Raw genomic sequence first — 60948 nt, 5'->3', positions numbered from 1 at the left:
GACAGAAGTGCATTTCAAATCTCTCATGATTAGGAAATGGGAGTATTTTTCAGTAGTGTGGTATAAAAAGAGGTCTTATGCACATTTGCTGGAGATAAGCAGAGGACTGGGCATGCCATACAGAGGCCGGAGTGATCATTATGGCTTGGTGCATCCATGAGAGGAAAGGATAGCAGTTAGCCACTTCATTTTATATTGCTTGCTTTTTATAGGCATTTCTCCATGTGGTAATTCAGAAAACTGTGGCTGTCATTGCTGACATGCTGTCATTTATTCCATATCTTAGCCTTTCCTCTTACATACCTGCAGCAGTTCTGAATATGAACCCACATTAACGGTACCTAAACTCAGTACCTTTAAACTGCACTTTCTGTCGTCAATTGCCTAAATTCAGTAACTCCTACAGAGCTCATTTGCATTTTGCTTCCAAAAGGCCTTTCAAAGCATAAACTGAGTGCTCAGAAATGCTCCAGTGACTGTGAAACAACGGGTGACCTGAGTTGTGCATCAAGCTGAGGAAACACTGACAGTGAATTCAGTTTATATCAATGTTAGTTCTAATCACTGGCTTTAAAGCCTTGTCTGGGTCACGTTCGTTTGGGCAGCTCAACCTGTGCCCCTCAAAGCCTCTCACATTCTCTTCCTTATTATTACCATTATATTTATATAGCTATTTTGAATAATGAAACATCCCTGAGTGGCATACAGTGCAACATCTGCATCAAGCAGTGATTGTCATTTACAAAGCGTGAAACTTAAAGGAAAGAGGACCGGGTCTCCAAAACACTGTTCCTAAAGGATGTCAGTGACAGTAGTTAGTCTTCAGAGTGGAGACAGAAAGTGTTGGGATATGTTGGTAAGTATAAATACACTATTCTGTTAGTGTCAGGGAAAAGAAAGCTGTTCTGTGTCAGGTTTCCATTTCAACACATATATCTAGACACAATGCATTTGGACCAAAAAGACTGTTTAGTGTTTCATTTTGATCTTATTACCTGGTGCTATGTTCCTGGGATGTCTAATAGACAACTCTAAAAACAGGAACCAATCTTCCAGGTCAGAACTTGCCTATACTGGAAACAGCATCATCAATGCAAAAAGAGTCACGAGGAAGGAAGATGGGAGCCTGAACACCTTTCTGCTGTGCTTTGTAGCACAGCTTTACAGGAGGGGAAAAAGATACGGGGGGACAGATGCCATCAGCTGCATGGCTCTGGGCTGCTCAGCCCATCTCTTGGAGATGCCTCCCAAGCAGCTCCCACAGCCTGGCGGTGGGAGGGTGAGAGGACAGTGCAAGAGAAAAGCTTTGCATCCTCTTTGTGTAAAAGTTGTTAGGGCAGAAATCCCTGCAAAACTAACCTAGAGGGAAACATACATCTGCGCAAGCTACTCCCATAGGAGCAAAGACAACCACGTAAAAAGCTTGCATTCATGGACAAGTCCTGTAGCTGCCCCACCTGCGACACCCTACCCTCAGATACGCGCACTGAGCCACCGCTGCTGCTCAAGATGCAACACGGAAAATAATGTGAAATGAACCTGAAACGAACAACACAAAGTGCATAGTAAAAGCATTAAAAAGCAAGTATGAGGACAACATCTGACTTGTGCTCCACAAAGCTCAAAAGAGACCTCCTAACATTGAGGGCCTCTGACTTTATGAGGGGTTGAGCACCTTCTGTGTGGTGCTGAGATGCCTCCAATTTTAACAGGTCTAGTTAGAGCTCAGGGAGCCTGACAACTTGCAGAATCAGATCCTAAATGTTGCCTATCACAAACCAATCATAAAATATATATTGCTTTTGGAAACAAGTTGGTTCAACTGAGTGCCTTCTATTACCCTGTTTTTCTAGCAAACACTAAAGCAATCTTTCCATTAAAAGAAAATATGACTCTTGGAATTAATTCTTTATACAAAGAGCTGGCAAGAGTGACATTTACATCAAAATTAAGTCCCTGTGGTAGTGTAATGAACAGTCTACATCTGCCTGCTTGACACCAAGGATAATTTAGATCAACGTGGTTGAACTATCTGGGAACAATGCTAGAAGCAGAAGATTCAATATATATTTAAAATCCCCTTTTGTTAAAAATCTGAGGTTAATTATTGAAAAATAAGTCCCATTTGAAGAGTTTATTGCTAAAAAGTCAACAAACACTAGCAATTACTGCAGAACAGATGTGGCAAATGTTAGTTCTAGAGATTTAATTGAAGGGTTTCAGATAGTAGTGCGGACTAATGAAAGTCAGTAAGAAATAAAGTGCAGAACTAATATCTTCTGAAATGAATTTTGGGAGTGGAACTAATTATTGGAACTCGTGCTGTTTTTCTGTTTAAAGCCTAATGGATAACTTCAACATTGGGAAACAAACATCAGGAACCCAACCTCAGGAATTTGAAAATTTGAGTATAAATGGCCTTGTATCAACAACAACATAATTCCAGCCCATAGTATATGACAGTTATTTGTTGTTCTGTAGTCAGTCAATGAAGTGGCAGAAAAAAGTTATACTCTACTTATGTAGCCAGTCCCAAATCACAGAAAATTAAACAAAATTTATCAACCTTAGTTACCACAAACAAATAAAGTATGAGAATGAATTTTCATTCCCCAAATAAACAACAGGATTAATTGCTCAAATTCTTTAAAGTTGTAACAAAAGCAGAAAAAGTTGTTCATAATTAATATTATTTGAAGCTAATAATTTTTTTTATTGTCAATATTCATAATTGTTTGTACAAACTATTGCCTGTTAATTGCAATGAAGATTTTGCAGCTTAAAGATTTTAGGATCAGGAGGCAAGAATCTACTTTCAATCCAAGATGGGACACTGCTTTCTCTGTGGTCCTTAGCAAGCAATTTAACTTCTTTGCCTTCATATGCTTATCTTTAAAAAAGGACAATAATCCTTATTTATGGAATAGGCTGTGAGGTTGCAGTGATTAGTAAGTGCTTTAAGGATGAAAGTACTATGGATAGAAGTAAATAATGTCTTTTTTACCAGTCATCTTCATTCAGTCATCTTGCCTAAGACGTAAGTCAAAAATCCTAAGGACTGATATCTGATTTGAAAAGAATAAAATATTTTAAAGAAGCAGCATATAACAGTGAGGGACATATATGAACACAACAAAACTCCTTTATTTACTAACACTAAGGACAGAAATATGTATCATCTATTTTATATTTCTGTAGACTGGCTAAATATGCCACTTCTAATATACTGAAACAATTTAAAAAGGATTTCAAATAAACATATATATATGTGTGTTCCTGTGTTTGGAAATTACAAGCTGGTATTAAGCCCTAGCAATCAAAAATAAGGTCTTCTAATGTTCAGTTTGACTTGACTTTTTTCCCAAATGCCTGCATATAGGCCATGAATAAATACCGCTAATTAACTTTTCTGAAATTAGAAAATGGGGGAGTTTGTGGTCCTGCTCATGGATTTGCATGTAAAAGATGTAAAAAGACAAATCACCGTATAAAGTGTTGCCATTTTTAGAGTTTAGGTGGTATAAAGAAGTGTCAACAGTAATGCATTCTTATCTATGTTAACGTAAGACATTTTAATGTAATTAGCAGTGATCAGAAAACGTGCCCCAAATTTGGAGCAAAACAAGTATTTTAGAAATTGCTATTGTACAGCACTCTGTAATTTTGCAGATGTTGTCATGTTTACAATAAAATTATTCTCAGCACAACTGACTTTGCTGTGCTTTTCTTTTCCTAAGGCTGAAATGGACTTTCAGAGAAACATCTGTAAGTTGAGAGTTTTATGACTGCTGTTGTATCTAAGGGATTGATAAGAAGAAAGAACAGAACAAACAACTGTTGATGCTGACTAGAGTGGATGCTGTCATGAAATGTGTCATGTGAACATATAAACTAGTTAATTGAGGACAAAGGAAAACTTTATAAAATACCCTTGGAAGAGTCTGTGAATTACTTGGTCCTTCAGAAAGAGAAATGGAAGATGGACACAAGAGCTGTGTGGGTCTCCTGGAAAAGCTGGAGGCATTAAGCTATCATTGCAATGACCCTGTGTTTCTGTATGTGCCCTGGGCCAGCTATGCCCCTGTGCGTTCCCATGGCACTGCTGTGCCACACAACCCTGCACACAGCAGGTCCTTCGGCCTCCCTGAGTGTCCTTCTCCTTGCTGTACCTCAAACTGCATTGACTTCTATGAGATTTGAAATAAAAAAAAAAATCTGCTTGTAAGTCCTGCCTTCAGATCATCTCTTCTCTACTTCCTGCTTCCAATGATTTCTGCTCTACAGCCTCCGATGGAGTCCCTGAAGGAGACTTCTCTGGAAAAGCTTCCTCAGGATAAAAGGGTGTTAAGGACAGAGCTGTGGGGGAAGCTGAAACCCTGCTCCTCCATAGGTAGAAAGTCTGTGGTTTGTGGCTCTGGCAGCATCCATTAGTCATGACTGCTAACTAAATTTAATTAATCCACAAGATTAAGTCTGTGGCAGTCTTCCACTCCCCTTTGCTCAGTATGTGCTCTGTAGTCTCTAAAGGTATAAATTAAAACCATGGATCAGAATGTGCCAGGGTTGAAGCAATGATGGCAATTGCAATCCAGTTTCCACCTGCATGTTTCCAGATCAGACCTAGCTCTGTGCTGGACTTTGGTTTTGCAAGAAAATGCACGAAGTCAATTCAGAGACAGACAAAAAGAAATCCCTGATCTTTTGCTGCCCTCCTGAAGTGCATATAAAATCAACCATATGTGTCTATATACATACACACACACACACACACACACACACACGTATATATATCTATATATATGTAGAATGGAAACCATTGACCCATCTAGATGATGGCTATGTCATATCTAGTGAGAGTTGTGGTTGCCTTTGTAACCATGGTCTTTGTTCACTTTGTCTTTCCTCTTCCCGTCCTTTCTCCCCTGCAGCTGCTACTCTTCAGAGCTACATTTTAGGCTTCCTATGGTTTTCACTGAGATTGCTATATGCCTTTCCATTGACTTCAGTAAAAACCAAACAAGCCTTAAAACTTCTTTTCAAAGAAATATATATAAAATAAAACCTTTTGTCGAACTAGAAAAATGTAAGGGTGGGATAGTCTACATTTTACTCTGTGTTTTAGGTACCTTACTGACATCATCAGGTCCTACCATGTTCACTTTTGTATATGCTCTATCCCTGTAACAGGGATAAAATTCCCCCAAAAACTTTTCCTCTCTCCACTTGAATCATCCAGACAAGGCTTTTGCACCATTGATACATTCCTGACGTTTCATTTACAGACTGCACACATGCACTACATTAAACATCTCAGAAGTGATCCTGTCATTATACATCGGCAGTTGATGATTTAACTCTGGCTGGCAAAGTAAGTCTTGATTGCACAAATTAAATCTAATATATTACTTGGAGAGTAAGAAATGCATGAGAGCCTGGCTGAGCATCCTTCGAAAGTAGGCATGGGATTTTTAAGCTACAGCATGTATGCATATAATACACACACACACACACACACACACACACACACACACATATATATGTATATAGCACATATACATATTTATATGTGTATTCCATACATGCACAATAATTTCCAAGACAGCTACAAATTTCCACATGCATTAAACTATCTAAAAACAAGAAATAGGCAAGTCTAATAAGTGGAATTTTCTTAAATTATATTTGAACAATAAACAGCAAGAGTAATACTGCAAAGTACTGCTCTATTCTCATTTATATCTACAATAAAATTCTATGAACAGTTGTATCCCCAAACATACTGCAATAAAATAAAATTAAAAAAAAGGTAACACCCAGTGTCCTATATTTGTATATTCATGGTCAGTTCAAAAAAAAAGTAAACAAAGAAAAGGAAAAAAAAAGAACCCCACTCAGAGGTGCATATTTACATTCTTCAAACTGTAGCGGTGAAAAATAATTCTATTAAGTGCAGGACATTCCTAGTGTTGCAGTAGTGACATTTTTAAAAAGTTCTTCATGAAAACATTTCTTTTGTCTTAACAGTGATGCATTCCATGACTATGTGACAATTCTATCTTCCCCTTCACTTGCAGCCAGTGGTAGAGTCTGGATTAAAAAGCTCCTTATATAATGGAGGAAACAGCGTGTTCACTATATCTGGATGAGATTGTTTAAATACCTGTAGTTTCTCTCCGTGCAAGTTGCAAAGTGCAGTAATGGTTGGTATCTTGGCTATTAACTGTGAGACGTTAAAAGAAAAAGAAAAGGAAGAAGGTGGAAGTAAATTTAGTATAAATTACAGTTTCTGAAATGAATTAAGGTAGCATCTTGTTGGCTGATTGAATGCAATACTCTAAACTCCATTAAAACTACCCATCCAACAGACCAGAAATTATTCTTACTATTAGAAGTTAAACAAAAATATCCTGAAAATTTTAGTTAAATGCCTAAGAATGTGTCTAAGAAGAAGGAACTGCCTTTGGGGGTGTTTTTTTTAAAGCAGTCTCATTCTTGCAAAGGTACCAAATAAAGTCATTAGTGTTTTGAACAAGAAAAAGAAAAAGGAAAGATATCCAGGGACAGCAGTACAGGAACAAACCTTCCTTCTTCTCCTATGCAGTGCATATACCTAGTTTGCTCCTTTTAACTTAATTATTTAATTGCTAGTTAATTAATGCATTTTAATAATGCTATTAATAGTTAATTAATGCACCTATGCACCGAGAAGTTGCTACTAAAAGAGACACGTGACCTTGGAGTACTCGGCCCCCCCTTTTTTTTTAAAACAATTTACCTTCGTCAAAGTCTCATCATCAAGGTGGTTCTTCTGGATCACGTGTTGAAGTGCAAAGTAAATTTTTTCCTGAAGCTTTTGGACCTTCCTTGGCTCTATTAACCAGGCTCGATCTGAGAAAAAGAAAGGCAGGGGCTAAAGCCAAGAAAAGTACGGAAGCGGGGCATGCTCATGGATGGACACAGTGTCCCACAGGCATTCATAGCATTCATAGGTCTCATGAGGACTGCAGGATAATTAACACATGGTTTTGGAGGCAGAACATCTCAGTCCATTAAAGGGTCACCTGAGAGTTTAATTAACACATACAAAGTGTAGAGCAACACGATGTTGACTCTACATTTGTTTGTTTGAACCAGGATGTTAGAGAGAAAGCTAGGAGTAGAAATGAAACAAGGTCCAAGCATTTTATTATTCTCTGTTGGTATAGACAGTGTTTTTCTAGCTTCTTACTGCTTAGGTGAAAAACATGTCATGACATCTCAGTGACTTTTTAATCCATAAATAATAAATTTATTGATCAAAACAGTCAGTCCTTTGAAAATAATAGAATATAATTATTTAAAAATTAAAACAAAACATATCTCATTATTTACTAGGCTAACATTTTGAGACCAAATATTATATTCTGAATAAAAAGAAATGGCTTCCTTCAAAAGAATTTCTTTAAAAATTCAACAGAATTATGAGTTGTTGCAACATCTTGAAGTGCAAATTTCTCATTATTGAGACATGCTCTCTTTTTAAACAACACAAAATAAAAGATTATCTGGGAGAATAACAATTACAGATACAGCTGTTTGGAACCCTATATGGCTTCCGCCAAAGTCAAATACCCATAGATTTCAATGTGTGTAGGAGGTCTTTCTTAAGACCTATGTTCTCACAAGCCATAGCTTCTGGAAACAACCACACACAAAGTGAAGCAGCAGACCTCAAGATAGTTCTGAAAATATTAATACAGTGTGTTTACTGCACCAGCAAATCTTTTGTGTTTCTATGCTGCAAACTTCTTTCCCTCTCCAGCTCTCACAGTCCAAACTGATGCTTGATATAGATTTTAGCTTCCAAACAGGAAATGAAAAAATCCATTTTGTCATAGGGCATGAACTGGAAGGTGCAGAAAAATCCCTTTCTCTTTCAGAGCTCTTTTTTTTCACCCTTTCAGTCACTAAAATACTCCATAGAAATAATGTAAGTTGACCATTTCAGTGAGCATGCTTGTCATACAGACCAGACCACTATGGTATTTCAGTACAGAAGGTGTTTTCTGACACACTGCGGAGAAGACTGCATGAAAAGTGTACATCACTAAATATTGCAAAAAGAGATAAATCACCAGATCTCCAGATATTTATCAGGTGCTCAGGGAAAATCACCCTGCTTTTCTGTTACACCAGTGGGCATAGAAACAGAATTAGCTAAGTGTGTACGCAGCACTCACAGAAATGAGCACATAGTAGCATTTAGACTTCCTAGGTTAGATGCCAAATTTTATGCTGTTGCAAAAACATGCATTTCAATAGTGTTAAATCAAGGCTTGTTGTGGCAGACCGAAGCTAAAAAGATTTATCATAGAGAGCAATCTTTAAAGATTTATCTTTCTGTCACTGGAACAAGTTTAAAAATAGACTGAGGCTGTTGGTGAACAGGTTTCATAAATTATCTCTCACAGAGTTTGCTGTATATAATGCAAGACTGGTTAAACTCATGACAAGAGCTAGGTGAAACTCTTACAATGGATATTAAGTTTGCCTCCCAAAATGTAATTTCTAACACCTGAAAACCATCTGTAAATTTGGCTGGAACTCCCCAGATACCTCTAGTTATATTCACAAAAGTGTAGGAAAAAGAAGTCAATAGACAAGTGGCTACCAATAAGGGTATGAGAAATACTGGTTCAGTTCCGTGCTTTTCCTTTAGGAATTTGGACTTATCTGTCTTTGAAGAGTGTACAGACTACTAGGCTAAAGTATAGTGTGGGACAGAAGATGAGGGACAACTCAGAAGCTCTCCTTTTGCAAAAAGGAAGATGGGAAAAAAGGCACGTGGTCACTCAAAAATTCAGAAGAGGGACTAGAACGTAGGGGGCCAGCCGGGCTCCAATGCGTTTGCAGATGGAGATGCCTCAGCATCTGTTGTTGGGGTCACTCTACAATGTGTTAAGCTTGGAAATAAGAAATCAAGCCAAATAATTACCCACCAGCATGGTGGTTAAGACACTCATGTGAAAGGTGCAACATCTGGATCTATGCTCTGAATTAAGCAGAAAATGGGTCTGAAATTGGGCTTTGCCATGCTGGACCCCAGCAACTACATTAACAGATGACCTTAGGTCCCCTCATTCCCTGTGGGTCTCTTGTTTCATGCAAGCTCCCTAAACAATCATTGAGATTGAGAGCACAAGAGTCACTACTCAGCTTGGTAGCTTCTGCAGAAGAAAGAAACTGAATCTATCTCACTTAAGGAGTGTCTGTGTCCCTACACTGGTGGGTGGAAGGAATGGGGCTGGGCTGTACTTAAATGAACCAAGTGCTCCATTTTTTTACTTCTACGTTCATTTTCTCAAAATGAAACACAGGCATTTGAACTATCTGGAACATCTAGTGTGGAGTGAAATGATTTCCTTTTCTATTATTTATTGTTATTATTTTGGTAAGAGAATAAATGGCAAATTTCAATGTCAGTTCAATCTCTGTTGATTTTCCCTGCCTCCCTGTTCCCAAATTCAAGCAGTCCAGCTGAACTGGGAGTTACTCACACAATCAAAATTTGCAATTTTTTCATGAGAGTTTGTTTCACACATGTACATGCTGCTTCAGCCCATCACTTTTTTCTTATTGCTTCTTTCACGGCTAAAGATGCACATGCTTGCAGACTATACAGCTTACAGACAACTATAGGAAGGAGCAGTCAGCAGGCATCAAGTGCTTTCACATTTGTGTCTTGGTTAAAGGAACAGGAGAGAAATAGACTGTATGTTTCCTCTTGCCTGTGTGTAGAAAAAAGCCAACTTGGATATGAAAGGTGGAACTGTGGATTATTGTAGTATTTCATCTTGTCCCACCAGCTTCAACCCTCAAGCTTGATCGTGGTGAAAAGAACTTGGAATTGCTTCTGCTTATCTGTGCTGCTTGGCAGAAACAGAAGCTGCTATTCAAGAAACACCCAGCTCTGGAGTGCTGTATTAGGACTGCTGTATATTAGGACTGAAATTCATTAGTAGAGTTAATGGGGAGGCTTTCACAGCACATGCCTGCCATACAGTTGGCCCAAAGCCAGCGCTGATTTGCTAGCTTATTCAAGCACTTAATACAGCCACAGATGTTTTACAAGAAGCAGAAACAAGCGTGGATCTCAGGCAACATGAAGTGCTGGCAGAATACAAGAGATTTTGGTGCCTTACGAGCAAAAAGGGTATATGAAAAACTACAAAGTCTGAATTAGAATTTTGATATCCATTTAGTGCCTACTTGCAGCTATGCACATTTCATAAATGACTTGATCCAAAATTCATTAAAGTCCATGGGAAACATTGCATTACTTGAATAGGCTTTACCCAGGAATAAGGCACAGGAGCCTCAGAGCTGCTGGAAGGGTTCTGTGACCAGATTTTGCTGGCTAGCACTATAATTTGTTCTCCCTTTGAAAATTACCTGGGAAATGATTCTGGACAGAAATCTGACTTCTTTTAAATTTGCCTAGAAATCACATCAGTGAGTCTTTTCCCTCAGATGAGATGTCCCTGCCTTATCCAAAGTGTTCTGAAGTCAGCAGCAATAATCTTATTGCCTGTGTCCATCCAGCTAGTTCCTACTTTTCCAACTTCTAACAGTTTAAGAAAATAAAAAGTAAAGTAAAACACAGCCTGGATTCAAAAAAAGGCAAATACAGATCCTGCTTACAAGGATTCTAGCACCTTCTTACTTATGTGGTTTCATAATACGAAGTGAGCTGGAAACATCTAAACCACCTTCTGCTACCTCTGTTGTTAACGTGTTCCTGAAGAACTTCACAGTCCAGACCCAAACAAATTTCCAGATTGCCTTCAGCAATTGCCTTCAGCAATCTGGAAATTTGTCTGGTCTAACAGGCTACTAAGTCTACCCAGAAGCAAGCCCCGGCTGCACGTAACTGTACAGGGTAGCATTCAGTGCTACTTGTCACAGTGCTGGTCTCTTGTCGTGGTCACAGGCTTGGTCTTCTCAGACTGGGGGAGGGATGGTGGAGAGCGACCCATCAGGACGCCATGTGCCCAGTTTCCCAGAGGGAGCCAGGACACCCAGGGGGACAGTGTGCAGCCAGCCTTCACTCCCGTGTACGGTGGGATGCAGCCAAGGTACACATGTGGTGGGGGGAGCTGCCAGGCTGCTCGAGCCCCCTGGTCTCATGGTGTAAGCAGCCACTGGTTCATCCCTCTCACCTTGGAGCAGACAGTGCACCACTGCAAGGACTGCTCAAAGGGAAAATAAAAGGAGCAGAGTCCTTTCAGGAGGTGTTATTAATGATGAGAACAAACATGTCGACACCATCTGTGCTAGTCTAACTCTGTCTAATGTAATCTCCACCACAGATGTGCAAAAGGGCAAAGTGACCTAGAGGAAACCTTTAGCAGAACAGGCTGGAAAAATAATTTGCAGTGGGAATTTTTGCAAAGAACTTTTAAGAGGTTATTCTTAATGTGAGTTGGGGTGTCTACCTCCCCTGAGACATTTAAAAACTCCACACTAAACTGTGAGCCTGTCTACTAGATCAAGCTTCTGAGTCAATTCAGTCACCAAAGCTCCTTTTCTGTGGTCAGACAGCCTGAGCTGATTCAGAGTACAGTTGCCTGGGAGGAGTTGTGATGTGTGAACACACGAAAAAGAGCACATTGCCCCAAGAAGCACCGTGTCTCACCTGGGGCTAAATTCAGACAGGACCTTGTGCAGTATTTTACAGCTCTTGTTCTCATCCTCACATGAAAAATCCCACCAGAGTTGTGGATTTCCCTCTCCATGTGCCACCAGGAGGAGTCAGCCTCAGAGTGATGGGCAGAGTTGAAACCTGGAGCTCCCTGGAAATTTGAGGAGGAACATGCCTCGAGGAGGAACATGCCTTGGGCGCTGTGCTTCTCTGAGCAGCGGGCAGAGGGATGCCAGCTGACACCCTGGCCTGCACAGCCCATCTCCAGGTCTGTCACCACCATTCCCAACTGTTATAGCTCCTTTTATCTCATGATACTTGACGTAGCCAATCTTTTCCTATGGTGTAAGTTCAGGTAGCAAACAACTGATTTTTTTTCTCTTTGTATATAAAGAGGCATTCTTTGTGGTATCTGGAATGAATAATTACCTGGTGATATCAGAACAGCAGATGAAAACAAGGCAATCTCCTCTTCAGTCAGCTGTAAGGAACATAAATTCTTTGCAAAGTCAAACGCTTCATTCACCAGATCATCAGAACCTACAGACCACAGAGGACAAAGTCAATGTTAGAAATTTATCAGCTTTTTAACTTGACTTGAAAATTGGCTTGTTTAGCTGTCAGATAAAATTTGGAGTCAACGTCTGTACTTCTAAAACAGATGCCTTCCATCAGCTATTAAAATTCTACCTACTCTGAAAACTGGCTATTTCATGTATCACTAAAACATCCAAGGAAGCACAAAAGTTATTAAGAATTAGGGGCATGACTTTTACCAAAAGCACACAGACATCTCAGAATTTTTTTTCCCTATGTGGAAAGAAATGTTACTATTAAACAGATATTAACCCATGGACATAGATGACCAATAAATAACTTTAAATAGCTAAATAAAATAAATAACTTTGAATAACTTTCATGTATAACATTTTATTAATTAACAGTACAAATATTTTTGAAGATTTGTGAAAGTATAACAAGGATCAAAATAAATCAACTAATGCATATTAACACATGTAAATGTTCTATTTATGACATGTAATGCTATGTTTATCCATATGCTAATAATAAAAATAATACCTCTACTGTAATATATGCATGTAAAGTAAGTAACTCTCTCTGAGTTTGGTCCTGATTGTCTCATGATTAAATTTGCTATTAATATATTCATTGCATGGATGGACAAAAGAAACCATTTAGCTATTAACATTTTGTGTAGCATTCAATATCATGTTAGAAATGAAGCAACTGTTCTAATATATGGATCTAAATGAGCTTAAAAATTTCTGTAGATTCAGAGGATTTTAGGTAAGTCCCTTGACCCTTTTGCTGTGCTCCATTCTTTTAGTTTCCTCATTGATGAAGGTGAAACCAATTCTTCCCTTTACTTCCTTTGCATGACACAATCAGTGGGAGTGATTTTATACATCAAACATAACTGAGCTGTGAAGACAAATCACTTTGGTCCTACCACAATTTCTTTTTTCAAGTATTTTGCAAATTTTAGAGGACGTAGTGGGAAATATATCTCATAAAACTCTCTCAGTGCTTTTTTCACTAGCGAAAATCACTTCTTTACCATTAGCAGCTAATGGAGTCACTTTTTCAGTTCAAGCATGGAGATTTGGAGGTTTCAGGATTCAAAATTTACTGAAGACTTTCACTGCATTCACTATTCCCAGAAAGACAAATCTGCCACCATTTGGCTCAGTGTAAGGGTTGAAAAGAAAGAAATGAACATACCCAAGGCTTTAAACATCTGCATCCCTCCATACTTTCCTTCAAACAGAACAGTATTGTTGAGTGGGTTGAAGGCACGGCACATTCTCACCAAAACCACTTCCAAGCAGCCTATTGGTCACAAAAAAGAGCAAAACTGCCACACATTACTGCAAAAGTCAGAATATAGGAAGTTTCAAGAAAATATTTAGGAAAACATCAGTCACTAGAAACATCAGCAGGGACAGACACTCTTTGGAGCCACATAAATGAGCTTTCTCTCAATGACGGAAGCAATATTCCTGTCTGGTTTTACTAGAGAAAAGAGAAATTTCCAGTCCAACCCCAATTCCCTTTTTTAAAGCTGACTTTCTTCATTGCAGCAAATTGGTAGCCTGGACTTATTTTGAATTTAGAGCTGGGTGAATATTTTCCATTAGAAGTATTTTCCCCTGAAAATTAGGCATTTGTTGGGACTCTTTTCTAATAAACATTTTTTATATAAAAAAGGAACTTCATTCTATATGGATATGAATCCCATCTTCACTTGGCTGGAGGGGGGGAATATCACAAAGTGTTTTTAGAGAGAAAATAGAAATTAAAGAACTATCAAAAACACCCCTAAATCATGTTTTCCTTTTGTTTCTCTTATTTTTCTTTCGGGTTGGGAAACAGCCATAGAGACTTCTTTTTTCTCTTCATCCTTTCTTATTACTCCCTATGTGCAAAAACATAGTTTGGAAAAAATGAAGGGAAAAACAATTTTAAATTTAACTAAATTTAAATTTCTTTATCTAAATCCAAATTTCCTGTAAGAGAAACTGTGAATCTGGGGATTCTTTTGCACACATATTTTTGAGTGAAAAGTTCTGATTTTCCAACTTCTGCTTAGCATTAACAGCAAAACAGAAAATAAAACCTGACATGTTTAGACAGGCTGAAGCTAACCACAGTTGTCCAACCGTATGGTCAAATATATCTTTTTGCTTAAGGTGCAATTGTTTTGTTAGTTTTGCCAGTCAAATGAATGAAGTTACTTTGGGTGCACAGGCATCTGCAGAAGTTTTGGAATTAGTATGAGCTTTAGAAATCAATCTCATATGAAGACCCTCTTTCTTTGCAGCAGATTGAACATGTGCTCCCTGGATGTCTGTGTATCTCTGACTTTTTGCACCTGCACCCACTGCCTTGGGTCAGCCCTGTGCTGACCCATGGCCCCTGGGCATGGCGTGCTGAGTGGCACCGACTCGCAGATTTAGTGAAGAGCTCTCCCTGTTAACAGGCAGCACTTCTTATGCTCTGATGAGCTGCCTTGCCCAGCACCCCATCTTTTGCATGAGAAGGGAGCAAGAAACTGGTATGACAGGGTAAATGCAGCTAATTATCAGTAGCAGCTGGCTTGGTAATATCATTTTGTCCTTCCCAGCTAAATGGTGCTATCACATAGTCATGATATGTCTTGTCACAGAAGATGGAAATTCCTGAGCCCCACGATGGGGCAGAAATCCCTGTTCCCTGTGTCCTTTCGACCATGCGCACACTCCCATGCATGCCTGGAGCACCACCGGAGCGCCGGTGCTGCCGTAATCCACTCTCATCTCTCCCGATAGCAACTGGCGCCAGCAGGGATTTTTCCTCCTGCACGCTGGCTGGAGGGTATTGCTGCAGCCTCATTAAAAAGATTAGAGATGACCACAGAGGCAGGCCCTGGCAAGCTGGTATTCGCTCCAGTAAAGCCAAGTGGGGATTTTAAGGAGTAGCAGATGAGTGATTCAACCAGCTGAATTCACAAGGTCCTTCCACTACATGTCAGGTTGGAGACTGCAGTTTCCACAGTGATTTTGTGTGTGGGGGGTATCAAATAACCACAACTGACTACAGAGGGAGAGGACCAGAATAAAGTAACATTATTGACATATTAATGCAGCTAGTGAAATTGACTGAAGAGGTACCCTTCTTTAAAATTAAAATGACCTGCCAAACAAGATGACTGAGAATATTTCTAATGCACTGCATGCTAAGCAGGTCTCTGGTCCTTGGCGTTTACCCACCTGACTTAAGGAGTAGGATTTGGTCATTCTGACAGAGCTCCATGAAGCCGGTTATCCGCTTCGCAAACTCCACCACGTACTGGATGGCATGAGTGATCTGGATGGCACACTGCTGCCACAGAGCTTCCCTCGTCTTCCCGGAAATGCACATGAAGAAGCAAAGCAGTAAGCAAATACGTTCATTAGAGCATTAAGGACTTCAGGTGGCCAGGCAGAAAAACACAATCCATAGATTTTACCTAAGGCAGAGCTATGGCATCTATATTTATTAAATTGCCTGACACTATTCATTAGAAGGCTGTTTTCACAAGTCATTTGTCTCAAGGATCTGAACTCTGGTTTGCCTCTTCAAAAGGGGGACTATATTGGCCAATATTACAGTGTGATTTTAATGCTGGCTTTTGTGTAGGATATACAAACAATGTAAACATCCTGGAGTATTGCTAGAGAGAAAGTGGAGCAATGCTACTAAGTCATCTAGCAGAATATTTCTGCTAGCTTAAAACTTAAAAAAAAAAGTCATTATAGTGTCATTGCAGTCTGAACAGTGATTACACCAGATTTGTATCTCCTCGATAACTAGTTTCCTTGTCCACACTTGTGTGTACATGCACATTGATGCTGTTGGGTTGTGTGCCAAAGCTCTGAAAGCTGTAGTGTGTTTTTATTCCTGCCAGCCCTGCAAAGCCACAAAGCTTTCAAGGAACAAGATGGACTCTCTTCTGTCTTTTGCCTGATCAGCTAATATGTCAACTAAATTCTGGTTGTAGAACCATTGCTAGTGATACAAGCGAGGAGGCACGAAGGACACAGCCGGGTTTCTGTGGGCTGGACCACATCTGAAGAGTTACTAGTGAGCAATATCCTGAACCAGCTTGACCTGCAAATCATACAGGTAGACTGAAAACATAGATCAGTTTTCCAGTCACTTTTGAACAACTGCCCTTTAAGTTGCTTTGCTTTCATCTTTATCTAATGTCTAGAAGTGATGGATATTTACTTTACTTGCAGCGAAAATATTTATTACTCACATGAATAGGGGACACATGTCTAACAGTTTTCAAAATGAAATGAAACAAAATTATGTAGTCCTATTTTCTGAAAACTCTTTCAACAGAGGGGCCAATCCTCATGACATTAAAGTCAACTGAAATTCTGCAAAAAGTTTAGGCCTATGGTAACCATGAGTGGAAAGCTAGATTCTATAACCACTCCTGAGCCTTGACATTAGCAAACATTTCAACATGCTGGAAAGCTGTTGCTTCTTTTTATGAACTGTCACTCCTCTGCTTTCAGTAACTGGGCTCCTTAAAGGCATTTAAAAGCTTATTTTTAACCTCTTGGAAAAGAAACTCATCAGCGTGTCCTTGCCCAATATGCTACACTGGTAATGATTTCAAACAATGGGGAGAAGAAGTAAAAACATATTACAGGGTTGTACCTTGCTCTGGTAAACCTTAATTTCTTCATATGTGTGAGTCTGCCATGCTAGCTGGTGTAGTTCCTCCATTGTATATTGACATGTCTCCAAATGAGATTTAATGATATTCTGTGCAATTCGATCTGAGAAGAGGAGAAGAAAAAACAGCTTGCACGAAACATCCCAGTGAACAGTAATTTGCAATAGCAAAATGCTGAAAGCATTAAAGTTGTTGGAAAAAGCAGATTTTCAGAGAAACATCTTTTCTTTCCAATGGTACCTTTCTAACTCACTCTCTCTCTCTTTTTTTAATTTCTGAAAATGTCTGTTGCAAAATGTTTTGGTATTTTACCCAAAGCCAAAGGATGCTCAACTTTTTGTGGATTCGCACATGAAAATAACAACGGGTCTTGTGAAACTGTTCGGATGCTTTCATTCTGGAAGTGAATTTTTGTCGCTGTGTTTAAATAAACATGATTTTGAAATCCCGATCACTTCTGTCTGCCATGAGTCTGTGCAGCTGCCCAGCCCTGGCAGCTCAGTCCTGACTTGGGCATTTGCATTACCTTGAGGCGAACCAAATCAGAGAAGCAGGAAAAGATTCTTTTCTTTTTTTCTCAAGTTTATTTTTTAGCTGGATTAATTTCTGATTTAGCTTGCTGGGCATGAACATGGAGACTAGTGCTAGCAGTCCGGGTTTTAGAAGGAAGACAGGGAGGAATAGCTTCCACTTTTCTGTGACAGCACAGGATTAAGTTACCCTAAAGTTGTTGTGAAACCACAATCTTATAAACTACCGTGTAACATGGAATACAGGACATATGGGAAAAATGAAGTGTTCAACACTGGCCTGAGATCCCACTGAAATTAATAGCAGACTTCTCAGAGAAGTTTTTGAAGGTAGGTCTTTGCCTTTCAAACCACATGAGTGGATAAAAAAGATTTTCACAGAAAGTTTCCAACATGAATTCATTAACAGTAAAAGTTGAAATCTCTGGATAAAGCATGCTGTAAGAAGTGCAATGATTCCTTAATTTTGCAACTCTATATATCTAATGAAGCTTCGGGTTTCAGCCTGAAGAAATAGCTTAAATGAAATACCTTTTAACGAGGAAACAAATGGAAGTCATAGGACTGAACTGAAACACTTGCCGCAAAACCTCACATAGCAGAGATCACATTCAAATAGAAGACATTCAAAAAGACATTGGTAATGCATTAGCCAGACCTGAACATGGGAAATAAAAAGGACCAGGAATGTCATCATTTATTCATCCATATCTTCAGCAGTCTGAGCCCAATGGGTGGACCTCGTGGTTTGGAGCCCAAAATATGACTGTTTCTTAGGTCATATTAGAATTGAATTTAAAAACACCATTTAAAAATGAATGTACACATGTGTATGCTCACTGAGATCACTGCTATAGGAGTGTCCTTTAAATGAGAGACGTCTATTTTACTGGCATAGCTAATAAACTGAAAGTCAGTGTGTAGGTGCTGAAAAAAACCCACAAAAGAGCTCCAGGTTTTTGTAGTGACAATGAAACCTTCCCAGTGCAATCTTTACAGGGATCACTTAACAGGTCAGTGCTATCTTTAGGCTTCCTGATGGAAGAACTGACTCAAGGGTAAAGAAAACTAAAAGCGTATGTTAGTGAGTGCAAGGATCCATCCACCATTCTTTCACAGAAGGATAGATGGAAGTCTCCTCCCATGATGGCAAGTTGCCTTATTTTGTATTAAAAAAACCCTTACAGATAATTGGGCATGTTAGAATAAACAGATGATGAAGTTTAAACAGCTTTTTTTTTTAAGACAAATTAGCAAAGGTTGATTAAAGAAATGCAATTCAAGAAAAACTGCTTTAGAAACACCGAATTTCAGATTTTAACCCCCAATATGTTTTATTTAAGTGCAATTTTAACAGAATCAGCTTTCTGGAAATATCCTGAACCACAGCAAACCCAACTGCAGAAATTAAGCTCAAATTGTAGATTTTGCCATTTATTTGTGTTACTGGAAGGACTTAATCAGATGAAACTGAAGTATGGACAGAGGAACAGGTTTGTATCTAAAACAACCATAAAAGTAGTATAATTTTAACTTGTGTTACACTTCCCCATTTTGAATAGCAAAGGATTTTGCTCTCTCCCTCCATGGGCTATTCTTTCTATTTCTTGTGCTTCCTAATCCAGTTCCCTTAGCCTCACCATTCATTGCATAAAGCACCAATTATCCACATTCTTGACACAAAGAAAATAAACCCTGGCATTACTGCCATAGACAGATTTTTGAATCAGATAAGGTGGCCTGAAGGCTAACAATCTGAAAATAATACCCTTTTGCTTCACTGACTTAAAAATATATTTGATTAGCAGTGCTACTTTACTGCGAAGATTCCCACCCCTACTCTTTTATTCTTTTCCTACCACTTAAGTATTTAACTCAGGACTCAGCAGTTGAGTGGCACTTCAAAAACTCTTCAGTGTTTTGTGGGGCGGCATCTTGTTTTACCCCTATCCAGCTGTAAGCATAGTTATTTCTTTACATACTTATGCTTATGTTAAGCTGACATTAAAACCCTTTTAGATGTTCACAGACCTTAAGGCAATAGCAGCAAGCAGCAGCAGTGAATGCGGCTGTCCAAAGAGGAACCAGGTGCAGGACAGACTTTAAATTTTTGTGCCATGGGCGAGGCAAGGCGGAGCATGTCGTGGAAATGCTGCACTTACTCTCAGGGACGAGGGCCTGGCTGCTCGCTTGGCTGGCTGATTAGAAGGCAATGTATGCTGCAGAAGGAACTCCAGCTTTACACAAATATGGCATTTCGCATGGTGCAAGAAGTAAAAGAAGTAAAAACTTGTCTTGGCTTCTCTGAGGGGCCAACAACAAAAGATATGCAAAGAACGTAGCTCTGAAGGGCTGCAAAGTGCACAGCCTTTTTTTCCTGAAGTTTTCAAATAGATTTTAGCTTTTTTTTTTTTGCTAATGAAGTTGGAATCAGTTTGCACCTCTGCAGTTACACATAGAAAGAACTTAAAGACAGTCTCACTAGGAATAAGGTACAGACATCTAATATCGACCTGTCCTGACATGCAGCACAGGTGCTGTGGTGTACCAAAATACAGTGAATTTCTGGGAGACTGGGATGACCTGACTGCTCTGAAGTGTTGCTGGCAACTGAGTTCAATAGACAAACTCTTTTAATAGAACTACAAAGAATAAGGAGAGAAGGCAAATGGCTTCATACAGCAGGAGGAGAGCTATTTTCTTGATGCAGAGGCTGTGGCCTTGACCCTGCGGAGGTCCCCTGCTGGGGTGATGCTCAGCAGCCCTGTCCCTCCTGTCCTCCTGGCCAAGAGTCTGCCACAGTTACTCCATGTATTGGGTCTTGACTTTGGTTCATTTAGCTGTCTGCCACCATGAGCCAACAACTATAACCAGGAATCACACTGGGAAGGGCTGCAAGCACCATGAGAGACAACACCGTTCTTGTGACCTCAGTGTGGGCTGTGTTTCCAGTTGAAATGTTGTCAGCCTCCATTTTGCATAAGCTACAGCAAATTTGCAAGTTTGCTGAATGAGAAGGCAACTAAAAGTGATGATGCTGACCACTCAGATATGAGAATCAAAGTTTGCAAAGAGTATTTTACAAAGAGTATCTGCTGTAAGTGTTGAGTGAAAAATAATAATTCCAACTCAAACAAAATACTGAGCCTGCATAATAGTATACTATCAGCATTATAACTACAGCTGTAACGTGTAAGGCTTTTAAAGCAAGTCTGCCATAGTATGTAAACAGAGATTTTGTGTAGGTGCTTCATTTGTCCTCTTTTGTCTGTCTGTTGGGTTTCTTATATTAGGCTGTATCTCCTACCATGCATCATGGTCACTTGATACTACATAATGCCATGCGAAGTTGATGGCCATAGTATATCCTAGGAGATTAATTCTGTCTGGGAAACATGTCCTACAGAAAATAACAAGTTTCAAGCGACTAAATTCCAGCACACGTTGCAACATGCTAGCACTTCCATTAGATAGTTTGATTCTAAATTTGAAGTGTTCTTGAAAACTCTGAAATTGTTCATGCAAAGCAGACACATTTTATACAAATGTTATGTATCACTAAAAAAAAAAACCTATAAAGAAGTATTTGCTTCCAGAGAAGTAAACTGGAAACAACATAATCAAACAAGCAAACAATACTTGTAACCAGTGTGAGGTCTTGAAACATCAGAAATACTCAGACAATATACACCATGGAATGATTAATTATACTGCATATCTGTCCTGCATATGTCTGACTAGTTTTCTGTTATGGCCCATTATTTGGCTGTAAAGTCTCACCTATTCTTAGGGATGACAAAGACAGTTAGATACTATTGTCTCATAGTGACTCTGAATTTCCAAAGATTTAAAATGAAAACACACCAAAGCAGTCAGTGTGGTAAGTATCTGCACCAAATCACAATGCAAAGATTACTAAATATTAGGAGTGAGAGGTTACAACACCTATGATTTATGGAATGTCACATTTTCTTACTCTGAGTACATCAGCTACTTGACAAAATACACTCTAAGAAACCATATATACTATCTGAAGTATTCTCCTAGAGAAATATAACTTTAAAGAAAGCTGATTTGATAACTTCATCCTTTGAATTACAGAACTGTCTACCAGCAGGACTGGTTTCTCTGCACGGAAAAGAATGGGAGGTTTGACAAGTTCAGCTTTTCACAGAAATCTCCAATGCAATGGAAGAAACAAGAATTTAGTTATAGCATATAGTTCAAACTCCCAGACAGAAAGAGAGTTCACCTAAAAACTGACAATGGCATCGAACTGGAGCAAAAATTATCATCCCCCCTCCAAGTCCCCATGTGAACTTGACCTATCTTGATGAAAGTGATTCACAAGAGAGAACATGTATTTGAAATGTTTTAGATACTTTCAGATAATTGCTGATTAATGAGAAAGATATGAAAACTCAGTTCTTCACCAGACAGCTAAATGGGAAAGCAGAGGATTTGGAACAGCTCCAGAAAAGTAGCTAAAGAGGCAGGGAATGAGGCGAGCCGCGAGGGAGAGAGCTTGCTGGTAGCTGCATCAGTGCTCGGAGCATGTCCAGAGCAAAAATGCCGTTTGCAGAAACCTGATTGACCAAACTGACCTCAGAGCTCTGTGGTGGATGGAAATGTTCCCCTTCCTGTAACAAAAGCTCAGATGCTGGTGATGGGGCCCTAAAAGAAGCCAAATGGATGGACAGACAACAGCACTTACTGAATAACAAAGCCCTACTGTCCAAGAGGCATTAAACCTTTTGATACTCTGATTCCTGTCATGTGACGAGATCTTGAAAACAACAGCCTGTATTTTAACAGCCCCGTAGCTTGTCATTTCCCTATTACACTTCTCTCCTGACAAACCTTACTCCTGAATGCCTTGCCAAAAATTACGGCAAGAGAGATTAGAAGGAAATAACAGAAAATGAAACTTAAATCAGAAAAAAAGGCAATTTAAAATTGAAAAAGAAAAACTGGGAAGCAATAACTTGAACAATAATGATATCTAGCATGTAGGAGAAATTAATGGCACTCAGACAGATACAGAAATGATAGTGGACAATAAATTAATCAGGATTTTACAATGCAGCAGTGTAATAAAAGGTCAAATACATAGGGGGATATGTCCAGAAGAAACTGAAAACTGTAAATGGGGAAGGTAAAAGATTAGCTGTCAAAAAGACTTTTTCTAATTCTAATATCAGTTGTGGGTTTCCTGAAGGAGATACTGAGGGGAAATTTTATGATCTATGATACACTGACAGGTTGGAAGACTCTACGGAGCAGAGACTGGATGAGGAGGAGGAGGAGGAGGAGCACGAGAGAGTGGTGCTGGTCTGGTGAAATGACTGGCTTTTAAATTCAGTCTGGAGCATGGTAAACTATTGGTGGAAGGAAAAATGCAATCTAGCTTGATTTGGTGAGGCTGGCCTGGTGTATGATTAAATAATCCAAACCACAATTAGAGGAAGAAACCCATCCCAGTGGGTCATGGTACATCAGCCACCGTTCCTGTATTGGTCTTGCTCCCCCCTATGCTTAGCTAGGAAAGGGATGCCACGCCGTGCCGGTTCTCTGAGGCTGGCCGGCCAGTGGGTCACTGTGGCTTGGTGGGAATGCTGCCCAGCACCAGGGCTGTGTCTTCCCTAAGGCTGGCTGTCCCCTTCATCTTTTGAGCAGCCTCTTTTCAGAAAACATGTGGGAAATTAAACCTCTGAGACCTCTGCTTCCCTTCCAATGCGAAGTCGGACAAAGTTAAGAATTACTGGGGAAAGAAGCACCTGACAGAGAGACTGGACAAACAGCAAGACTGCACAAGCCCTATTTTATCAGCAAAACAGGCCAAAAGCATATGTTGCAAGGGAAGAGCAGCACTAGATGGCTTATACCCCTGTGGCAGAAATCTGGGACTGCAGCTCACAACTTCTAGAACAGCAAGTGACCTTTTCTATTTCTAATTTCAGCTATTCAGCAGGCTTTTCTTTTCTTTTTTTTTTTCTACTGAAATTTCTTATTTTAGGCTTCAGTAGACACCTCACAAAAGGCACTCTCCAAAGGTTACGATAGCTCAAGTATGCATCGCACTGGTGGGTTAGGAGCTGCTTAAATCCAAAGTACATATAGAAAAACGAACATTGCAACCTAGATAATATAAATCAGCATAGCACAGACCTGCAGGGGTCTATCATCAGCTCATGAGTCAGTCCTCCCTTTTTAATGTTAATACTCAGAGATCTCAAGATACAGTACTGAGGGAAAACTCAGACCTGGGGTCAGGTTCAAAGCTGGTTGGGATGGCTGCAGCAACTCCATGGACTGAACACAGCTTTCACCAGCTGCAAATTTGGCCTGCTAAGTGGAAATTATCCACAGACTTCTGCAGCGGCTGTTTCATACAGGCTCTTTAGTTCTTTTATTTGTCTCTCTTCTCTCATGAGAGGCTCTAGTTTTTCTCAGCATCCCTGTCTTTTGCACTGGGAATTGAAGAACTTTGAAGTGTGTCTCCCAAAACACTGATAATCATCCTCAATTAAAATGAATAATGAATTTTTAATTTGCCACTTACCCTTAGGATCCAGTTGAGTAGCTAAGAGCTCATCTCAGCTTATATCCTAAGTTGAGCTCTCGCAGGGATCCACTTTGAATTAATGTTGCAATAACACCACAGCTTTGGCTGTCTGTCTGGCTACTGTAAGCATGCCTCTCTGTTCTTAAAACTGTCAAAACTCTATCTATACATTGTAGTACCTGAAATAATGCCAGGCTAACAATTGCATTACCACTCTTCTGAATCCTAATTCAATAGTATTGTGACTGCAACATGATAAGTTTTGCAAAGTGGTTTCCTGGCACGGATTATATCAAGAAGTTCTTAGGCAGGAGTGGAGGCAGTAATGCAGGGAATAAAGCAGAAGTATGTCCTGTGGTTACTGTCCAACATAAAGAACAGGTCCCCAAATTTTTTAAAATGAACTGGCTGAAAAATCCTAAAGTTCCTGGCAAAAAAGAGGGAACATTTGTCCTAAAAATGGTTGCAAAAAGCACATCCCATTTTTCATCTGTTCTTACCTTCTCAATGTAATAATATACAAAAAAAATCCCCTTTCAAGAACTGTTACAGATACAGCAGCAAGTTTCAAAATCCCCTTTTATTTAATAAATTTGTAACACTATTTGATATGCAGCCTAGAAAGACAATATGAAACATTCAAATACTATTATGAGCCTAGAAGTGTTTGAGTTTAGCTCAGGAATAATCCTCTCTTGGGTTGAAGTTATTGAGTGCTTAGTGTCAGGAACAGATTGCACATTCAGGCAGGTATGTGTGTGAATTTTGTATTTCCCCTCTCTCCCTTCAAATAAATCAGTGTTTCATTTGCCTTTCAACAGGAAAATACACTACAATTGAATAATGCCCCAATATGGAGAAACCCAGAGGATGGACCCAGTTCTACGCAGAATTCTGTTAAATCCTAGTGGATCTTCAAGAATGCTTAAAGGTCTCCACTTAATAATAATTTTCCTGGGTCTCAGCCAATTTAGTAAAAAAGGTATTTTTCGTACTAATTAGAAATCATTTAGCTGGCAGCAAAAGCACAAACCAAGGCAATAGTTTGAAATTATGGGATATAGATTTTACAGGCACCATATAATTATCACAAATTTATTGAGATGAACTGCTTCCTAACTTCTTCCAGCATAGCTTACACAAAGAGATTTTTATATTAAAATTCAGCCTGTTCTGAAACAAGAATATAGCTTCATTTATTATTATTAAGCAAACATTAGAGAGGGCATTATTTACTTTGAGAACAAGAAAGATGCATGGGACAATTGAAATATTTCAGGTTTTAAACTAGAGTTGAATGAGTTTGCCCTGTCATAGAATTTAAAAGGTAAGAGTAGTATCAGGCATCCCTCACGTGAAGTATCAAAGATTTGATATATTGGAGAGGTTAGGCATACATCCTAGCACTTCTCTCACTGTCACAAGCTTACATTTACTTTTTTATAAAGATTTTATGCAATCTAGGAATAAAAACATTTCAAAAGCAATGAGAAAACATTCTAAAATAGTTCTTCTACTTTCCTATAGCCCAGTGACTAAGTCAGATCAAAGTGGTGCCAGAGTATAGAGTCAAAAAGTGAAACAATTTGTTTATCATTAGCAACCTCAGTGATTTCACTGATTAAGAGAAAAGATATCCATGCAGTCAAAAAGGAATGCAAGACAGTGCTCTATGCTTTAATATCTGGCTTTAACTATTCCAATTTATATGTGACTTTCATCCCTGCAACACAACTGCACTTTAAAAACTGTTGATGTTCAGCTTCAGTATTTCTTGTCTGAATTTCAGCCCCATATGTCTCATCGCACTGATTTTTTCCACTAAATATATGCACTGCTTCCTCTCCCTCTTGTGTGTTTCACACCAAATTTTTCCTCATATCTTTCCACTCTTGTACAAAAGAATGATCCCTATTCTTTGAAATAAAGTATCAGAAACGAATGGGCCATCTAAAGAAAGACATCCTTACCCACAGAGATGTTAACAGCATCACAAACTGCAAAATACATGGAAGTACATTATTCTCAACTGTAGAATGGAAAGTAATGAAAAGCATGGGATGCATGGTGAGATTTACCAAACTAAACAGAAGGCACAAGGTGTGCAAAAGTGAACTAAAGTCTTGGGAAGTCAAAAGTGTGATGTTGCACGTGGGAAAGAACAACTGTAAAATCATGCTTTTGGAGGCTTCCTTATTCCTCAGTGTTAAAGAAAGACCAGACAATGTGGTACAGAATGACAGAGGAATACAATAAGAACCCCAGATTAAGTTCTCAAAAAGCACAGGATGAGTTTGCAGATTGTTGGTGCTGATCACCCAGAAAAAACATATAAAAGCACTGAGGACAGGGAGCACTGACACCAAGATAAAGGGTTACTCAGGTCGGGGGAGCAAGTGTGAAGAAAACCAGGCTGGAATAGCAACATATCACTACTAACTCAACACCCACTGATTTTTGCAGATAGCATGCCACCTCTATACACTACAGTGATTCCTAAAAAAACCCATCTTTCCTCCACTGCCTTGTCCTCTCGATTCCCGCTGGTGGTGCTGCCGTTGCCTCCTTGCAGGACGTGTGTGAGACACAGCCTGGCAAGACACCCTCTTCCGCACATCCCAGGCCCTTCACGTCGGGGCACCTGCTCTAGCCTTTTCCTTTTGGAGATTTCTCACACAGGGGCAGTTACCATTTCTTCTTCTGCTGACAGTGCTGTGGTATCACAGGGCATCAGCTGAATGGTTATTCCCAGAATTGCCAGCAAAAACACACCTCAGGACTCATTATACCACTCACTTTACATTGATCTGTTTGTGTGATTTATAAGCTGACAATATTCATAGAGCTGCACTGTTCCTGAGAAGATTATCATGATATATGGTAATATATGGGATATGAGATATGGTACTTTACATATTTTGACTGCTACAAATGGTTGCTTTCTAACTGCTTTCTGGATTCTCAAAAGAAGGAACACATTCTGTCAAGTTCGGTTATGTAAGGACATATTCATAGGTTTTGAGAAAAAGGAGGAATTTTACATACTTGCTTTAATGGATTAGAAATGTACCCACTCTAGAGAAATATATTATCATGCCTTAGAAATATAAGCTACACATCATGTTGTTTTTAATGTTGTTTAACTTCTCTTTTTAATTCATTTGTAAAACAGGCTGAAAAGTCAAATGGTCCAAAAGATCACAGAAATGTCCCCTATTTGTTTTATCCATGTTCAATTTCAGCTAAAAGATGTCATTGATTTTAGTAATTTAAATACTTAATCAAGCTGCTTGTTTTATTCAAATATTCATAACCACACTTTGGATAGGATCCCATGGTCTTGGGTGCTGCAGAAAAACACATTTTCAGTGGAAAATTTCTGCTCCCCAACACATGCATCGTATGTCGTAGTTACTACAAAGTAATTAAACTTTTCCTGACTGTGAGTAGAACTCTGATTGTATTCCTACTGGCAACACTTAACCCCACAACAAACATAAAGGGCAATATTTAAAATGGCATTTTCAGCATTGTCTGACATGTACAAATTGTGCATAGTCTGCAGTGTGATCAAACTCCAATTAGGAGCACTGCCAATGGTTGTCACTGGTAACATTATTGTGGCTTTATTAGCTGGCCTGCATTTGACATATGAATTGACTTAATTGAAAGAGAAGTCAAATCCCTTTCAGAAATATCCAAAAAGCTTTAGAATTTGCAGGAAAACTGAGCCTAAGCTATAGTTCTAGGCTATCTACCGCATTTTCAAATTGTTTTAGATTAATTGCTGGACTGCATACATTTGAACTAGGTTTAGTTAAAAAGGCACATTGCATCCTGCTTATTGAACTGCTCTATTCTGTGTTAAGTGTACTCGAGGAGGACTGCCAGAACCAACATGAGTCTGATCCAAAGCCCACTGCAGTTAGTGGGAGGCAGTGGATGCTCAGTGATTTGAAAATCACAGGGTGAAAAATCTGGTGCTTAAATATAGTACCTTCTAGAAAACATGCTTTATTTTCTAAGTCTGCACCAAGAGTTATAACACAGACTGTGCCTTCCCTAAGTCTCCTTAAGTCAGCAAGTGTTAAAATATGCACTTAGTAAAGTATAACAACATAATCAGTTATTTATGAATATTTTGATCCTTTAAACTATTGGGCCCTGCAACATAAACTCAGTAAAGCCATTATGTAAATTTGTAATTAGGCTGGTTTTGATCTGTAAATTTTCATTTGTAAATATGTAAATTTACAAATAGAGAAAGATTACTAATTTGGAAGATAGAAAAAGATAAAACTATAAAATTTTACAAGCTTTCAAAACATTACATTTTTACAACATTACTTCAAAATTATATGGCAATTTTAGAGGGTAAAGACAACATTTATTTCTAAATAAGTGAATAAAAAATATCAAAGTCTACACTTACTAAAAAACCCTTTTCACTTCAGCATCAGTTCAGCTAGAATGCTTCAGCATCACAATGTTCTAATTTATTTCTCTACTTTTGTGTCCATTAGTTGAAATATTTTTTAACTGAGGAAAGCTGTCAAATTGGTTTTAAATCTTTCCATTCGCTGCTCTCTTCTTGCATGTATGAAAAGGGGAAAGAATTAATTAATTAGTTAAAAAAATATCAGGAGAAGGGGTCTAAGTTATGTCAGATGAACTGGAATGAGCACAGAACTGAAATATTAATATATTCTGACTGTCACCTTTAAATAGGTAATGATGGTAAGAAATATGTCCTAAGGGTATCTGCACAGAAATGCACATGCTGCACATTTTTAATTGCTCACTAGATGGCAACATTGCTCCACTGAAATATAGCTATAAGGCTTCTACTTTAGCTGCATATACCTGAACTGCAAAATTTGACTCTCACCTTTGTAGGAGGGATACTAAAACATGCCTCTGGAAAAGAAAAGAGATAAAGAAACATGATTACTCCAGACTAATGTCACAGAGCCATCAGTTCTGCTTTCCTGTGCGGTGTGCCACAGCCTTGGAAAGAAGTTGCAGGAAAAAGGGAACATCAACACAGCAGCTGTTACTGTTACCTTTGGTATGGATTTTAATTTAGAGAGAGGTTCACTGCATTTTGAGTCAGCTGGTCCCTGCAATACCCCTTCACATAGCATCTAAATGACCAATGCATGTTCGGTAAGCTGTCTGCTAACACTGGATTTGGCACAAAGCCTGGAGAGATGGAGAAGGGATTTAAAGAGAAAAAAAAAAAAATCAGTTTGGAGAAGTACTTTTGCAAGCCACACCAGCACGGCACAGCATCCTTCCCAAAAGACTGATGTGCAGCTGGTGGGTATTGCATGCATGAGTTACAGTGCTGTGGATATCCCTGAACAGGCAGGCAGGGAGGAACAGGCTAAATTCTGCTAAAGTTAATGGGAATTTCTGCTGAAAGGGGAAAAGTGCGAGACTGGCTTTCAAACACATCCTCAGCAGAGAAGTCGAGAGCGTTTCCAGGTGAAGACCTCCTCCCAAGCTGGGATACTGAATGAGCTCATTGCTGAGCTCTCGCTTGAACGCTAGTGCAGCGAGGAAAATAAGCAAATAACTTTACAGTACATAAAGCTGTTCACAGAAGGACCTGAGATGGATGTATGAACCCAGCTAAATTAAAGATTACATGCACACAGGACGTTATTTGCAGTTTTCAAGGGGGCTTTTCTTTTACATACCCCTCCTAAGCCGGTCTCTAAAACATTTTGCAGACTTTGCTTCGCTGTCATTTTCCAGGCAAAGGCTGCATCAAGAGGGCTGCGTTTCAGAGGGGATCTGGTGAGTAGGATAGGTGATTTCTTCCCCAGACCTCACCACAGGGCTGCCCGAGGGAGCTCCTGCCTGTGCTGAGACACACGCAGCAGCACAGGGCCAGAGGGGGTGGGAAAGGTAAGATGAAGCCCAAGAATGGTAACTTTTCTATTCGATTTTCAGTTTTGGTAAAAGCTTCTAAACACTCCAAGCCTTTGGGTGTCTCTCCCTTCGAATAGTGCTGATATTGAAGAAATGTCATGTAAATACACATAGACAGCATCTTTTTCTGTAATTACAGGAGCTTTGGCTGCCTGACCTTGTGTACTCTCTACTGGCACCTTATTGACTGCCTAAATATATACAGATACAGGGCACTCTTCAGTGTGACCTGGAGTGAACCCTGAACCAGTCTGTTTTCCCCACAGCAGTGTCCACTGATAATTTTTTCTCATCTTTACAAAATCATAAGCTGATATCTCAACTACAGTCAAGTCAGGGAAACCTTTCCATTGACTTTCACAGACAGGGATCTGAGCCACACATTGCGTGAGAGAAATAGGATGCTTAGCTCAGTGACAGAAAATACTATGCACATATAATGAAACAAGATGGTCTTTAATCTGACAAAACTCTAAAAATAAGCCTTTAATACTTACTAATTTAAAATCACACTTGGAAGCAAGCGTTACTGTCCTTCTGTGGGGCTGCCGGGGTCAGGAAGCAGAAACCCCTTTTACCCGAAAATGTTGCCACACTCCGGCTGACCTCTGCAGCTCTCTCTGCGAGGAGAAAGCCACGTCCCGAAGGACCACATATTGGCCTTCAAAACAGATGTTACCCCGTGGTCTGAGCTGCCACAGCAGCATCAGGAAATTTCTGCCTTCCCCGATGGGCAGCCTGCCCCTTGGCCAGGGAGAAACCTGGCCCTGCTCTGGCACAGCGGGGAACCTGTCTCCCTCGGGCTGAGGTGAGAAATTTGCTTCTGTATGCAGGACACTGCTTTTTTTTATACTTAGCTTTCTCCTTCATATGGGACAGACAACCTATCCTGCTTTTCATCAGCTAACATGCAGTTGTACCTGGAATATCCAACCTATAAGAAGGAATATACCATGGCTCTAAATATATGTGAAGGAGCCCTATGTAACTTAAAATTGTCAGTACCTACACTTATTTCCTGGTGCACTATTTAGAGATACTGGTAAGCATGCAATGCAGGAAAAGCTATATTTTGCCTGCTGTGCCATTCTAATACCATGCATTGAAACATCTACTGTGTAGAAGTTTTGAATTTCAAAACTGTTAAGAGAAGCAGTTTCATTTCCACTGCTAAGTCTAATGCAGATGAAGTTACGTTGAAGAAAACAAGAATTTTTACATTTAAATTAAAGGAATATAACTGTTAAAGGTCAAAGTATGCCTGACCAATTTAATTACTTTTTTGGGGAATTAGAATATTAACATGTGCAGAAAAGAACACAAATTATGTGTAAATTATTTGGTAGAGTATCCTAGAAAATATTGCATGTATAATTGAATCAAACTGACAGAGAAAGAAAGATTTGTTTGGATTTTTGAGAGAATCTTACTTTTGGATAGCAAGCAAAAAGTAAACACTAAAGTAATTTATGCAGTTGCAGCAAGTCGTTTAGTCAGGTGCAGCAGGGACCATTGTTAGGACTTGTTTTACTAGCATTTAACATTTTCATTAATAATGTGGAAGAGAGGGTTCACAGCATGTTAATTAAATGAACAGATAATTCTAAATTGAGAGAAGTCACAAACATCAACGAGGATGGAGACATAATGTAACAGGACCAAAAAGGTTAGAAAAATGAGTATGAAAGAGAAAATGAGATTCAAACTTGGAAAAGTGCATTAGAGATATTTTAATAAAGCTAGCCCTATACAGGAAAAAAGTAAGCGAGAAACAACCAAAGCAATAACACTTAAAGAGTAAGCAGCGAATTGGTTATTGATTGGCAAATAAAGCAGAAGCCACAAAGACTGCTTTGATCCTGGCCTGCCTGTGGAGAAATCACCATGTCTTGGAAAGGCGTACAGCAAATTTTAGAAGCTCAGAGGTGGAAGGAATTTTCAGGCATCCATTTATAGGGAAAAAATTAAGAGGGATACATTCAATCAAGATCAGGTAGGTGGCAAGTGAGGTGGTGCTTAAAAAAATGCAACTATTTGAAGAATATAAACATTAGGGAAAAACAAAGACTGGAGATCTCCCACATCATGAGATCTGCTAGAAGGTCTCCAATGAGGTAAAAAACTAACATTATTGGAATACTTAAAATGACTCAGTTCATCACTAGATGAGATAGTATAAAGAAATTTTTATCTAGGCACAAGGACTGATGCAGTATAGCTTTTCCATCTTCTATATTCTCTACGAGTTTCACCTAACAGTTAAGGCAGTGAACTTCCACTTAACATGAGTTAAATGTATTCCTAAATCTCACTGGAGTGAGTGGGATGCAATGCTACAGTAAAATTTAAGCACATTGTAATATGAAATCAACGAATACAAGCGCTTTTGAGTTTTCCTGTTTTGACTCAGAGACCGCAGTTTTACAGAAGCTCCAACAATCCAATGCAGCATTAAAAGGCTGTTTGTTTTTAAACACTGAAAATATCATTCAGCTGTGCACTAATCCCAATATTTTATGGTACTTCTCATCCGTTTTTTTCAGTTATGTCAGTTGATCTGTTTTACTACCTTATCTCTCACTAACAGCCTTACCTCTCTGCTACGGGTGTCATAAACGACATAGAAGAGAATTTGGGTAAAATCCTAACAATTTAGGAGCCCAGTTCCAATTTCCAAAGGAAGTGGGAAAAAAGTTCAGGCCTGCCCTAAAGCTCCATAAATCAAAAGATCCCATTGACTTCGGTGGGATCCTTTGGCTCCTAAAGCTATAGTCCCACGGCTATATTCCCACTGTTGGGCTCACTTCTGTAACTGAGCATAAACCCAAATTCAGGGACTGTCTGAACTGTCATATTTCCAGGTGCCTCCTCCGACTGTCTCTGGGAACATTTCCCTTTGGGAGCAGGGTGCACTAGGAAAACAGCTTTCAGGACAGCTTCAGGTCTCTTTGACACAAGCATGGGTAATGACCTATGGGGAAACTCCAGCAACTAATAGCTGAGAAGGGGTGATTGTCTCTGTTTGTGGCTGTTTAAATTGTCTCTCAGCTGTTTCTGCGTACTAAAAACACTATTCCCAGACTGAGGTTTGCACAAGCCATGTGTGAGTGATGGTCCCAGTCATCAGAGCCGAGAGGGAAGGTAAAGATGTTCCTTACTAACCTCCCACACTACTACACGGCAGGCGTAGGAGATCACTGGAGAGCAGCCCAGGCCAAACATGCCCAGTAACCATGCCCAACTGAACAGAGTGCCAGAAAAGCATAACTTTCTCCTCTGCTGTTTGTAAGTACGGTGTGCAGTTTGTCACACACCTTCCTGCACATGAGCACACATGGGAGCAAATACACACCTAGCTGCACCTGTAGTTCTTATCAGACATTAACTACTACACCCACCCTTTCTGTAACACCCACTGAGAGCATCTGTAGCATTATCACCCCTGGCTCACACATCTCCACCCAGGGCCCTCAGATGGTCTGAGTGCATGCACGCATTTACACTTCTTGGTATTTTCTTTTTTTGCATACACAAGGCAGCATGGCCAGGCCAGAGCTCTAGAGTTTTTTTGTAATGTGACGTTAATTCATTTGTTATGGGTGCTGTTGAACAACATATATATTTTTTCCTTCTTCTTCTTCTTTCTTTTTAATTAAACCCAATTAAAGAAGTATTACCCTTTAATTATATTCTCAACCACAACTGACTCAGCATTCATCACTTGCTGAGGTGGGAAGTACCTAATTAGGATGCCAAACTTCTTTCATGTTATTTCTTTACAACAGAAAGCACTGCTTCCTGTTGGGTTGGAGCAGTAGGACTAGAGCCATTAGCTGAACAGAAACCTTCCCTAGGGAATGATCTCTAACTGGCCTTTCAAACTCTCACATCTCACAGAGAGGTCTCTTTGCTGCTTTTCAAGAAAGAAATTACAGGACAGATGCCTGAGATGCTTCTCCAAGACATTCTAGCCATTGAGCAGGGCTACATGACTATGTTCACCTCAATCTTGTTTGTGCATCTCATGAGATCAGTGAACTTACTCTGAATGTACACCCCCACACAGAAGTAGGGAAGCTGGTGCTTTATGCAATAAATACCCCAGAATGAGCTGCTGGTGGGATTCTGGGTGTTGACAAGAATATGGGAGGCTGGTTGAAGAGATCATTTATCCGTCCTAGTAACAAGCTCATTTGTAACAAGCTCCCCACTGCTAATTATCACTTGGTTCTGATTGATTCATCACCTGCTTTGGTGTTTCCATTTCATAAACAACACATGAAGTGCTAGGTTTAAGAAACTGAATAACTTGCAGATTTTGGTAAAAAACAAACAAAAAAAACACAAAAAAGCTAGCCTGGCCTGTGAATTGCCTCCATACTATACTAATTACTGCCACACTGATTTTCTTTCCTTTAGTTCCTCTGTGTGTGTGTACACATACATATCTATGTGCATATATAATTACTGTACAATGGCATACAGAATGCCTGTGTAATGTTTTAATAAAGATGACACTGTAATCTAATTTATATATATCCATTACAAGCTGCAAATTGAACACTGGAGGAATACGAAATGTCCTTACCTATTTCAGTCATGGATATCCCCGGAGCTAATTGCCCATTGTTGAAAGAGCTATAGGTAAACAAGTTTGGTACAGAAGCGAGGTCATAGATAGGTTCCTGCTTTATCTGTTTGATTCCAGTCATGTCTAACCCAGACTGATCTGGGGAAGGCTGGGCAGAATCCACGTTATAATAACCCTCAGACTTCGGCAGGTCGATGACGTGCCCGTTGGAGTAAGCGCCGCCGGTTTCATTATTCAGGTTGCTCAAGCCGTTGCTGATGCTGTTGCTATAAACCCTGGCAAGGGCTTCGGCCTCGCCGCTCTGCTGCTGCCGCTGCTCCTGCAGTCGCTGCTGGTGCTTCTGCACTTCAGCGTACAGGCTATCCCTCTGCTTTTTGGACATTCTTCCAAATTTCACAGCTGAAAGGCAAAACACAATGCAAACCATTGTTCTCTCTCTCTCTCTCTCTCTCTCTCTTTCTCTCTTAATTCCCCATACCCCCATTGCTTTCCGATATTTACTTTTAACATTGCTTTTGCTGCAGAAATTTATCTTTTTCTGTGGAAATGAGAGAAGATGCATAGCTTTACACCATATGCATCTCACAAATGGAACAATATCGAGTGCTTGCATTTACAAGGTGACAACAACAACTCCCTTTTGGCAGGAAGGGCCTCAGTCAAGTAACTTACTTCCTACTGTGAGTGTTAAAAAGACCTGCATCTTTTCTCTTGTCTCTGTGTTCACCATACAACAACCCAGAGCTATAGGAAATGTACAGTCTTTAGTTTCACATCCTATGTGATTTATCAACTTTCCACAAACCTTTAAACTTCACTAACAGGATTAGTACTCTGGATGAAAACAAGCCCTAAAACCTTTTTATCGCATCCTTTCAATGGGGTGTTATCTTCATACTTTTTTTTTTTTTTTTTTTTAACGTTACAGGTTAGAGTTAGAACCTGGAGGAAAATAACACATGTGAAGGCAAACAACACAAATGAATGTCATCTTTTTCACAGAGGCAAGACTCAGGGATTTACACAAACAATTTACATAATTTCCATGCGCAAAATCCATGTATTCCCTCTGATGAGAAAGGGAGGAAAACATCAGCGTGCTAACCACTATCCCCAGGAACAGGGTTCATTACATCAACATTGAAGTTTTCAAAAACAACAGGTTAACTGCTGCAGAATTATGAGGAGTGAATCTACCGCCTGAATATATAGTGGATCACACCTGATTATCTTTTTCCCCCTATGTGTCTTCAAATTCTGGCTTTCTATTAGACCAGACCTTGGGATCTCAGATGAAAGATAGCTTATTTTGCTCTAGAACAAGTGAGATCCTTCAGCTAAGGATATATCTAGAAGAGTTTATCAGAGCACAGATAACAGGACTTTCTCTTTGAAATATAGTTACAAAACAAACAGGAAACACTCATTTTTATACACGAAGGAGTATTTTCCAATGCTGAGTATTTCTAGTCAATTTGTAAATTGAGATCAATTCAGAATCATCAGAAATAGTAGCACAAGGTGGGCTTGGTTCCCATTTTCGCTAACCCATTGTTCACCTATAAACCTCCAGAAGAGTCCAAGCCCTACACGTGGAAGGACATGAAACTCTTCTCCAGGGAAGAGAACAGAAAAGGAAGAGAATAATATCAAAAAGGAGTGTAAAACCATCAAGGAGAATGGCTGCCCCTTTGATTTGTTTGCAGTGCTTCACTCTAAGAACTTTTTTCTCTTGCTATCAACATCAACTTACTGTCCCCTTCACACTGGCTGCAAGCTACCTTATACAAACATGTAGACCGCCTCTGGAATCTGTCCTCAATGCATTTCACACTCTTACGGACAGTATACAATGACTTTATTTTGAAAAATACAACTGCATATTTTCTTTAATTTTAGGGCTTGAGTAATAAAAACAAACACCCACTGTTTATTCTCATTATATATTCATTAATTGGATTCTCCAGCTGCTGTCAATTAGCATCCTGCCTCCGCATGATAAAAATGAATCTGTTTTATGGCTGAGAGGTAAAATTCACATTCAATTTCTCTGTTAAAAAAATCCATAAAGGTTGTTTTAAACTTGTGAGAGACCTCAATATTGTTAAGTATAAGCACCCTCACATAAACAATGAGAGAAGAAGGAGATGCTGTCAGAAGAATCACTCTTTGTCTGCAGGCAGCAGTCCCTGAATTACAGGTTGAGAAGACAGCGCTGTCAGTCACATAAAATTGTCCCTGTGATACCTCAAATCCTTGGGAGACATTACTTCTAGGGAGAAAGCACATCATGCTGATGAATTACTGGAATTTTACTACTTTAATCTCCTTTGGGCAGAGGCAGGAGCTAAGGCATCAAGTATGCTGCACGATAGGACCAAAAGGAATTCGTGGATTAAAAGCTAGACTGTAAGACCCCTCCCAGACTGAAGAGATCTAGCAACGTGTTTCAAAGAACTATAGGACATACTGAGGTGGGAAAAGACCTATTAGAGGGCAAATTTAAAACAAGTTTATAAACTGTTAACCGTCTAATGAACAAAACTTCATAGTGCTTTATGCAACTTATCCCTCAATGAACATTAATTTCCAATGACACATTTTGTGTATACTTTTTAAGACAGAATGTCACTGCCAGGAAATCCAAATTAATATAACCTGCCTTCAAAAGTATGACATTTTCTTCTGCTACTTGGTGACAATTTAAAACCTTGCTGTGATCTGGAAACCTCCTACAGTAGCAGTGGTGCCTGGGGCAGGTAGGACATAGGCAACTTTGCTCGAGCTTTGCATGGCATCTCCAAGGTGCCCTGCAGACCAGGTCTGGTCTGGCTCATGTTTGAGGCCTGCTGGTCACAGCTGGTCGCACCACAGGTAGGAAAGTGGGTCTGAGGTCTCCCAGGACCAAAGGGTACCACCATTCTATATACCATTGAGCTCCCCTCTGAAGTTTCACATGGTATAGTTTCCATTTTCAGTACTAACCTATGAAGTGTAGACCTAGACAGGGGCAGGTGACAAAATATAGGTGAAAGAAATGTCTCTCTTATAATGCAAAATGTTCAGCCAAGTGCTCTGAATAAAACAAACAAAAAACCCTAATACGATCAAGATGTGCTTTTGTTTTTAAACTGCCTATTTACTGTCACAGACTTTTGGAGATTTCAAGGAAAGGGATGCTTTCATACATCAATATTTAATGTCACTAATATAAGAGGTTGTCTAAACCGCAATATGAATCTGTCTCTCCAGAGGTGACCCTTATGTGCTTTTGATCAGGACAACACATTTCATTTCTGACTCCTTCCATTTCAAACTCATACTGCTCTCCATTTTGCTATTCTCCCCACCCCAGTCCATGAAAACACGCTCCTTTTGTTAACTGAATGGCAAAGCTCTGCCTCGCAGTATGTGCATTACTCCTTCTCCTCTCTCTCCTTCCAGAAATCTGTAGGTAGTTTAAGTCAGGCAGCAATGAAAAGAGTTTCAAAGGACTGAGGCATGAAGCAGGGATCTGACTCCTTACCATCTCGAGACATTCCCAGGGCAAGACACTTCTGCAGCCGGCAGTGTTGGCAACGATTTCTGTTGGTTCTGTCAATTAAACAGTTTCTCTGCCTTGGGCAGGAGTAAGAGGCATTGTTCTGCTGACTCCGCCGAAAGAATCCCTAGGGACAAAGAGCGAGAGTGAGAAAGAGAGAGAGAGAGAGAGAGAGAGAGAGAGAGAATTACCATGTACATGTATGTGCACATGCACATGTGCGTACACACACACACACACACACACACACAGAGAACCATGTAAATGACTTCAGTAAACTCTTATTTAGTGCAATTTCATTCATGCTACAGCTTTGCAGATGCTCTAGCCTTTCCTTGCATGATGAAATTAAAGAACTTTCACTATTAGCCAGGAGATTTGTGCATTATTCTGTAAGGAATATAATTATTACTTTGTTAAAAGGCAAGCAATAGAGTTACAAAATACATGCCTATCTCATAAGAACCACCATGTATCATCTAATGCTTCTTCCTAACAGAGGACAAACACATCTGTGTTTGTAAACAGATGACAAAAGTATTTGTTCTCACTATTTTCTTTCTTAAAGGAAAGAGACAGTAAAACCAACACTGGCTATGCATAGCGTTAGAAGGTGAAGTCTGCTGCTTAGTTTAACCTGGCAAATGTTGATCTTATCTGGAGAGACACTTTAGGAGTGAAAAGTAATTCAAATTCAAGCATCCACAAAAGCACTAGGGTTTAATGACTGTATCAAGTAAAGCTCACATGCAAAGGAGAAAGCAACACCTTTAGTCACTACCATGAGAAAGTAATGACATTTTACATGTCCATGGAATATATCATTATTCATTTTACTTATTTAAAATTTGGTAGTTATTCTAGCTCCTGCAAGGTTTTCCTGGTCAGTTGTTGGGCAATTTAACTAAAGATCAGTGGGCTATAACTAGATTATTAACTCATACCTAAGGGCCTCATGAGCTCCTAACCACTAGGAATGACGCCAAGAGGCAGTGTTATGGTATAAATGACATGCAGTGACAGAGGTGACAAGAGCAATGAAACCAGGGGATGAGGATGAGAGACAGAGAGAGAGTTTTATCTGATAGTCTTCTTTCCTGTAAAATAAAGCACAGAAAGAACAGCAAGTCCAGAGAGAGGCAGAGAGAGAAACAAAGAAAGGAAGTTCGCTGGCAAACTTAGCCACTTTAGAAGCAGGTAACTGCACAGTTGTGTAGTAGGAAAGATGAAGGATAGCTTAGCAACTGCAGGAAGTCATGAAGAGAAAAAGAGTAGAAAGTGTCATTACTGCACTGTTACACTAGTGACACGAAGTTACATGGTGGCACAAAAGCGGTTGTGCCTTTCTAGGCTGGTTTGTAAACTGCCCTGAATCCAAAAGCAAGAGCTGATTCCATTTAGCAGGAAAAAACTGTGTTATCTCATGAGAGATATTAATAATAAGACATGAAAGTTGCAAGAGCTGTGCGTTTTGGGGGAATGACAGTGGGGAAACTATTGGGCTATGTTGTAACAAGGCTCAATTCATCTGCAAAAGGTAGCATGTGAAGGTTTGCTGAAGTCTTAGTGAACTGCATATGAATGGCATGGGGTGTCAAGAGTGATGGACAGGACTAAGGACACTGGTGTTGCTAGTTCATTAAGTCATGAGTAAAGAGACTCACTTCATCCACCCTGTGCTGGATTTATCAGTGATTATAATATATCTAAGAATTAATTTAAGTTGCATTATATGCACTTTGGGAAACACGGATGTTCTTTAGGGGAACTATTAGGCAAAATCTGGTGGTGATTTATCTGATCGTGCTTGATCAAAACTCTGCTGAAGCTGTAGGGGGAGTTTAATTTAAGGATAAATGGATGCTAATTGTAGGACATTTCTCATCTATTTCCTGAACTTTACAGTCAATTTTGTTTTTTACATAAGTAGGATTTTCCAGTTTAGATTTTAGCAGCTCTTCTGTGAACAAGGATTTGAGAGAACAAATGAACTAAATGAAGTTAAAATAACACCAAATAACACTCTAGCATTGACTGTGCTTTATCCTATATTGTTATTTTCCCCCCAATAATGTTGATTTCATCTCACAAGAGTTTACTTGTTTATTCTTTGTCCCTCTTAGAAAAAAATCAAGAGTTCCATTAAAATGTTAACCTACAACAGGCAATTTATTTTTCCAGGAAGATTTTTGTACTCTTTTGCTCCCCCATAAGATCTAAATGTTTTACTACAAGTTATAGAGCATCACTTTATATCATGTTTAGGGGATCTTTAAATAATAAAGGCTATATTTACAGAGAATAATTCCCCTTTGGGGAAGGATGAGGCAATTCATTACTGAGGAGCAAGATATAAAGACAGGTCTCCCAATATTCCCAACACCGACAACAAGTCTGTCTGCATCTTGAATGATTCACTTTATCCATCACTGTCAGCCAGTCTGAAAATGGAAATGGTCGCACACGTCTGAGTTACTACACAAAGTAGTGCTACCAAACATTTTGCTGTGTGGGGAGGCAGGAGGGATGATAAGAGGCCTCCCAGGAAAGCAGGTGCCGCCGAGACACATGAGGTGGAAACCTGTCTTCAGGTTTCACCCTTCCAGCGCAGACAGTGGCAGAAGCACCATTTTATTCAAGGGCCTCAGCACGTTACTCAGCACATCCAGGCACACAGCCCAGAACAGCAGTGGTGTTTGTGATGCCTGTTCAGCACTTAGCACCTGCATTTGCAGTGGCATAGCTAACACAGAGACACCGAGCGAAAGGATTTCGTGCCCTTTGAAGTCTGTCGCACCACCACCAGCAGCACAGTGCTCAGATGGCGGGTCCTGAAACACCGCAGCAGTCTGGTGAGGGGCTCAATGTGAGTGCGCGTTTGTGGGGCTGGTCTCTCCTCTTTCTTCCACGTGCACTCTCCCTCTTAATTAATTGAGATTTCTAATGCTTTCAGACAAAAGGAGCCAGAAATGAGCTGTTATTAGTATGCAAACTGAGCAAATAGTTATTTAATTGTTGGACAATGAGGAGCTGATTTATGCTGCCCGAGACAGCGCTTACCTTAAGAGATACCTTTGACAAACTGAAATGCCTCCCATTGGACCTGATGTGAAAACTGACATCTTTTTTTCACGACAAGCTCACAAAACAAGATCTGACTAATTGATCTGATACTGCAAACTGGCACAAAAACAATAGGGTTAAAACTGCTGTAAGTGGAAGAGGAGCTCTTTATCTCAATAAGCAATCCACATACAGAGCTGAGAGGTATCGTCTCCTCTCGAAGCACACACAAGGGCCAGCATTAACACTAATCACATCTACGGGAGACTCTACCCCTGACTGCTCTGTGTAGGCTGGGTACAGAGACAAGAAGCTCCTTTTCTGCTTAAAGAGTTTTTCTCCTGTTGTTTTTGTGCCAATTTTGAAGTATCAGATCAATTAGTCTAATCCTGTTTTGTGTGATCATCATAAAAAGATGCTTATTTCCAGTCCAGCGTCACAATAAGACAGTGTCACAATGAGAGATGTTTCCGTTACAATTCTTAGCGTTTCTGAAAGGAGGATCTGATCTTTGACAATGTATTGCTTCTCAATGCATTGGCATTAAATTAAACTCTTTCTTTCAGCAATGGGTGCATTCAAATTTTCAGATTTTTCAGATGTTTTAAAATTTTGTAAAGCATTAAGCAAATACAGACTTGCCATTTCACTCTCCAAAGATGCATCTACCCTTAAATGTACCAGCTGGTGACTTTGCATATAGAAGAAATCAGAGGTGCTCCCCCACCACCTTTGCAACTTCACATTTAAACTCGAAGTGGAATTACTGACGTGTGCAGTGTAAAATTCTGGATTTCCATCAGTAATGAAATAATTCCTTAGATAAGCTCACCACAGAGCCTTTTTAAAATTGCAAACTGAGGCCTTCCTTCAGTTGGCTTGGGGGTCTGACTGGAGCTGATTTGAGCCCATGGCCGGGCTAACACGATGAAGCAGCATGAAGGGTGTTTTTACCTCCAATTCCCAACAATTCTCCTATGCTGGAGCTTAAAAGAAGGAAGGTAAAGGATCTTTTTACACTACTCATAATGTGAGGCATTTTTTCCTTTGGAGATATGAGTTTGGCTTGTAGAGAATACAAAGGGGATAAAATACGACCAGACACCTGTAAGCTTTTAAGATCCTGAACTGAGATACTGCACCAACTTTTAATGCTGTACGGATTGTGTAGTAAACAAGAGAACAAATCCAGCTCTGAAGCTGATTTAAGGTAGAACATGTATGACTTACGTTTGCCAGCCTCTGTATCAGCACTTATACTGCATCAGATGCGATTAAGTCATGTTTCAAACAAGGAGGCAATTCTAAAGACTATTTGATGAAAAAGGAAAGCAACTAGTAAAATTAGACATGAAACACATCTACATCAGCAGCAGGCTTTACAGTCTTTGGCTCCCCTTGTTTGAAAGAGTGTCACGGCGTATTATTACGCACATATGCCTGAGGCTAATGCAGATGCTGATGACTGTGCTGTATTAAAATCTCATACCTTGCAGCCTTCACATGTGATGACTCCATAGTGTATTCCAGAGGACTTATCTCCACAAATTTTGCATGGTATCACTTCAATTTGCGCTGAAAAAAACCAAACAAGACATCTGTTTTGAGTACCCAATTCTATTTCATTTCTTTCTTCCTCAAATGAAGATCATAAAAATTAGAGTTATACAGTAGGTAAACTGTTCATCCTCCTGACAATATAAAACTGCTTTGTATTGTATTACATGTTTCTGAATGCTTTGTTTAGAAGAGTTTTAATTGCTTCACATTATGTAGTTTCTACCATTCCCCGCAAAACTCTCTTCAACAGTTTAAGCTATCTCATGATTAGCAAGTTTTTCCTTGTATTCTTCTCTTTTGTTTTTACTTGTAAATTTCATCATCATTATTGCTAATGACAGTCATTAGGGATCCTAAATAATTATCTAGATTGTTCTTGTTTACACTTTTCAAATATTCACGACTTTACTCTTTATTTTGCTGAGGTAGAATTACACAGTATGTTTCGATGCATTTTTCACAGCATTAAAGATGATGAAGCTTTCACATCCTTCAAATTATGGCTTCAAGACAGACCAAGATACAAATTCCACTAACATAAATGGGTTTTAAAATGACTACTTAACCTCTTCTCTTCAAGCCATTTGTTTCAGCACTAATTTAGAGGTAAGCAAGGACCATAAGCTGAGATTAAGTATCCAGTGCCTATGCTTTGGGATTCTGGGGCTAGACAAATGATTCAGAAAGCAATCAGAGATTCAGTGGCAGGCATTATCTGAAGATGTTTAAATAGGGATATGTTCAGATCTTTTTACAAACAAAATGGTCATTTAATTCATAGCAGGAAAATATATTCCACATATCTTCCAATTTTTTTTTCTTTTGCTAACATACCTATTTGCTTCCCTCAGCTGAACTTTGAATTCTGAATACATTTTTCTCGTCTGCACTGTAAGAGAACATGCTCTGATATGTAGGGAAAGACTGTGTCTTATTCTAGGAGGACATGCTGAGGAGAAGAAATGCAAAACCTACTTTGACTCCCATTCATTGTTTTCCTGTGTGGGATCCAAGCCTCTCTGTAATTCTCATCCTACTAGATGACAACTGTTATAGCTGGTAAGACAGCTTTCCCGCATACCCAGGGCAGCAGTAGCACCAGTTCATATCCCTGAGTAGTACAGCTGAGAGCTTGTGCATTTGGGCTACCTTGAGTACAAGGACTGCTAACTCTTAGTATGCTGGTTGGACATGTACAACTCCAAAAGGGATTGGCAGACTAGGAAACAAGATTATATTTTACATGCTGATCCCCAAAACAGCATTCCATTTCAAATCTATGTTCACTTAAAGGGGTCATAAATGCTGGAAAAAACTTACTTAAAAATGACTGCACATTGTAAGCTAAGCCCTAAGCACACTTCTACAATGAATGCTGTGGCAATATAATGGCATGATCTGTATTTTGCCCAGTTTAAACCTATAGTTATCATTTATCACTCCTAGTAGAAGACAAGAGTTTTCTATGAGTAATCTTCCTACCAACATGAGGTTGAAGGACCAAAACTCAGAGCACTATCCTGCAGAGGCATCGCACGTCCCCTTGGGAGGTGCAGTGCCTTCCCCACTCCACGGTAATTATGTGGGCTACGGATTTACAGTAAGCTCCATAAGGTGAACACTGGTGGCCCCTATTCTCTGGAAACTCAAGTAACTATTACCCTGGGACACCATACCCAAAAGAGCCAGGGAAAAGAGAGATTTGTGGATGTCTGGAAAAACTTTAGCTTGCCACCGTGAGCTCAGTTTCCTGAGATGTTATCGCTGATCAAGAACGTTTTTAAGCAAGGCTAGCACTAGTTTAGGCAAGCAAACCAGCTTTTAAATTGCTCCCAATCCAACATGATTAGGCTGAATTTTAGAAGACTGTAATTTGTTGCTAATATGTTTTAGATGGAGAAGGCCCAGGACCAAAATCTCGGATGTCTTCGCACTTAAGAAAGTTCATATCCAGAACATTAGCCATCTTGGCATGATATCTTCATAAAATTGGGGGAAAATCTTTACAGAAAGAAAGCTGCAGTTCCTTGGCAATTTTGCCTCTTCTACAGTTTGATCTTGCTAAAAATTTCCCATGCCTTATCCCCACTGAGGTCATTAAAACATTTAAACATGCACCTCCAGGTACTGATGTTTGAGAGGCTAGTTCAGCTAATTGCCCACAGATCCATGCTCGAGAGCCATGTGGAGGCAGCAAGGCTGGCCTCTGGGACAACGCGCTGCTTTCTGTTGACATGCCGCAAAGACAGATGTCAGTGCAGGAACTACAGTGGGAATACGAGGGGATCCTCAGGACAAGAGAAGACACAGGAGGAAAAAATAAATAAAAACAATAAGAAAATACTTTTAACGTGGTTTACTCGCATATACAGTCTGTAACTGCAATAGGAACAGAGACAGAGGAATTGATCCTGCAACACTCACAGAACTGAGCACAGCACTTGTCACTGTGAGCAATCAATAATTCCATGTGTGACTTGCGATTATAAGCACTACACTAATGGTAAATATTTGTGGATCAGGTCACTAAATGTTAAGGCTTTGGGTTTCAATTAATATGAAATAAACACTTTAGGCCCACAACTCATCAGTTATTTCAAACCCTTACTCAAAACTAACCATTTTATAAATTAGTAAATACAGGGTCTCTAGCAAATTGCTGCCACAGCTCTTTGGAGAACACACAGAAAAGGCAGCATCTTTAGGACACAAAAAGGCATTTGAAGAAGTTTGGAAAAGTAGACTCTGTTACTGTCTCCTAGGCATTTCTTTTTGTTCATAAGACAGCAGAACAATTTAAAGATTCATAACAGAAAACTTGAGTCGTTAATTGTACAGGCCAGATGAAAAAGAAGCCACTGTATTCTCAGAAACATCTTGAATTACTGTAATTAACACCCAGTGTACCAGGTTTCTTTTGCAGATTTAATGATTGTCAGGGGCTACTACACCTTTTTCACATTGCATCTTTGTTCAGCCACCAAGGATTATTTGTTGTCTTTCTTTCTCCCTTCTCCTCTTTAACCAACAATTTTGGGAACTGTATATTCTACCTCTCTTTATAGGTATTATAAAATAAGCAGCTTACTTCTGAACTCCTTACAAGTACAAAACGCATCCACTCTGTACTGTTTCCTGAATATTGAAGTAAAAATGGAATGAACTAATAGTGGAGTTGCCATAATGGTAACTTTCAGCAGCACAGGAAAAGAACTTATTTTATTCCAATCCAGTAAACACGAGGAAGTGTATAACAGCAAAACTACTTATCTTCACTTTTAAAGTCCTTCCACTTTCCTTCTTACCCATTTAATAATGCAATTCAGAATAATAACTCCTGCCTCTTTTCTAGCAATAACACGTCTCAACTGTCCATTTGCCCAATTTTTCAACAAGCACATTCAGTTTTTCTCCTTCTTAAGGAGTATCACTCCATAAAACTCTGCAAAACCACCATCATCCTGATATCTAACAGAAAAGTAATAATGTTTGGATACTTGGTGCATTGTGATTACTCAGTTGTGATGCCATGGTTCTTTTATCAGTACCATGGCATTGTTCCATCTCTCTGCTGTATTCATCTCTTATTTTATACTTAAGTTGAAAGTTCTTTGGGGCTGGTAACTGTCCAAAGGTTTATATGGCACCCTGAAAATCAGAATACTGCAATGGAAATGAATTAATTGCACATGAAAAATATTATTATTAATAATAATAATAATAATAATAATCCACAGTAGCTGCCTTCACCACCTGGAACCTAATTCACTCTCTCTGGACAAAAGGAAGAAGAGTGAAATTCTACTGAAGAAGCAAATACAAAGTCATATAATACACTTGAAATGAACCACTGAAAAAAAGAAATATGTACTTAAAGCTATCTTCAAACCAGGCATTAGTTATTTTCTCAAATGTTGCCTCAAGAGGAATAAAAAGGTGTGATGAATCTTTTTTTCCTAAGCTTGGAAAGAATTTACTCACCAAGACAAAATTCATTATTCTAAAATCAGGTTTCAAAAATTGTTATATCAGTGAAATTAGAAAAAAAATTGAAAAGAGATATAGAGTTTAACTTGCTAAATTTGTCTTGAAACAAAGATGAGAGTCAACAAGGCAGCTAACGTGTCAATTGTGTATTGGCAAGGACTGCCACTCAAAGCCATATGTTGTCTGACAAGAAAAAAGCAAAGCTCACGTTTTATATAATCCCAATTTAACATCTGAGGAACTTCATTCAGTAGAGACAGGACTATAATCTTCCAGACTTGTATCTTTGGTTCCAAGGGGGAAAAAATCTCAAGCTTTCAATATTTAGTTCTTGATCAAAAGAGTAGAGTAAAGTATAATGGACATGAACTTTGAAGGGGAAGTCCTCTCTCTAATTTGGTGATCCAGAAGAGATTGTACTTGGAAACATCAAGGATAATCAGAGAACCAATGGGGAAAAAAAGCAGCTCTTTCACCTTCCAAGAATTCCCATCACCCTTAAGCTGGAGTTCTTAGAAAACTGCTGGTAGATTGGCCCTGTTCATTTTCATGTTTGTATCCCTAAGTAATTTCAAATTAAATGTACTCAGCTTTCTTTATTTAGTTACCGATTTTGCTATTTCATCCTGACCTCTGTGAATTGGACAGTTCTTTTTTTTCCCTGAACGTTACCATCAGTAGAAGTTTCCGGTATAAGTTATGCCACCAATTAGATGTTTCTACTTTCCTTTGCAACTAGATTAGGCATTTTGTGGCTGCACAGCAACACTTCTGCTGCTTTGCATTTGTATTTAATTATCTGAAAATATACAATCAAGGATACTAGTCGGGTTTTCCAGCCTCTGCTATACCTCGTGCAATGAGAGCCACGACATCAGTAATATCTAAGCAAGCTAATTAATGCTAGCTAATGCTAATTAATGTGTCTGTAGATACATGTTGGCTGTCAGCCATACCCTAAATGAGCTGTTAAAATAAGCAGATATGATGAAATTCACACTGAAAAATACCTGCTTCATAAAACCTTAGCATTTTGCATGGTCATACATACAACCCCGGCTATGGGAGTGCACCCTGGACTCTGTAAGATCTGTGAACACTGACAGGTCTGTTCTGCCAAGGGCCCTCTGCGCATGTGCAACAACGTCAATGAATCCCAAATACGCCAAGTCTACTGCTGACATGCAGAGACACACAAATTCACAAAATGCAGCAGTTATTGTATATCTGTGTGTTTCACTGGCCACACAGGCCACACACAGTAGACTTGATCTGTACATGTTCTCTGCCAATTTGTCAAGGATTTCAAGGGAACTGGTAGTCCTGGCTGTTGGATATCCAGAAATCTGATAGATCATTACTCAAAATAGCAGGGTGATAGATTACTATTAAAAAGATTGTTTTCCCCATAAATTCGCACAATTGGCAAGTCTAATTTCCTTCACGGCCCCATGCTCTTAACTGAATTTTTTTTAGTTCATAATCAATGTCACTCAGAAAGTTTTTTGGTGACACATTTTCTTTCTCCCCTCCTCTTCTGTGATTTCCGGGGGGGGGGGGGGGGGGGAAATCCACTGCACCTCACCTCTTCTTACCACTTTATTACCTGACTGTTTTAAAGACTACAGGAGAAAAGCTTTGAAAAACTTTGGAGGCTTCTCAATGCAAAAAAGTAATCTTTTTAGATAGTTAGGCTGTGCTTTCTTATTGTGTGTATTTAACATTTGTTTTTTAGAAGGTCAGGATGAAGCAGACACACGCATTACAATGCTTGTAAGACCAACAAAAAGTTTCAAAGTAACAGTGTATATTAGCCTTTTTGCAGCTTTCACGTACGAAGGAAAAATATTTAGATCTACACTGTAGATACATACTTTGGGCAACTTTCTTGAGACCGCTTGTACTGTGGCTATAATGATGTTTACAGACCATTGTCACGTGTTTTGAAATTGATAGATGAAGAGTAATATGAGTTCAAATTATTATGGCTGCTCCAGAGCTACAGGTAATCTCCCAACCATCCATATTACCCTATCTTATTGTATCTTATTTGTTATACACTAATTCTGGAACGCATCTGGAAAAAATAATTTCCACTGATTATTTGTCTTTACATTCAGAGTGAAGGTGAAATTACAGGAAAAAAAAGAGCATAGTAGAACAACTTTTTCCCATCACAACATTAAGAACAGAAATAAACAAAAATGCTATTATTCAAATGTCCTTTCTTTCTCTTTCTGAGTGTAACTATAATAGATCTAACAGGGTTATTTAATAGTTTATGAATAGTAACAAGTTGATGTATGTTGTGATGGTCCAAGGATATAGATGAGATAAGATTTTCAGGTAGATATTATATCTTTTATCAAATCAGAGGACATATTCTTTTAAAAAGAAAAGCTTTTGGGGCACCAGCCTTTCATCATACCTGAGATAGAAACAAAGGACTTCAAACCTAAGATAGGTTAAGAATAATTGCTCAGAGCTGAATTTCATTATGCTAATCAACAAGAAAAGCTGGGAAATTTGCAAGGTTGTATGATTCTCTGTGGAGCAAAGGTGGATGTGAGCAAGAGGAGAACCATAACAGTCTTAAGAGTACTGACACAATGTCATGAGATAATTGATATCCACTTATTTTGGATTATCAGTCCTTTTTTCTGCAGAAGTGATGATTTTAATGAGTTAAAACATACAGTAAATTTACAGAATGTCTGTAAAGTGGACTTCCATTAAAAGCTTAAGGATTACTATGAGTCAGTGATGCAGATGCTATTTCCTGGACTCAAATCAAAGCTATGCAGCTGTTTCACGAAGAATGGCAGTCCAGAACTCAGAGAAACACCAAAGGGTTAAGAAGACCTCCAAGACACTGAAATTTCCTCCTAGCAGCTTATTTGTTTGCTTATTTTGGTGGAGACAGGGTGGATGAAGTGTGGGAGCCACACAAGCATCTGAGACTGTCAGGGCCTTTCCAGGGGTGGTTCAGGGAAGGGAGCAGAATCAGAATCAGAAGCACAAGTTTTCTGCGGGGGGCAGTGGAGGTTAGTACAGAGTAAGTGCAGCTCAGGGTCTGGATCCAAAAATATGAGAATAAGGCTCCTTGCCAGAAGCTATGGCTCAAAGCCTGACTCCTAAAAGTATGCACTCAAAGACACCACAAGGGTCAAAGCATCAGTAACTGTGACAACATACTTACTGCTCTGTAGATCTGTATGGAAACATGTTCATTGCCTTTCGATGTGGGCATTTCTATAACAATCTAGGAACTCTTTTTGTTTGTAACTCATATGCATGAAAACTATGTGTGCAACTTCAAAGGATGGTCTTGAAGTAAAACAAGTTACTACACAACTAAACCAAGTTGCCAAACCCACAATTTGGGCTCCATAGGTGAGTTCAAATCAGAGTTACTTAATTAAATTCTCAGAACTGTAGCCTGTGCCCATAAAGATGTCAGAAACTTGCCTTAATCCCAGGGCAAGATTTAAGTGTGTAATAAATGCAGAATTCTTACTGTACGGTTTCCACTTCCCTCAAAGACTCAAGCAACAGTTCTGCTGATACTGCACACTTTCCCTAAAGAGATTACTATTGTAATCCCAAATATTATACTAACCAAGCTATCTTATATTTGAGCTCATCAGATCCAACGTTCTGCAAATAATCTCTAGCAGCTTTAACTAGTGTTTATATAAGCTGGTCAGGATGGCTGTTTGAGCAATGAAGACCATGTTTTTCTATGCAACTGTCTACACAGTAAATGTGTGCTTTCTTGAACAATAGCAGCCAATCCAGAAAATACATTGCATGTACAAAGCTATTACCTAGAAGAGGCACACTTAGTATTTAGTCTGTCAAGATATTTTTCATAATTTGTGGATGTTCACTGACATAGCTTATAATATAGCAACAATTTAGCAGTTTAAGGACAAAATCTTTCTTTTCTTTCCTTGCCTTTACTCAGGAATTTGCTTAGAAAGCTGCTCAGTGCGGCCTGGCGGTTCTGATCTTTTTTTTTTTTTTTTTTTGATAGACCAGCAATCCCTGGCTATTTTTTTCAGGATAATGGACCAATGAACTTTGCAAGCTGAAGAAGAGTGGGATGGAAATGAGCTCATAACTTATTTCAGCTTGCAATGGAAGGCAAGGGGCAGTGCTTATTCTTAACTGAGCTGGAGCAGTCCCTGTTCGTGGCAGCACCTTGTTCTCCGGCCCATCGCTGCTGGGCTGCAGCTGCAGCATGCTCACAGTCCTTTCATCCTCCAAACAAAATATCATTGTGCTCAAACACCCCAGATTTTCTGTTCTTCCTGTAACACTCAAAGCCAGGACTTGATACAGTGCAAAGCCATCAGGAGAAATGAGGATCGTGGTATGGTTCAGGCCTCCACACAAATCCAGCTGACAGTCGGCAATTTCAGTACTCATGACTCAGGTGCCACTGAACAGAGCCTGAAGCCCAGAGGATTCAAGTATAATCCTATTTAACTCCTTCTCTAAGAATGTTTATTTTCCAAACCACTTCCCCAGCACTTGCTCTGATAAAAAGAAGAAAAGCTGCAGCAACACCGGGGACGGTGAGCCATCGGGAACAGCAACAGCCTGTGGGGTGGGGGTTAGTGGTGTAATATTATGGTGCTTTGAGAATGATTAAGAATTTAAAGAGGTTTGTTCAAACTGTGGATACACACAAAATACAGTTGCAGGACCCACAGAGAGTGCAGCTTTGCAGACAGCTGGGCCAGAACCTTGTCCTATCGCCTCACCTCTCAGATATTCTTTTTTTCATACTTATTTTGATATTTACAAATACCTGTTTTTGATAATTAATGCAAAAGTTATGCACAAGTTGTGGAAGATGCAGAGAAGTTAAAATGCTCTTTTCTTTCATAAGCGTATAATCTAACATAAAAGAATCAAACAGTATGTAAATCTTTGCTTCTGGATATTAGTAAGTTATACACTGTTAAAAATAAGTACAATTAAAAATATGATAAAACCAGAAAAATCACTATGTGATACTTAAATGAAAAGTATTTCACCCTCTTACAAGTAGGTGATCTTGCCATCCAAGTAACCTGGTATTTATGTTTTATATTCTTCCCTTCTGTGAACATTTAACCATATATGGTAAGAAATGATTTTTACTGGGCCCTCAGAATGTTCTGCTTTTTATAAGCTGTTGCTATTGTTAAGGTTTCTGTAGGAAAAAAGCTATATATAAAATATGAGTCTTAAGAGAAATAAAAAAGCACTTCAAAATCCAGAAATTGCTACGGTAAGGTACATAAAAAGTCTAATAAATCTGTATCCTGTATGTTCCTTTGAAAACTTATACGGAAATTCTCTTTAAACATTGTTATTGCTACCTGAAATCTTACCAGGGAACTAGGTACAGGACACTATATTCAAAGGTGATAATTCAGTTTTCAAGTTAAAAAAATGTAACTTAAAATGGTTTGAACATACTGTTAAAGTACATTCAGTAGTTACTGGTGGCTTTCACAAACCAGAGAACTATTACTTTCCAACATTTCTCTCTCCTACACATGGTATGTTATAAAAATGATATAGAAAAATCTTCCATATCTAACAGTGATGTATAACAAGAATGTATTTCACATGGTAAATGTTCTGCTGTGGAAATCACATATAAAATAAAATAGTTTTCATTTTGCTTTATCAGTTAGACCAATACCTTATTTGTCAGACTAGCTTAACTGATTCGCTTTAGCACCTCACTGTTACTAGCAAGACATCTCTCCTCTATGCTTTTTTTGACTAGACATGCCTGTAAGAGCATTTAAATATTTAATTACATTGACTGATCTTCTCCTCAGTCTTTAATGCTCAGTTTTTCCTAAACATAACATCCCCAGTATGAATTTTTATAGTTCTACCAGTTACTCTAGCAAGCAAATGTTACAGTAATTAAGTTTCTGGAAATTACTGGAGGTTTTCTTCCATTTATCTAACACTGAAAATTAAGCATACAAAGCAGCTCAGCACTAATCTGTGAAGACGTGTATACACTAGATCATCTGAACATACACATTTCGATACAGCAGTCCCAAAATATCAAGCACTACAGAATGTGGATGATGAACCAAGGTGTGGGAGAGGCAAAACAGAATTCAGGGGAGCATAAAGGGTCATTTTGCACATTGATAAGTACAGTTTTTTGTCAACATCCCTGCTTTTTTCCCATGCCCCTCAATATTCTTCCTGGAAGGTTTCTCTTTCCTGGAATCTCTGTCAACCTAGCTGTCCACTGCAATTAAAGATGCTTAATTATACAGTTTTCTGACTGCCTTATGCAAGATATCTTCAGGAAAATTTTGGCTGACTTGAGTAGTAAAATCTTATACTTTGATTAACAATACTATGGTAAACCACAGGGTATGATGCAACTTAAAAAAAAAAAAAAAGAAATAATCTAGTAAGCCAAAATTGTGTATTTGCAGTCCTGATAAACCACTAATTAATGTAGCTTTTCATGTTAAATGTTTTACAGCTTGAGGCCTCTTGCCAAAATAGCTAACTGTAATGCTCAAGGAAAAGTTCATAAGGAAGAATACATAAGCATAGTTTATGTATTTATTTTTATTAATGAGTATAATTCAGTAGCAAAAGCCTTTTTAAAAAATGGGAAGTGTTTTTTTATTTTGCTTTTAAGATAGAAAATCACCAGGCTGGCTGCCCAAGGGAAAGAAGGGATGGGGAAATGTGTTTCTGCTGGTACAGATTTTTGTTCTGATTCACATTAAGTAAATTTGGAGTAACTCAATATACTCAAGTAGAATTACAGCAGCAAAAAAAAGGATCTAACTTGCATTGCCTGTGACCTTACGTAACTGCCATCAAAATCAGTGGAAAAATTTCCTATCTATTTTCCTGGGGATTTGGATCAAACCTTGCAGTATCTTCCCTGATATCTTAGGCAAAATATAACTCCTGTGAGGCAAAATGACAATGGCCATAGACAACAACAGGAAAACAATAACAATGATTTCAGACTACAATGACTGAAATCTTCTGAGGTTCCGTTCTCAAAGCTTTTTGAATTGGATCATATTTTTGCTCATCACTACGGATTTTCACTTTTGCACTTTTTTATTTAAAATCCTTGCCCCACCTTTTGAAAAGCAATCAAATCAGCTGGAGTTATTCCTGGATTTGCATCTGTTGCAGTCTGAAAAATGTTATACTTCCTGACTGTCTACTTACCAATTTAATCTGCCATCTTTTAACACAGTAGGAAGAATTAATCTTTAGTAAAAATCCAAGTGGAGTTGTCTCAGGGATAGATTTTGCACAGCATGATTAATATTCCTCTATTTATTCTTCATGGGAGTACCTCATATTACTAAGGAAGGGAAGAAGAAAAATGTTTGAACTCACCAGTTGCATCAGGTTTTATTCTGGGTTGAATATCACACATTTTGTTGTAAATAAGTTAGACACCTGGGTGCAGAACAGTATTCTTCCTACTACTCTACTTATTCACTGTTACACCTGTGCTGTTGCAAAAGTAGGAGTCTTAAAAGACTGCATTAACAAGATTAAATGGGAGAAGTGATAAAGGCATAGACTGTTCCATTTCATTAAGGAAGGGAGGAAGACGGCCTGAGGAACGAAGTGATGAAATAGTATAGTCTTCTGATACTACTTCATGTAGAATGCATTTCTTATTCCAGTCCAATCATTTAAAAATAATATTTCTCTTCTGGAAATTATGGAGATAAATCTCAGCTTTCCTTTACCATCATTCATTTTTGTTTCAGCTGATATATGTAAGGAATGGAGGATTTAGAATGGCACATTAAAGATGCCAAATTATTACAGATAATAAAACCATCTTGTGAATAATACCTATATCCTATCCTATCTGCTACCTCCAGAGCTAATGAGTTGATTTGCTCACGATGTTTTTATACTCCTTGTGACAGACCTGATTGAACTCCCACCGTTGGACACCTGTTACCTTGAAGTAATATAAATTGAATCCTGGCTATCCTTAGTTTGTACGGCGGGGGTGGAATTTAGGGGGCTGGGGTCTGAAACTCCCGCTCTCAATATGAACCTTCTAATACAGTTGCCAGGACCCTGAAACCACTTTTTTTTTTTTTTTCCTAGGTTTCCACACTGGTCCTTGCCTCGAATCGCATTCCGGTTCACAGGTTACACCTGCAAGGGCATGCAGGAGCAGTCATACATGATACAGGCAAACACAAAACACTGTGAGCTTTACATGGGCTTTCTGACAAGAAAAAAAAATTGAAGCACAAAATGAGAGCTCTTTTACAAGACAGTTAATAGTTTGTATACAGTGCCTCTCACTAACTTGCTTTTCCCTTGGGAGCCTTTGTGGGTTCTCTGTGCTCAGAAAGAATTCCCCTCACCTCCCCTTTTATATATTCCCAAGCTTTTTTGTTGAGAGAGCTCCACCACGTTACTTCATTTCCAGGCAACCTTCCCTGCTAAACCATACTCTCATGTCCTAACCTTTTGCATAAAGTATGTGTTGGCACAAGAGATGATTCAGGTTTTAACAGTTCTGTTGCGCAAACTGTGCACCTTCATTCCCTTGGTACTCTTGTCAATGATAAAACTGACAGGATCTCATTTTCAAAATGCAATAAGCCTCCTGCAAACAGAAGATAGTTAATCCCACCTACTATTAATAAAAGGTGCTCAGAATTGCCACATGGACGTTTTGCTTTGAATGTTTGTTCTGGTTTAGTGGTCGATGAATTTTTAAAAAAGGAACTGATGTTAGGGGAAATATTAGGAGAGAGTTCCAAAGTTTATCAAAATAAGGAGAATTATTGAAGATTATGAGAAATACAAAAGACAAACAAACAAATACATGAGCAGGGAATATGCAGCCTGAAAAAATATTTTTCCAATAATGGGGACAGCAGTCTTGGAAGGATAATAAGGAACAGGATAAGTTAATTACTTATAATAACTCTTTTAAATCTGTATAAACATTACACAGCTATTTTTTCATGACTGTTCCTAGAATCAGTCACATAGGTTGCATGTGATGCTATGGGTTTATATTCTTAAGTAAGGTCCCAAACTCTTAGCCTGCTGCATTTCAGATGAATAAAAATGCCTTGGCTTGCTAAAAGAATAGGAATTGCCCTCTCTTTATTATTTCATAAATGGAAACCTTTGAAGTTATGGGGCATAATTTTTCCTGACTGGATAAATAATTGGTGTATAATTTTCCTCCTGTTGCAACAGCATTTCATTATGCTGAAGTAGTGATTGCCTGACAAGATTTCTAAGTGTCACTGTTTCATAATATATTACAGTTTCTTATTAGAAACACCACTTCTCTCTCAGACAAAAACATGGATCAAAGAAATGGCCAAAAGAAATGAACAACATTTAAGGGTTTGGTTTTTTTTCATCTTCTCCTCTCTAATTTGTGTAACTGAGAATCAGTTCTGCATGAGTCAGGAAGAAATCAATAGATTGTTGCCAAATATTATAAACTTCTCTGATGCAGGAATTAGCTTTAAATGGGTGCTGAGCAACGATTCCAGATATGCTTGATTTCAAATTGAGAATTTTCACTTGATTACTGGCCTAATAAATCACCCTGTATGTCATATTGTGTGTGCTCTGCCTTCGCAGGCACCAGTGAAGGCAGACTCGGGAGTCAAAATTACTAGACAGTTTGTGTTTCATAATGAGAACTCAGTTCCAGAAAAATTGGCAATATTTGAACTTTTATGAATAAATATACCAACTCCAAATACTTTTCTATTTTAAGTTTGTTTTTCTAGAAATGCATCTCACTGACTCTCAGCTGAAGAAAAATGATATTGAGGAACAATTATAAAAGCTAAACAAATATAAAATGAAAACTCCATTCATTTATAGCATAGTACTTATGCAAGCTCTGATATGCATGCGTTGTCAGCTGCATTTTGACCACAAAGCTTTCTTGTGAATTGGCTGAATAGACTGAAACGCAAAATACAAATAAAGAAGTTGTCATGTACTTGGCCTTTTCATAACCGTTTCGACACAAAGGGATCATGAAAAAAGCCTATCTGCATGTTCGTGAAAAATGTTGCCCAGGTTCAGTTCTGCAGGATGAAATTCAACACAGGAGAAATGGGAAAATTTTATCTGGTAAATATTTTTAAGGTCAAGAAAGGAAGAAGGTAAAATGTTTTTAATGCCATAAAGCTTCTCAAAGCCATAGTTTGAAACCAGTTAAAGCTATGGAATTTAGCCTTATTCATTTATGTCCTTACAGTTAATTCTCTCATCAGTCTAATTTGCACAGCAGTTTCTATCATAATATGATAACACACAGAGTCATAGGCTATGTATGGAAAGAAGGAATATAAACAATTTATCTCAATCATTCAGAAAGAAAATAAGCTATAAAAGTTGTGGGACAGACACTGACATAGGTTTTTGTCCTTTGGCTTCCCAAAGGCTTAGATATTCAAGGAGGTAATTGAGTGGCTATTACAGGTTTTTCTAGAGACTGTAAATACTGAAATCGCAACCTTTCCCCCAACCTATTCCACCTGTTAAGTGAGCCAAACATAATTATTCATTCACTTTTGTGCATAAAATGTTCACAGACTAATTACGTCATAAGGCAAGGAAAAAACAAGGGAATCCCAACCTCCAGAAGTACCATTCCCTACTTAAAAACAAAATCCAACATGATGTTATCTGTCTTCCAATGTTAGACTCGTGCTCTCCAACCTCTCGTCATTGAGTCTCACTTCAGAAAAAAAGCCATCCTTTGCTTTTCAGTAATTGGGGTTTATATCCAAACCAACACCCAGGGAATGCTACCGCCCCTGCTGGCAGCTGTCTAGGGCTGTATTTTCTGCCTCTGCAAAATCTGGTTCTGCTGGTTCATGCAGATCTGATCCCACGGGATGGCTGCCTTGGTGGCAGGAACCATCCTGCTCAAGACTTCCATGTGTGTTTATAGCTCAAGGAATATTCAAGCTGCTCTAGGTAAAAACCATTCAAGGTAACACTTCTATTTAAAATAGTTCGGCTTAACCAAGGGCAGTCTGGCTATAGTTTTAGAGAGCAATAAATGGGGAGATGAGCGGAGGGGTGTAGCTGGATTCACTCCCATCCAGACACCTTGCTCCAGTTAAGGGCAGGCACCAGCTGCAGAAGGAGTGACACAAATGATGTGCGAGTGTGTATGTACAGGAGTGCACCAGTTCAGAACAAAATTTGGTGCGAACTGGTGTAGGGCTGTGGAAGCCAGTGAAGCAGTGCCAAATTATATTAACTGCAGGTCAAGGTCCTCTCCTCATTTATTCATAAACTACAGTGCAGCTTAAAAAGAAATGAAGAGAGTGTTATTAAAGGGTCTGCAGGTAACTGCACTCTTCTCTTGAAGGCTGCATACGATAAGCCCCCCTGGACTTATTGCCACTGCTAGAGGAAACCGAGCAGCAGCTTCTAGGTTGTGGCCTTGCACAATTTCAAAGAAGGAGCTTCTGTAGGAAGTAGGTATTGTCCTTGGAGAATGGGATCCGATGAACCTTCTGCTTGCTCTCTTTTGCTTTGTATATTCTTCAGCCAGCAAGCTCTGATCCACATGGCAAGCGTCCTTTTGGATGTTGGTCTTCCTCCCATGTGAATACAGGATAGAAAGAATAGTCTTGCTGCATTCCCAAGTCTTGTGATCTGTAAATCTAAGTCTCCACAGCCCTGGGGATGTTTCAACAATGTGAATGAAGCTCTACTGCATTTACAGGCTAAAGATACAGACATGGCGATGCTACCTCCTGGTTTAAAGAAAAATTGATACAAATGTATAGAAAATCCAGGAGCTTTAATGAAGGCTGCTATATATGGGGGATACATAGGAAAGAGATTAGTGCAAGAAATTGGAAGCAGGGCTTTCTGTTGTTTTAGTTTAGTTTAGTTTTGTCTTCTCACCCCTGGTGAAAAGTAAACCCAGCAGACTGGGTGAAGGGGAGGAGTGAATGAGAGACAATGTGCTATAAAAGGTCTATTAGTCCAATGTGCAGTGCACTCTAAGTTCACAGAATTCAAAAAAGACAACAGAGGCTGTGTCTCTATGTGAAGAAAAGAAGTATCTTTGGAAAACCTTGTAACATAGGGTGATAGCCTTCTTCTGTTAGTATGGCCTCTAATGGCTTTGAACAACACTGAATGAGTTTTAAGAACTGAGAACGAGATGGTTAGCCATAGAAAATTTTTAGGAAAAGCAAGGACATGTAGAAAATAGTATCTGTGAACCAAACTGAAAGTGCTGACCTCAGATTTTGAGCTGGTATGTTATTAAACTTCTCTGTGGAAACTTGCAATGTGTGGATGGCCTGTTCTGAGTAACTTTTTTGTCTCATGACTTCTTGTTTCACCCTCCAAGGAGTGACAGGCTCCTCTGGGTAAAAAATCTGTTCCTCAAAATTATGCTGGATCTTTTTGGAACATATAAGAAGAGATGTAGGGCTAAATCCTTTCAGGACTGGATGCTCACACTCCACTTAATCAGACTATCAAACTATTTCTATAACTGATTTCCCAAGAACACAGCAGGATTTAAAAAAAAAAGAAGATATTTGTGTGGATAATCTGAATAGCCAGAGCTGTGCTAAACAATCATCACCATGTTTCTGTCATGTCAAATCTCAAGTTTTTAATTCAAGAGTTTAATTCAATCTCTAGCTATCGGTTTTTAGCACTGTCATCAGCCATTGTCTGAAACTGTAACTACTGATGTTTTCCACAGTTCTGTACTAATAAAGGTACTTTGCCAGGGTGATTACAGCTATCAGTACTATGAAGACGTACCTAACAGAGCCCTAATGGAAGCAGAGCAGCCACTGGTATTCCTTGAAAGTCTCTGCCATGCTATACCGAGGCCTGGAATACCCAGTCAGCCTCCAGATCACTGTCACCGCAGCACCACTGGCTCACCTGTGAATGACTGGGTTGCCTTCATCCGAAGCCTGGCGCAAGGCCCAGGCTTATCCTCAGTCATGACACCTGTTCTATCACAGTACCACCTTTCCTCCCTAACAGTAGGGTGATTAGATATATTTTTGTTACGGCTGGAGATCATCAGGACTACCACCAAAATTCGTATTTGGTTTGTCATAAACATAGCTCTCTCTTCCGCTCAACACCCAGTCTGTAACTGACTGCAGCACTTCTGACAAGGAGCTAACACACTCTGCATTCATGCACATTTCCAGAGATTTGAAGCACTGGACAGTTTCAGCCAATATGCTGTGCTCCACTATTCACTGATTGCCTGATTTATTGATATGTTTTATTTTGATTAAAATAACCAACAAATACTCTCTTAATTGTGAGTCACCTTCTGAAAAGTAGGAATGCTTTGAAGGCTGCTTTCAATTTTAACCCATAGATCTATATTATTCTCTTTTTGTTTGATATTCTGAGTATGAAATATATAGCTTGGCTATCAAACAGTAGATTTCTTTGCCTGCATCAGTTAAATAATTATAGGCCCAGGCTTTGGTCAGTTACAGAAAAAATGTTATTACAATGCCTTGTAATAAACAAGCAAAGGTAAAAAAAAAAAGCCTCACAATGCATCTTCCTTTAAATCAAAGCATAATTCTATACTTAAGTATATATGCTTCTCCATATGCTCCCTCCTTCTCCATCCACCATGTCTCTAATAAGCCTTTTTCCCCATATTTCTTCTTCTCCAAGATTGGTGTATCAAAGTGATAAAGGAAGAGTCTAGGATGGATAAGGTTAAAAAAAAGAAAAAGAAAAACCTTACTTTTATGGTCTCTCATTGATCATACCTGCATGAAAGCATCACAAGGAAGTCACCAATTGAACTGCCTTGCAAACATGAGTTGGAGAGAGGGAAAGTAAGATTTTAATCATGTTTTGCAGCTTTTCTGCTGAGGTTCAACAGCTGAAAAGAACCAAAATATTGTCTCTTTGCAGGTCTCACAAGCTTACGAGGCCTCATTTGTTTGACAAGATCATGGTGCCTCCACGAAAAATTTCAGATTTCTGAATTTTCTCTGAAAGTTCAGAGACTATGTCAAGAACCTGGTCTGACCTTTAAGGAAAACTGCAAATTACACAGGCCTGTGGACTGGGAAAAAAGCTCACAAAAAAGTGGAGATAAATCTAAGAGGGTATTTTGGTTTCTCTTTAAGAAAGAATAAATTGCTTTCTACATTAATAAACCAGCAGTACGAGCAACCCTAGCATTTTTTCTGGAATTACTGAAGTGG

General features: G+C 39.0%; 1 protein-coding gene across 1 annotated transcript; it reads right to left on the bottom strand.

Annotated features, from left to right (window-relative positions):
* Positions 1-5891: 5891 nt before the first annotated feature.
* On the bottom strand, positions 5892-44933 carry RORB (RAR related orphan receptor B). Its single transcript, XM_067316049.1, has 10 exons — positions 44816-44933; positions 42627-42712; positions 38060-38201; positions 34531-34932; positions 16892-17013; positions 15451-15583; positions 13424-13531; positions 12110-12220; positions 6776-6888; positions 5892-6220 (listed from the first exon to the last, which is right to left on the bottom strand). Exons 1-10 carry the CDS (start codon positions 44931-44933, stop codon positions 6065-6067), a joined length of 1491 nt encoding a protein of 496 aa, XP_067172150.1. The 3' UTR covers positions 5892-6064.
* Between the last annotated feature and the right edge of the window lie 16015 nt (positions 44934-60948).

Source organism: Apteryx mantelli, chromosome Z (assembly GCF_036417845.1).
Source record: "Apteryx mantelli isolate bAptMan1 chromosome Z, bAptMan1.hap1, whole genome shotgun sequence".
In the NCBI taxonomy this organism is placed as follows: Eukaryota; Metazoa; Chordata; class Aves; order Apterygiformes; family Apterygidae; genus Apteryx; species Apteryx mantelli.
This window is presented reverse-complemented; position numbering and strand designations above follow the sequence as displayed.

What these genes read in the sequence shown, in the direction of transcription:
- RORB (XM_067316049.1), bottom strand. Translation starts at nt 44,933, where the DNA reads ATGTCAACAGAAAGCAGCGCGTTGTCCCAGAGGCCAGCCTTGCTGCCT. An exon ending in TCACATGTGAAGGCTGCAAG is followed by an intron (nt 38,202 to 42,626) that starts GTATGAGATTTT and finishes CTTTGTCCCTAG; the next exon opens with GGATTCTTTCGGCGGAGTCA. An exon ending in ATGATGAGACTTTGACGAAG is followed by an intron (nt 6,221 to 6,775) that starts GTAAATTGTTTT and finishes AACGTCTCACAG; the next exon opens with TTAATAGCCAAGATACCAAC.